General features: G+C 38.7%; 1 protein-coding gene, 2 non-coding genes and 1 pseudogene across 4 annotated transcripts; 2 read left to right on the top strand and 2 right to left on the bottom strand.

Moving 5' to 3' along the window:
- Positions 1 to 12,676: 12,676 nt before the first annotated feature.
- On the bottom strand, positions 12,677 to 17,996 carry LOC112779222 (amidase 1-like; annotated as a pseudogene).
- Positions 17,997 to 26,300: 8,304 nt separating this feature from the next.
- LOC112780223 (small nucleolar RNA R71) lies at positions 26,301 to 26,407 on the top strand. Its single transcript, XR_003191075.1, has one exon. It is a non-coding gene; the product is annotated as a small nucleolar RNA R71 (small nucleolar RNA).
- Positions 26,408 to 49,460: 23,053 nt separating this feature from the next.
- On the top strand, positions 49,461 to 49,568 carry LOC112781750 (small nucleolar RNA R71). The gene has a single exon (XR_003192510.1). It is a non-coding gene; the product is annotated as a small nucleolar RNA R71 (small nucleolar RNA).
- Positions 49,569 to 56,106: 6,538 nt separating this feature from the next.
- Positions 56,107 to 57,891, bottom strand: LOC112779758 (uncharacterized). 2 transcript variants are annotated; one of them, XM_025824094.3, is made up of 4 exons: positions 57,755 to 57,891; positions 57,546 to 57,650; positions 57,032 to 57,433; positions 56,107 to 56,331 (listed from the first exon to the last, which is right to left on the bottom strand). In XM_025824094.3, exons 1-4 carry the CDS (start codon positions 57,791 to 57,793, stop codon positions 56,314 to 56,316), a joined length of 564 nt encoding a protein of 187 aa, XP_025679879.1. In that variant the 5' UTR covers positions 57,794 to 57,891; the 3' UTR covers positions 56,107 to 56,313. The 2 variants fall into 2 exon arrangements, with proteins under 2 accessions (XP_025679879.1, XP_025679880.1); XM_025824095.3 differs by having other exon boundaries at positions 56,107 to 56,328.
- Between the last annotated feature and the right edge of the window lie 14,198 nt (positions 57,892 to 72,089).

Below are 72,089 nucleotides of genomic sequence, written 5' to 3'. Positions count from 1 at the left end.
AGAAATACCTCCCCTTAAGTTGCCATCATCCTTCACAACATTCAAGTGGGAAAAATTCATATCCCTTAGCTTTCTAATTCCGCTTGAATATGGGCTACTGGAGATGGATGGTCAACTTAGAGCTCTTTGTGGCATTAAGAGTAAGAGGAAGATGGTTAGTGGTTAGAGTTGTCAAGCAAGGTTCAACATGGTTGTGTGCTCAAAGTTTAAACGCAAAGGTTGGTGTAGAGCTCAACTGAATGGGTCTAGGAAGTTGTTTGGCTGCTTTAGTGAGAATTCAGATTGCTTGCTACCCGGATGGAATCATGATGATCAACACAAAGACGGGTGTAAAAGCAAAGTTTGGGATCCTGGAGTCTGTTCTGACATTCAGCATACTGGAAGCTTGAGAACCTGTTTAAAACTGCTCAAGGGCTTTACGTGCCTAGTTTAGAATCTCGGAGGCCATTGGAATCACAAACATTGGTGGAGATTCCTGGATGAGTTCAAGCACAAGCCACCATAACAAAGGACTCTCCAAATGTCCAACTTAAGGACAATAACTAAAAGTGCTAGGTGGGAGACAACCCACCATGGTATGATCGTTTCTTTTTCATTTTTTATTTAGTTTTATTTGTTTTCGAGTTTTATTTTATTTTATGGTATTGAACCTGGAGTTTTGCATAACATTCATATTAGCATTGCATTCTGCATATTGCATTATAAAAAAAAAATCATGCACGCGACGCGGCAGCATCGCTGACGCGTCCGCGTCACCAGTGCGTTGCGAAGAAAAGAAAGTAAACAGAAAGTCACGCGAAAGTGTGGCTGGAGGCGTGCTTTAGGCTCAAACATGCCCACACGTTCGCGTGACCCACGTGGCCGTGTCATTTGGAAAATAGCCTCCCACGCGTCCGCGTCACCCACGCGAATGCGTGGCTCTGTAAAATCGACGTAAAGGGGTGTATGGCAGAATGTTGGGCTGGAACGTGGCTGGACTCGTGCTAGAAGCACAAGCCCTATCACGCAACCGCGTGCCCCACGCGTTCGCGTAATTTTTAAAAGAAAGGCCATTCACGCGATCGCGTCAATCACGCGATCGCGTCAATCACGCGATCGCGTCAATCACGCGATCGCGTCACCCAGATTTTTGGTAAAATGCATTTAAAACAGAGAGTTGCGCGACCGCGCGGCTGCCCTCGCGCTAATGGCACAAATCACTCCATGCGAACGCGTGACCCACGCGTCCGCATCACTTCATAGAAGCGCTATCCACGCGAACGCGTAACCCACGCGTCCGCATCGCCCGCGTCGCACAACTTATCTAAATCAACGCCAATTATCTTATCTTTTCTTTTCTAATCCTAATTTCTTCTATCTTTTCTTCTTTCTTTCTTACTTCATTTCTTTCACTTCTCATTCCTTTTCACCTCCATTCTATTTTACTTAATTTATTTGCATATTTCATTCATTGCATTTTAATTTTGTGCATATTTTTATTTTCTTTTCTAAATTAATTATTTTTCCTTTGGTGTTAAAATTTTCTTATTTAACTATTGCATCTTCTCTTGAATTATTTTGGGTGCTTAGTGACTTGTGTTATTCTGGTTAGGTAATATTATTTAAATCAATGCCAATCTTTTATATCTGTATTACTTTTGCATTGACATGAATTTATATTATCTCTCCTTCCCCACTCTCTTCTCCATTGTTGCAAATTTTGCACTCTTGATTTGCCATGTACTTCTACTTTTTTCTCATTTGCATGTTGTAGCTACCATGTAATTGAGACCCTCATTATTTGGCATTAACCCAACCATATTTTATTTGTTTTCTTATCTTTATTTCTGGGTTACTGTTCTTCTTTTTCTCTTCTTTCAGGCTGGCCACCGAAGACGAAAAAAGGGAGAAACTTCTAAAAGGGGAGACAAACAAGTCCATCTGCACAATCCTTGAAGAAAAGTATCAGTTGGAACAACCCGTCCACCTGCACATCTCAGCATGCACCGAGGACGGTGCAATCTTTAAGTGTGGGGAGGTCGATACTGATCTCCATGGGTTAGCTAGTTTCTTCTTTTCAACACCATTGTTTTATTTTCTTTGTTTGTTCATTATTGCATTTGCATGTTTGTTTGATTTTATGCATTTAAGTATTACTTGGTTGAAAAATAATAAGTTTCTTTTTAAGACTCTATTTTCGAAAAAAAATTCTCACTAATTTAAAATCAAAATTTTTGTGTTAAATCTATTTGAAGTTGTATTTGGAACATGGTTTTTGAGCCAAAGAACACACAACCCGTGAGGTTTTGAGCTTATTTACATGGTTACATTATTTAACCATAAATTTTTATTCTTGTGTGTTTTCTTCTCTATAATTACAATCTTTGCTTTGTTCCATTATATATGTCCATTATTTAGTGTATTTACATGCTTGCATATGATTGAGGCCATTACTTGTTTAGCTCACTTATCCCAAATAAGCCTACCCTTTAAATCACCCTTGTTAGCCCCTTTGAGTTTTTTTTTAATCCCCTCTTGTTCTATAAACCACATTACTAGCCTTAAGCAGAAAAATAAAATAAAAATCCCAAGTTGAATCCTTGGTTAGCTTAAGATAATGTATTGTGTATAATTTAGGTGTGGGGAATTTTATGGGACATAGGATGATATGAAAAAGTAGGGAATTGAATTGAATAAGTTATTTAAAAATTTGGGAAGCATGCTCATATGAAATCAAAATAATTAAATTACCATGTGCATTGAAAAAAAATATATTAAGTAATTAAATAAGGGGATACAAAAAAAAAGGAGAAGAAAAGAAAACAGAAGAAAAATAATATTACCCCAAATGCAAAATAAAAAGAATCAATGCACATGGGACAAAATTCAAAAATAAGTTTGATACTTGAGCATGAAATACAAAAGTGAAAAAAAAAATTTGGGTAGTTAGGTAAAGTATTTTAAAATTATATAAAGTATGTTAGGTGAGATCTTAGACTAATCAAGGATTCACTTTATAAAGCTCACTTGGCCATACATATATCCTTACCTTTACCTCAGCCCCATTACAACCCTAAAAAGACCTCATGATGTTTGCATTGATATGCTAAATATTTGTTGATTGGTTAGATGAAGAACAAAGTTTTAGAAAGCATGACTAGAGAATAGTAGAGTGATTAACCCGAGACACTTGAGAGTTAGAGTGATATACACTACCAGTAAGGGTTCAGTGCTTGATTCTATGTTCTCTGCTTTCATGAACTATCTTCTTACAAGTTTACTTGTCTTTTATTGCATAATTTGAATTAGTGAAATCTGATTTATGTTTGTCTTGAAGAGCTTATTTACTTTTAACCAAGTAGGTAGAAACATTTTGCATGTAGTTGCATTCATACAGATAGGTTGCATTCCATACATTCTATTATTCCTCTTCACTCCTTTATAGCTTCTCTTGAGTTTAGCATGAGGACATGCTAATGTTTAAGTGTGGAGAGGTTGATAAGCCACTATTTTATGGTTTATCTTATGCTCATTTGAGTGGTTTTTATCAATTCTTTACCCACTTATTCATATAATTTGCATGAGTTTACATTTTCCTTCCTAATTTTGTGCTATGATTGAAAATATGTTTTCTGGGCCTTTAAATTGCTAATATTAATCCTCTCTTATTACCATTAGATGCCTTGATATGTGTGTTAAGTAGTTTCAGAGTTTATAGGGCAGGAATGGCTTAGAGGATGGAAAGGAAGCATGCAAAAATGGAAGGAATACAAGAAGTTGAAGGAACTGCAAAGCTGTCAGCCTGACCTCTTCGCACTCAAACGACTATAACTTTAGCTACAGAGGTCCAAATGACGCGGTTCCAGTTGCGTTGGAAAGCTAACGTCCAGGGATTTGATTTAATATATAATATGTCATAGTTGCTCTGAAGCTAGGCGACACGAACGTGTGCTCTATGCAGACGCATCGCAATGGCAAAAATCAGCGTGGCAGATTTATTCTCCAGCGATTTCTGGGCTGTTTTTGACCCAGTTTTCGGCTCAGAAAATACAGATTAGAGGCTATAAAGTGGGAGAATCCATTCATTCATAATAACAAGCTCATAATACACAATTTTAGGATTTAAATGTAGTTTTTAGAGAGAGAGGTTCTCTCCTCTCTCTTAGGATTAGGATTTATGATTTTTATTATGTTTAAGCTATGATCTCTTCATTCCAGGTTCTATGTACCTTCAATATTTATTTTCTACTTTTATTTACTCTAATATTTTTATTTGTATTTGATTTATATTGCCCAATTGACTTATGAACCTTTCCATGTTAGAGTTGAATTTATGTTTAGACGTAATTTGATGTGTTTCAGATTTATGAATGCTTTTAATTTAATTTAGAATTTTCCCTTTTGGCTTTGGTTGAGTCATTAGAGATACTTGAGTTATCAAACTCATTGTTAATTGAAAATTGGAATTCTACAAGAATTAATTCAAGTTCCAATAACTCTAGCCTTTCCCAAGGAAAGACTAGGACCTGAGGAATGAAAATTAATTCATCCACTTAACTTACCTTCATAGTTAGAGGTTAACAAAGTGGGAGAAAAATCCAATTCTCATTACAATTGATAAGGATAACTAGGATAGGACTTCCAGTTCTTATACCTTGCCAAGAGATTTTATTATTGTTAATTTATTTTACTTGTCATTTAAATTACCTGTTCCTTACTTTCAAAACCCCCAATTTACAAAACTCATAACCAATAATAAGAACACCTCCCTGCAATTCCTTGAGAAGACGACCCGAAGTTTAAATACTCGGTTATCAATTTTATTGGGTTTGCTTAAGTGACAAACAAAACTTTTGTACGAAAGGATTTTCTGTTGGTTTAGAAACTATACTTACAACGCGATTACTTTTATTCTTTACCGATAGAAAATCCGATCGTCAATGCCACAGATCCATCGGCGGCGTCCTCTCCACTCTACTGAGACTGTTGAGTCGTGACCTCCAGTCTCTGTGTGTAGGACTCCTGTGCAATTAACACAAGTTATTGTGTGATTAGTAAGCTAAGGAAAATATATAATTAATATCTAATAATTTCATAGCGTCAGATAATCAGACATATGTTTAATCACATAATGGTCCTGAGACTACTGATAAAAAAATTTTGCTTTGTTCTCCTTCAGTATGTGGGTGTACTTGAAGCTCTCTGTCAATATGGCCTCGCGGTCCAATGACTTTGACTACACAAGTTGCATTGAAATACAAAATTATTAGATTGCCTAGTAATAATATGTAAAATAGATAGCATAATAAAGTTATTAACAATATTAAAGGAACTACATACCAGCTTGGCCTTCATTTTCATGAAGGTCGTCGAGCCACGGTGTACTTTAACGATCTCTCCGATGCCCTGTTAGCTCAGTTGGTGAGATGCTGATGTCGGAATCTTGCATCGTTCTCCCAATGAGTGAACAGACCCTTCTTTACCTTCGGTCGGAGCCAGCGTGTCCACTAGTCTCAGCTGTGGCAAACATCATCCAGCTTCTGCTGGAGCTGCCGACCTATCTTATAGTCGAATATCTTCTGGATGGCCAAGTTGTGCTTTGCATCCCAAATGAAGCGTAGCTGCAATAACGAAGCTTTAAATTCATTTAGACAAGATAGAGGATATAAAGTAGTTAAAAAGAAATAAAACAGAAATAATGAAAGTAATTGCCACCCATTTCTCAAACCAGCACTGCCTGGTCTTAGCAGAGATCTTCGTGTAGCTGGCCAAGGCTAGTCGTACATCATCTTGATGACATTCGTAATCTCCTACGTACACGCATTCGGGTTTGGCAAAAACCTAAAAACAACCCCAAAACAAGAATCAACCTAAATCCACTCAACAAGAATCAATTTTTAGGAAATCTTAGCAACAACAGAAATCAATTTTGACAATTTTACCCTCCCTTCTCCTCTCCATTTCAACTTCCGTCTCTTCTCTCTTCATGGCCAACTAAGCAGAATCTTTTCTCCCCTCCCTTCTTCTCCCCATTTGAACTTTTATTTCTTCTCTCTTCATGGACAACCAACCTCCTCTTACTGAAGTGTCACTGCCACTGCCATTGCTACTACCTCACTTCCTCCTCATACTCTCCAGATTGGGTCTCTGTCTTCTTCATTTTTCCAAATCTCCAGATCTGCAACTTTTGTCTCTGCCATGTCGCAGGCGATCCTCTATCATCAACCCATCATGCCTCCATCTTCATCTCTGTTCATCCTTCTATTTGCCCCTTTCTGGATTTTTTCTAAAATAAAGTTTTATTTTTTTCTTTGTTTTTTATTATTAATCAGTGCTATTTTTAGAGAAAAAATTATAGTCTGAATGCTATGAACAATTTTTTTGTTAGCTTCTATGATGTTAAAATATCTCACATTCCAATTAATTTTTTAATTTGATATTCCATTCATTCATAGTCGCTTCAACAACTTAAAATTGACACAAGGGATTCAAAATGGGAATCATGCCAATTAATTATTTGTTATTTAATTAGGAAGATATGTATTAAATTTGTTGTTGAAATTACTAGAATTTTTGTTATCTAGATTTTTTTATGAATAGAGATGGAAGAAGAGAATCAGTGTAGCTGTTGAAAAAATATAGATAGTGGTGATGGTGGTAAAGGTAGATGATGAGGATATTATTGACTTTTTAAAGTTTGATGTGTTTTATGTATACTCTTTGCCAAACATAAAATATGTATACATGTATTTTCTGTCTATGTCTCTGTGTCCATGTCTCATGCTATACACTAAACAAACGGAGCCATATATATATATATATCAAACCCATAACCCAGAATATACATAAGACCCCTAGTTCTCCATACTCCTCTAAGGGGTACAAAATAAAATAAATCATTAGGAGAGTTCTATACGTAGGGTCAGATATAAACATCACACAAAATAATGTCCCAAAAGATCCACTTCGCTGCAGAGAACTCTAGACACCTAACGAGGTGCCTCTCGATCTGCATATGAAAAACACAAAAATCCGTATGGAATGAGAACCGGGAGTTCTCAGCATGGTAAAGGTGCCGTATAAATAAGATATAAGGTCCTGGGAAAGCCAGAAGCAATCCTAGAACGCCGACACTCAAATTATAAATCTTAAAGAACTAAAACAGAAATCATAAAATCAGGGTGGTTCTCTAAGGTTCTTAAACTTAACCAAATTCTAACTAAAACCCTCAACTATTTTCCTTCCTCCACCTTCCTCCAAAACACCAGTAGATCCACACAAACAAACAAAACAGACAAAGCAAACACAAGTAGAATACAGATATGGCAAGTAGCAAATATAGCAGATAGGCATAATAATCACATAGGCAAGTCCAATTAATGCCCAATCAAACAAAGCACATATATGTATATGATGTATGTCTATCCTACTGGTCGTGAGCTCACGTGTCGGTTAAATCGCCAGAACCCAACATACCCGGTAGCTAACCCAAATATGGTCTCTAGGTTGCGCATCCCCAGGAGGAACTTTAACGAAGGAGAGTGCCTTTCCACCTTCTCCTGGAGGTATCACGAAGGGGAGTTTCTTTCCACATCGAAGGAGTGTACCTTTTCACCTTGCAACCAGAGAAGAATGTGGGGAAAACAAAACGAAGGAGAGTGTCTTTTCACCTTTCCCACATCTCCATCACAACAAGAGAGGGAATCCTCCATCCTCAACTTGCCACACATTAAAGTTTTCAGTTAACTCAGGCGGGATCACACCCAGACCCTGCCATCTCGGCCATTCTGGTCATACTCGATCATTGCCAATCTCAACATTTACCTCTCAATACAATCACATCATAAATCAAATCTTATCATTCTCAACTCTGTCATTAATCATACATCATCATCAATTCTACACATCTTCAACCACAATTTATCACCCAAACCTTTCTTCACTTCCAAGCTACCACACCTTCCCTAACTTTACCTTATCACTAAGCATACAACACAGATTTAGGGGTTAAAAGAGTAAAAATAGAGGTTTAGAGATTCAAAATTATATTTTAAAATACAAAACTCACTTTGTTGATTTCAGGGGTCACGCGTACATGAGTTGCTCAACCTGGAAGGGTTGATATGCAGAGTGGCAAAAATGTTGAATGCTGCAAAATTTTAGTTTTGTACTCTAAACTTTCGATGTGCATAACTTTTTCGTTTTAAAATATTTTTCATCCGTTCTTCAAATGACATAAATTTCACGGACCCAATTTTCAAATGAAATAAGTTTGAAATAATTTGGGGGTCCAGAAGCCGAGTTATGACTCAGCGAAGTTCGGCCAAAAATCAATTTTTCAAAAAATTTCATAAATGTCTATTTTCACCAAAACCAAACTCAAAATCAACCTGCCATACACAAAAAATAGCACCACAAGCTACCATTTATAGCACCACAACCTCCACATCCTACCATACCCAACCATTCCTTAATTTTAAACAATCATATGCATAAATTTCTCAATAATACCAACAAGATCATCAATATATCACCACCCCTTTGATATTCATTCATGTCACTTTGTCAATCATCATTAACTCATCACTTAACATCCTATTTTCATCATAACCAATAATCACCTAACAATTACTCAATTCATATCAACAAATATCATCAAAGGTACTAAGTATTTAGTATACTCATGCATTTCAACCTATCTTATGGTCATCTAGTCTAAGTTTTTACAAGACATTATATATTAAATACGAGAAATCAAAATCATACCTTGACCAATTTCCTCGTATAACCCAAGAATAACCCACTAAGAAAGATTGCTAGCCTTTAACACCAAAATTCAGCAACCCAAGATCCAAGCCAAGTTTCCAATTTCCACAAATAAGCTTCATTTTACATATTTACACACCTAATTCACATTACCACAGATGTATACCCAAAATTTAATACCCAATACACATAACTAATAAATTAACTAGGGTTCTAAGATTATCACCTTACTCAAGCACCAATGAAGTAAGGTTAAGCATTTTCCTCAAACTAATCAGATCTTATAACATAAAAGAATCAAAATCTCACACCCACTTTATTCAATTTTCAAAAATTTAGGAAAAAGTAAGGCTGAGAACGAAAATGGAGATTTCTTACCAAATTATGCATCGGGCTTTATAGAGCTCAACGACGTGGACACGTGGCTGCAAACGGTGTGGCGATCGGAACTTGGAGTAGCAAGATATGGTGATTTGAAGTGGAACAAGGGTTTTGTTCTTATTTCTCCCCCTTTTCTTGTGTTTTCAGCGTGTGTGTATGTATGAATGGGGAAGAGAACTGGCTCTGCCATTTCATTTAGTATGCTCGGTTGGGCCTTGGGTCCAATACGGGTCCGATTCGTCGGTTTGGTCCGTTTAGTTCAATTTTGGACTAAATTCTTTAAAATTAGTATCAAAATTATTATTTTAATTAGCTCTATATTATTAAATTATCAAATTCATATTTCTAATTTTTTAAATAATAATTAATTTATAGATTAATTATCTACTAATTTTACGAATTTTACATATATAAATACATAGACATGGCCTGTCCTTCAATTTCAATTGAAGCATATGAAATAGTGGAGTCTATGGTGAGTTGGTGACTATCAATACTAACTTTAAAGTCACAAATTTTTATATTTTTTAGAGTATTTATCCATTTTGATCCCCAAAGAATTTTGAACTAGACACTTTAATCTCCAATTAAAATTAATTATTCGATTGATCCCTAACAATTAATTATGCATGTGCATCTTTAGTAGTTTTTAGTTGTTATTTCTTTGAATAGTGGTAGAAATTTAGTGTTTTTATTAGGAATTTCATGTTTTTAATCTATGTTCTTAATATTTCTTTTCTTAAATTTAAGATAGAGATTTTCCTTTGCTTTAATTGAGATTTTTGGTGCCTTGATCAATGTTCTTTGGAGTTGTTTTGTGCTTTGATAAGTATAGAAATGAAACAAAAAATCAAAAGAACAAAAAAGTAAGCTAAGAACACGCTTTGAAAAAAAGGACACGCCTTAGAAGCTAAGGATACGTTTTTTTTTTCAAAGACCAAAATCAATAGACTTTGGCATAGAAGCTTTGCCGTCCAACATAAAAGTGCTGGCGTGCCACGATCATGCGTACACATGCATCCATGCGTACGTACAATTGTCCAAATTAAGTGAAAACATGCGTACGCATGCATCCATGCATACACACAAATGACGAATTCAGCAAGTCATGCGTATGCACAATTGACGCGATCTTCAAATCATGTGTACGCATAACTGTAAATTGGCGTCCCACGCCAAGGCTGTCCCGTACCACGTCTGTGACTTAAGTATCACAATTTGAGCCAAAGAGTCATTGAAGTGCTATGCCAAATCTTCAGTTCAACGTCTATGCTCCATATTCATACATTTGGGCTAGTTGTTGAGAAGCAAAGTGTGCCATTCCACATCCAAACTCTGAGGCTTTAATTTTTCTTCACATTCCTCAATTCTCCAAGGATCAGAACAATAGATTAAGTCCAACAGTTTAATTTCAATTTAATCTTGAATTTAATGTAATTTAAATTTTATTTGAATTTGCATTTTGTAATAGTTTATAAATAGGATAGAGGGTCACTCGCCATACAGACACATCTTTGGGAGGGAGTCTTTGGACTCTCTTTTTCTCCTTACTCGTTCTCTTCCTCTCTTCCATCTTCTTTCACATCATTTTATAATTCTTTTGTTATGAATTTCTAACTCTCTTCAATTGGTAAAGAGAGCTCTGTTACAATTTAATGGATTAATTTGTTTGATTCTTCATCTTCAATTTTTTTGTTATTTACTTAATCCGTTAATTCTTGTGGGATCGACACTCACTCACCGTGAATTTATTACTATTGATACGACTCGGTGCACTTGCCGGTAGTTATGCGAGATTGTAAAAATTTCATATCAAGTTTTTGGCACCATTGCTGAGGATTAATTGTAATTGATAAGCTACCATTTGATTTATTCCCTAAATTAGACACTTTTTCTTTTTGTTTATTCATTTAATTACTTTTATTTCTTTATTTTCTATTGTTAGTTAACTGTTTGAAAGATTGCCTCACTAAGAATTCTCTCAATTGTGACAAGGGGGATTTCAATTTCTTTTTATCTTGGTGATTGTGTTGCTATAGAGTATTTCAAGGAAGAATGGAGTTTACATCATCCTTTGGTTAAGCAAATTACATAGGAGATTTTTTCACCACCACAAAATGATTCAAGCTACTATGCTAATAGTAGTTGGGAGTATCAAGAACAAGAAATGATGGAATTTGAGCAATCAAACCCATTGTTGTCAAACTCTCGAGTTAACTCGTAAACTCATACGAGTTTACGAGTTTAGATATGGAAATGAGTTGACTCGGAAATAGACTCTATCCTTAGTAAACACGGCTAGACTCGGTCAAACTCGGACAAACTCGTGATTTAGGACCGAGTTAGCGAGTTTGTATTTTTCTTCATTTTTGCTAAAAAAACCGTCATTTTGAAACTAAAAAACACTTTTTTTATTAAGGTTACGATAACATTCCCAAAGAATGAAAGAAAACTCACTCACAACTCACTCATCTGCGTCGTTTCTCTCAAGTCTCACTTTCTCCATGTTCTGCCGCAGTCGCTGTTCCCCGTCGAGCTGCTGCTGTTCGCCTGCGTCTACTACCTCTGCTCTAATATACGCCATTGTCTTTGTGAATTTTACCTATGTTGCCCTTTGCTTTGTATTTCTTCACATCTCTACTATCTACAACTCCATCATGTTATCACCGTTTATGAGTTCGACTACTTCTCCTACAGTCCTATCTCTGCTCTGGTTTGCGCCATCGTGAAATTCATGACTCTTTGTCGCTGTCATTTCGTGCTGCCTGTTGCACCCTCATCACCGCTGCCTGCTGCACCCTTGTCTTTGATCTGCTGTTGCTGACTTTGTCCGTTCTTTTCTTTTGTATCCTCTATTTTTGTATGCTTTTTGTCCTTTTTTTGAGCATTTGCTTCTTGATTTAGATTTTTTTCTTTTTAAATTTTATTGTTTCTAATTTTAACATATTGCTTATCGTTTATATTAGATGGTCAGATGGTTCATCCATTCATGGCTCATTAGTAATTAATTATTTTGAGGGTAAAGTATACTTTTTGTCCTTAAAGTTTGGCAAAAGTTTTAAAAATACCCCTAAATTTTATTTTGTTTCAATTTTGTCCCAGAAAATTTTCATTTGCATCAAATATACACTCGACGGCTAAATTTTCAACCAATCTAACAATAATGTATGAAAATTATGTTTGATTTACTTGTGTTGAAGGGTTGTTATTATGAAATTGTTGTTGACTCGGTTTTAAATTTTTTGAAAATTTAGCCGTCGAGGGTATATTTGATGCAAATCGAGAACTTTTGGGACAAAATTGAAACAAAATAAAACTTAAGGGTATTTTTGAAACTTTTGCCAAACTTCAAGGACAAAAAGTATACTTTATTAAAGATTTATTATTACAGATTTAAAATTTTTAATTTTGTGTGTTCTATATTGTATTTGTATAAGAATAATTATAGAGGATTTGAATGTGTATTTTAAAATATTTGTTATAATGTATGCTACTATTTTAATTTATTATGTGTTTTAAGATTGATATTATTAATTTTGAAGGATTAGAATTGAGTAAATATATATTATGTATGAATATATATATATATATATATATAAACTTCATAACAGGTGAACTCGTACGAGTCTACGAGTTAACTCGCGAGTCGAGTCTAGGTCAACTCCACAAGTTTACTTAGACTCGCGAGTTCGACAACCTTAATCAAACCAAATGAAATACTTTTCAAGACCACAATATGATTCATACTCCTATGAATGAAACAACTATCTAAACTGACGTTGGGAAGGTCAAAGTCAAAGAGAATTCAATGTTCTATATCCCATTCTTCAAGAACCATCAAATTGGGACTAAAATGTGTTCTATGATTAGAAGCTCTCTAAACTTGCATAAATTTATTTTGTCAAGAACTTGGGACATATATTGATATAACGTACAGCGAGATCCTTGTAATTTAATTGTAGTTAACTTATATTCTTGGGATTTGACACTGCTGCTGCTTCCTCTTGCTTAATGCTGTCATAAAGATTCTCGACAAGGTGAAGCAAGAATCCGTCTGCACCGTGTTTGGCCAACAGTGAAACTGATATAGGAAGGTTATTATTCATCCCCAAGGGTATGGTTACCTACAGATAGTTAACAAACAACATTTCAGTTACATTCTGAAATTTAACAGACTAAGGATATTTATGATTCAGTTTGTTCAACCTTTTCTACTTTCTGTTTCAGTCATGTGAGTTTTATGCTTCTAAACCCTTTTGGTCAAGGTGAATCTAACATAATATCAGAGTATTATCACCCAACTTAAATTTTCTGTTGTATGCTTTCTTTTTACATTAATTTTATCTTCCATTTCTCCAGAAATTGACTTTCCTCAGTTCTTTTTATATTGTTTGGTTTCTAGATATTTAAAGAAATCCTTGCATATACAATTATTTAGAGAAACTATTAACCCGACTTACTTTGTTTCAATTAGTTTCTAAACAACATATAAATAGTGGAGAGGGGAACAACCTGGCAAAATCCAGAGACTCCAGCAATGGACAGCAAGCTAAATGCCCTTGCTCGAAAAACTTCTAATTCAGATGGATCTGTTTGTAGCTTTGGTGGAGACCCTGGTACTGTTGGGATCATGAGAACACCAAAATCCTGAAAGTTTCAAACACGTAAGAGAAATTCTTAGATAAGCAAGGTTCACCACACCCTCTTTTAAGCACAAATTATTATTTAACAAGGGTAAGAAAAGTATCTATTGTGGTAATGAATGAACTTCTGTTATGTTCTCAACACCTTTATAAATGTAAAAGACTCATACACAAGCATGATAAGTTTATGATGTTTATCTCATGAACTTTGTTCTTTGTTACTTGGTTATGTGGATTCCATAGTCCTTATACGTGTGTGAGAGAGAATACCCCAAGAAGAGAAGTAAGAGCATCGCGCAGCTCCCTTCTTATAGCATGGCAGATATCAGTATCTTCCCCTGTTGCATATAAGGCTTCTGATACACGTTCAGATATTCCAGGACCTAAATTTGGTTTAACTGCACTGATCCACTCACCATGATTACTCTTGAACTCAAACCTAAGTTTAACAAAAATGAACAAAGCAAGGAATCAAATGTAGTTCAAAACAGAACACAAAGGTGCACTCTGAAAGCCAAGGATTAGCACTGGATGATGAGATACACCTCTGAAGCGATCTCATTGCGCTTGAAAGAGCTGCCAGTGATGGAATATTGTATACTTGGTCTGTCTTCTCTTTTGTCATGAAATGGTTCAAGCTTGGAACATTGTCCTTCACATAGTCGCCGAGATTTTCGTGCTTTAGTACATCACCTGCAAAGGATCAGATTGTTTCAGTTCAATTACATAACTAAACATCATTCTCAGCCGGTATGGAGATAGGTACGCGATTACATTAAATAAGCATACTGAAATTATTACAGAAGTTCTATCTGGTCAACTGCTCACCTCCATATAGCTTCTCTGCAGCTTTAGTGACAACTTGTGTAATTAAATCAAATGGAGTGCTTGAAAGCCGAAAACAGTCATCTGCGATGATTATGCGAGTAGCTCTAACAGCTGAGACTTCTGTCAGCTGTAGTAGTATGCGTCCAACGCTGGTGAAAGTCTTTGGATCCCTAGCAAACCATCCTGGATGTGAATTTGAGAAGTAGAAAATAAGTCTCCAATATAAAGAGCTGAATAAATAGTGAAAGCTAAACTTTCAAGACCATCAGACTTAGAATTACACAAGTTCTTTTAGGATCCATCTCTTGATGCTGAACAAGAGCATGTAGTACCAAAACATTAGTACATTGATATATTGATTTATGAATACACCAGGAGAGTCAAAATAAGTTTTCAATATGAGAAAACTAACAAGCTTCTATGATCCCAAAGTTGGAGGTTCTTACCCACAGTATCAAAGCTTTGTGCCATAGGAGTAACTCCAGATTCTGTAATAGCGCCATGAGAAGGACGAAAGCCAAAGATCCACAGTAAGATGCAGGCACTCTTACACTTCCTCCCGTGTCGGTTCCTATCATACAAATCAAGTGGTGAAAATCAGGTTCAAAGTTCAAACTATTAACGAAGTGTTATCAGAATAATTGACTCATTGAATGGAAGAATAGTTCACCTAAGGAGAAATCAACCAGTTTTGCACCAACGGCGACAGCAGAGCCGCTAGAAGATCCTCCGGGAACCCGATCTGCAGCACAAGGATTTATAGGCGTGCCATAGTGTATATTCTCTCCATTTATGCTGCCAAGAAAAGAATCAGAGTAGTTAGTCATATTATTAACAGGGGGGAAAAAAAACTCAAATGATCCTATTTTACTGAATCAGTTAAAGTTAAGAAAGTTACATAATGCCCCTATAAACTGAGAATTTCTTAGATAAATACTCCCTGCACAAGAATATGGAGCTGCTATGTACAAGCATATCAGCTGCTTCCATAAAGGCAACTTGCATGAAAGATAGCAATGACCAATAAAATTGATCTGTTAAATCTGTAAATTATACTGAAAAAGAAAAGGGACAAAGTCTTCTCTCAAAATCCTTGAAAATGACGAATTTGTCCTTCGCATCTAAAAAAAAGTAACAAATAATTTATATAGTAATGTTTATTTTGACCCTTGAAATTGAACTGAAGAATCAATTTGGCCTATGACTTTTCAAAATGAACAAGTCAGTCATTTACTTTCAGAAATGTGACTTCCATTGGTCCTTAACCAAACTTCTCTCTCACAACTATAACTGTAATGTTGATATGGACAATTAAATGCCATCATATATTGGTCGATATGGTATTTGAAATTATGTTACAACAACTAAATAGTATCTATTAGAGAGGCAAAACGCATTTAACCGTCTATGTCAGCACTGCACTAACGATTATGGGATGAAAGTTTAGCCAATGACTAATGAGAGTCGAGTTTTTGGAAGTTGAGGACCTAGTTGATCATTTTTAAAAGAGTAAACTATCATTTGTACCCACGAAAGTTGAAAACGCTGACATATCTACCCAGAGAAAAATGAAATTACCATTTATACCCATAAAAAATTGTTTTTACAGGCAAAATTATCTAAACCCTAAAAAATTATCTAAAATTCCTAAATTACCCTTATCTTCACCCTATCATCTCCTTCCTCCCTCCTCTCTCTCAATGTTCTCAGCCACTCAATCCCTACCCTTCTCTCCACATTATCATCTCCTTCCTCCCTCCTCTCTCTCTCTCAATATTCTCAGCCACCCAATCCCAGCATCAACCACAAACCACCGTCTCACCCTCCTCATCATCGTTCACCCTTCTCCGCTAGTAACGTCGCGTACCTCCGCCAGCCCAGGAGCCCCGCGCCAGCCCAGGAGCCCCGCGCCAGCTTCTCCTCGCCGCTATAGCCAACCCTCTTCACCTCTTTCTGCGTCGTAGAACCACCACCGCCGCTGCCCTTCCAGTTGGGAGGAACAGCGCCAACCCTCTCTCTGTCAGGACAGGTGTCAACAACTCCAATGACGATATCTAAACCGAAATCCATCTCCTTGAGGAGGCCGGCCCTGTCGGCAGTTTTGAGGCCCAAGAACTGCGGCGAGCGGGTAGTGTGGAGTTGGCGGACCTGCTACGGGATCACTGCGACGACGTGGGATAGGGATTCCAGCTTTTGGGCCTCTAAAGGTGAGAGCCTTACTGAGAAGCCATGAAAGACAGTGTCGTAAGTGTGAAGGACGGCAGCAGAGGCGGCGGTGGTGGTGGTTTCAGCTGCAGTGGCATGGTTGATAATAGAAGCGAGAGAGGATTCATACAGTGCTTGTGGGTTGGGAAGATGGAGGGCTTGGCTTTATGGTGGACTTGCACCATGAAGGTGCTCTTCTTCTCCGGGGAAGCGACAGCAAGTGTTGTTGTGACTGTGAAGATGAAAGAGAGGAGAGTGTAGCAAGGAGCCATTGGAGCAGCAGTGGAGATTGAGTGAAAAGTAATGGTGAGAGTGTGTTAGAAAGGGAAAGAGGGGTGGTGGCTGGGTGAAGAGGATTAGAGTTAGAAAGATGATTGGGTGAAGGAGGTGGTGTGGTGGTGAAGATAAGGGTAATTTAGGGATTTTAGATAATTTTTTAGGGTTTGGATAATTTTGCCTGTAAAAATAATTTTTTATGGGTACAAATGGTAATTTCTTTTTTCTATGGGTAGATATGTCAGCGTTTTCAACTTTCGTGGGTACAAATGGTAGTTTACTCTTTTTAAAAAATTAAAAATCAAATTAACTCATCTTACCAGTTTCAACATTCAAGAACCAAAATATAAATGATCTCAATTAGTTATTCCCTACAAAATCCACACAGGTATAAAAGCACAATAATGGTGTTAGTTTACTGAGATTCGAGAAGGAGTTGAAACCTGTAAGCCATTTCATCCATGACAGTCTTGCCAACACAAGCAGCACCTGCTTTAAGGAGAGTCAAAACAGTTGGAGCAGTAGAAGTAGCCACAGGATGAGTCCTTAGCCAATCAGGGTTCCCGAATCCGGTCACATACCCTTTAACATCAAATCTGCGTGCTCGCAATCACAACAAACTCTTTGATTTCAAACAAACCGTTATGGTTATTACTTAGTGGGTTAAGTGTGACACAACAACTTACATGTCTTTGACTGCAAAAGTGAGTGAAGTGAGAGGAAGGGGAGCATGCCCGGGTGGTGAGGAACTTGGGGGTAGAAGGAACCTCTCGATGAACGCTCCGTAGTTCGAGGAAGTTTCCATGATTGGTTGGTTCTGTCGCAGGGTTGCAAACATGCTCTATCCTAAGTTTTTCAACTACGGAAAGATGATGGTGTGGTGGTTAAGTAGTAACTAACAAAAAACTGTAGCGGCACTTCACTATTTATTATTTCAACTTTTCAAGTGTTCCAGCATTTCCACCAATTTAGCCATTAATTTCAATCATAAAATATATAAATAGTCGAGACCAAATGATTAAAATTACTTAAACATCCACAATACTTAAAATATTTCTTATATTTTACTCTCTACGAAGTAAAAAAATATACTCTACATTTTCTGTAGTTTTGTCCAAAATTTCAATTTGTCCACCAAACTTAGGATTTTTTATTTAAATAAATGAAATAAATATTTTAATTACTAAAATAAATAATTATAAAAATTATTATTAGAATTCGTTCTCCAGCCTTATCTCGTTTATACTTGATGCACGGAAAACTTGTCTCACAACAAATTTCTTTCGGCAAGTGTACCGGATTTGTCGTCAAGTAAAAACTCACAATAGAGTGAGGTCGAATCCCACAAGGATTGATTGATCAAGCAACTTTAATTAGAGGACTGTTCTAGTTGAGCGAATCCAGAATTTGAGTTGAGAATTGCAGAAAATAAAATGGCGGGAAGGTAATTGACAGGAAAGTAAATGCTAGAATTATAGATCTGAAAGTAAATGACGGAAGGTAAATTGCAGAATTGTAAATGGGAATGGGGGAATTGCTCAGTAAAGTAAATAACAGAAATTAAAGAGAATGGGTAAGATCAGAAATGGGGAGTTCATTGGGCTTAGGAGATGTTGCATTCTCCGGATCAATTTCATTTTCATCTCTTCCTCAATCAATGCACTCATTGATCTCCTTGGCAATCTTAAGTGATTGAATTACAATTTCTTGTAATTCAATCTCTCAAATCTTGATCAATAGCCAATTCCTTGGTCAATTGCTCATGAGAAGAGATGAAGTATGGTCACTGATTATACCACATGCATTTCCCAAACCAAGTGTTGAGAGGATTATAGTCACATATCCATCCAAACCCAATTTGGTCCAGCATGAGAAAGCATTTCTAGCTTGATCTCTTCATTCCTCTTTCAAGGTTCAGAAGAGATCCAAGTATGAATAGCTTCTTTTTCAAGATAACTACTCAATTGGATGAAGATCGAAAGCTTTCAAGTAAAATCAAGAGAAAAGATAGAAGAAGAATAATGAAAACTAGTATTGATCCATCAAATTACAACAGAGCTCCCTAACCTAATGACATGGGTTTAGTTGTTCATAGCTCTGGAAAATGAAAACAAAGATGGAGAATACATGATGAAAACTTAGAAGTGCAGAGAAAGTAAATACAGAGAGTAGTTCTATGCTAAGAGTCTCCCTATAATTTCCAACTCTCTAAAATATTTCAAAGATACTCCTATATATACTACTCTTCTGTTCTTCTAGTTGATTCTTCAAGTCTTGGGCCTTTGGATCTTGAGTTGGAAGCAGTTCTTTTCTTCATTGGGCTTAGCTTTTACTTGCAGAGAGAAAGTATGAAGTGGGCAGGGGCTTTGGCTCAGGAAGTTAGTGGTGTTAACGTTTAGTGAAAATATGGGTTCGAGAACGTTAGTGACAATCACTTTTTTACTAACGTTCCTCACCAAAGTTAAAGGTCACGTTAACCTCAACGTTAGTGGCACAAACGTTGCCACTAACGTTTCCACTATGTCCTTCGCACACGTTATTGGGACTCAACTTTCCCAATAACGTTGAGAAGCCTCCCCCTTCCCTACGTTAGAGCCCACGTTAACTTAGTTAAAGTGACTCTTTTAACGTAGGCTTGCCATCCTTCGAGAACGTTAGTGACACTTACCATTGTCACTAACGTTCCAAATTGTCCCTATTTTCCATGTTAGAGTCCACGTTAACTAGGTTAACGTGGCTTCTAACGTGGCCTTGCTAGCCATCTCCAACGTTAGTGACAAAGTTGAGTGTCACTAAGGTTGGCTCATCCTTCCCTTATCCACGTTAGCTTCCACGTTAACTAAGTTAACGTGGCTCATGGTGGCATGTGTGGCTCCTTCCAACGTTAGTGACAATGTTGGGTGTCACTAACGTTGGCGATCACCTTCTTTCTTCACGTTAGCTTCCACGTTAACTAGGTTAACGTGGGAGTCAACGTGGCTCATTGGGGGCTTGTGTTCTTCCAACGTTAGTGACAATGTTGGGTGTCACTAACGTTGTCGACCACTTTGTTCCTTCACGTTAGCTTCCACGTTAACTAGGTTAACGTGGGAGTTTACGTGGCTTAATGTGCTTTGGCCAACGTTAGTGACAATGTTGAGTGTCACTAACGTTGGCTCCCCCCTTCCTTCTTAACGTTAGAGGCCATGTTAACTAGGTTAACGTGGACTCTAACGTGGCCACTCATGATCTTGGTTCAACGTTAGTGATAATGTTAAGTGTCACTAATGTTGGCTCTATTTCTTAACGTGGGCAATGATGGCTTCGAGAGCGTTATTGGCAATCACTTTTTTCATTAACTTTTCAAGTTACTCCCATTCCACGTTAGTGTTAACGTTAGTGCAACTAACGTAGCCACTAATGTGGTTCTTCTTTGCTTCCTTTGTCCTGAAATTAAGCAATAAAGTGCATCAAAGTTCTAGTCCAAGTCATGGGAAATGCAACGTCCAATTTGTCCTTAAATTCATGTAAAATTCTCATGAAATCATGTAAAATGCGCAATGTATGCTTGAATCAAGATGTAAGTGAATATCTACCCAAAACTAGCTTATTTCCTAAGGAAATTCATGAAACTACCCTAAAAACAGTAAAGAAAAGGTCAGTGAAACTGGCCAAAATGCCCTGGCATCACAACACCAAACTTAAAGCTTGCTTGTCCCAAGCAAGTACTGGAACAAGAGAATGATGAAAGAAATGCCACGAGACATGAGTCATTCTTGTGGAAGTCATGTCCTGGTTTTATGGTGGTTTCATGCATAGCAACTTAGGCTCATTCCTGGCTTTCAGACCTTTATCATGTCCTAGAATACTCACTTGTTATTGCATCCCATGAGACTTTTATTCATTGATCCTTTTGTTGTTATTTGAGGGCTTATTTTTGTTCTTAAGCTAAGTGCTCTGTAAGGGGGCAACTCTTTAAAATAAGCTTTCAGCCAACACTCCCGAACCAGTTGGTTCAAGGTGCTAGGTGTTGAAGCACTCCTAAGGACTTACTTGCTCAAGTCTCTCCCCCATACATACACACCACAGGCACATAGTTTATTTATTTTCTTTTCTTGAGACCTTGGTGTCCAGCACCTCTTTGGGTTACTAAATGCTCTATGGTGAGGGTTACTCTTGATAGTGGACTTTCAGCTGATAATCCCGGGTTAGTTAACCCAAGTTACCAAGTGATAAGGCACCCCTAAGAGCTTATTCATCCAAGTAGATCCCTCACACAGGAGCACCACAAACACATGCTTCAAGATTAAAACCATTGGTGCCTAGCCTTATTGCTTACTATTTTTCTTTTATTCCTCAACTTTGATTGTTCTTTTCCTTTTTCTTATTAGGATCTTCTTATTTATCTAGTCTCATGGGGTGCGTCTCAAGCATAGTATTCATGACAGATAGTTGTCTTCCCACCTTATGGTTGAACCAACTTAGCTAGCTTATGACCACACCACAAACTCATGGACTTACTCCCTAGTATGAACTCCACTCTGGTTTTTTGAAAACAATCATTCTCTTTTCATTTGATTCAAAAGGGACAAGCATACAAGTAAGCAAAGTAAAGATGCAGTGACATAAGGACTAGATATCATAAACCTCTTCAACAAGAACTTAAAAGAAAGAATTTAGAAATGTTTAAACTGAAATGGAAGCAAGTTCTATTTCATACAAGATCTTCCTTATTTAAAGCATAGAGAAAGATGGACCAAAAAAGGAACTCCACCACCTTTTACTCTTGTGGATGTCCATGCTCTCCTTCTTGATTGCTTGTGCTCCCACTTCCCTTGCCTTTTCCAAGCAGCTTCTTCCAGAAACCACCATCTTCTATCTTCTTCTTGAGTGTTTCCTTTTGCTGTTTCACTTACCTCTCTTCTTGTTCTACAAAATCTTTTTGGACCTCATCATATGTAGGGATGGCATAGTGTAGATGATGCATATTACTGGACATGTAGTTCAACTTGGCTTGAGTGTTGATGTTGAACTCCTCCCGATGTAGTTGCCGTCCTTCATTAAGTACAGTGAACTCATTGAATGCTTTCATCTGGGCTAGTTGTCGCTGATTGAGTTCCTGCAAATGCTTATCTTGACGTTCTTGCCTCTCGGTAACTTGGTGGATGGTTTGAGTGAGCTGGGAGTATTGTTCCTGTTGCTGCTCCATTTGTTGTTTCTTCCACTCTTCTTGTTAGCTCATCCAGTTCAATATTTGCTCTTGTCCTTCCATATGTCTCATCCCCAAATCTTCAATAGCTCTTAGAAGGTGATTCATATTCAAATCTGTTGGGTAAGGATGCTCTCCCTGTTGATATTCTTCCTGATGAGACTCCTCTTGGTGAGCTCCTTCCTTTGCTTTTAGTTTCCCTATTTGTGGCCTTCTTTGTTGTTGAGCAGGTGTAGTATAGGCCATACGCTGGGTTGTCATTAGCCTCCCTGGGTTAACCCATTCTGGATTACTATCCTCAAAGACCACCTTGGCCTTTGTGCACAATCGGAGAATGGTGCTGGGGTACCAAAGCCTGGCACCTGATTCAAGCTTCTCAGCTGAATCTTGAATTCCCTCAGCTATAAGTTCATGCACGTTGATTTCTCCACCTTGTACTAGGCAATGTACCATAGTTGCTCGATTAATATTTACCTCTGAATTATTTGCAGCTGGGAGAATAGACCTCCTCACGAGTTCAAACCACCCCTTGGCTTCTGGGCTAAGGTCTCCCCTCTTGATGAACCGGGGTCTCCCATCTCCATACCTCTCCCAGTCAGCAGCTATAATACAGATGTCAGTCACTATCTCAGTGAGCTCATCATTATCTTGGCTTTTACTTATCCTTGCATGATAGCTAGGCTCATCAAAGTGTGGTGATTTTCAGGTGAAGAGTTCTTATTATAGCATTTGGGCTGAAGTCTACCTCCTTTCCCCTTACATAGCTTTTGAAGGTTGGGGCTCTGGTTTTGTCTTCTCTGACCACATTTGCGTAGAACTCTTTGATGAGGTTTGCATTGATCTTCCCCTCTGGATTGGTGAGCAATTGCCACCCTCTTTCTTCAATCTTCTCCCGAATCTGTGGGCATTCGTCTTCATTGATTTGGAAGGTTAACTCGGGCAGTATCTTTTTGAGCTTTATCCGCTCAAATTCTCGTTCATGGAAGGCAGTCTTGAATCTCTTCTCGTCGAAGGGAATGTTCTCCGTTGGTTCCTTCCTCTTCTGCCTCTTGGAGCTTGATGATGCCATGAATGAAGTTAAAGCAAAAAAAGGGGTGTAGTGAAGAGAAGAGATGTGGGATTTAGAGAGTGGGAAGTTGAAGAATTGGTTGCTGGAAAGTGAGGTGCAAGGGGTATGAATTTCGAATATGGAGATGGTGTGGATTTGATTCACTTATATAGAGAAGTGATGAAGAGATGAAAGGTGTAGATTGATGGGATTGGTGTATGATGAACGGATGGGGTTTTATATGGAGTAAGCACAAGGATTCTCAACTTTATGATGGAGTTGGTTCGCTTTCCAAGTTTGTTCTTCCTCCAATGTTGCATGGCAACCATTCCCAATGCATTCCCCCTTGAGGCACGTGTGTAGTGCCCTCTTCATGAAGTGGCCGAACCTTTCCCATTAAATTGTCCAATCAATCTCTTTCAATGCTCCTTTCCTTTCCCTATAAAGATCAAATAAGAAAAGTAAGAAATATCATAAAAAAAATTAATTTAGATTTTTACGGCTAAAATAATAAAGAGAAGAAAAGATTAGATTGTTTATTCATGAACTTCAACTAACTAACTAACTGTGTATCCCTTTATGCATTTTGGTGGCACCATGGGGTGACACCAAACTTAGTTTAAAGCATTGTGATGAAAAGTTCTGTTCAAAGCTCCAAGACTAGAATGCTCTCTGTTGCATTCATGCTTTCTTGGTATGCTTTGAACACCAAACTTGTTCTTCACTATATACTGTAATATAAGGACTTCACCAAGTTTGGGTTGGAATTTATGAATATTGACTTATTCACTAGTAAAAGCTAATAAAACATGGGCTGCCTCCCATGAAGCACTTCTTTAGCGTCACTAGCTTGACGTTTCTCCTTCATCAGGGTGGTTGATAATGCTTCAAGTCCTCCCTTCTTGCCTTGGACTTATATCCATTGGTTGTATCAATGATCTCTACATGTTCCAAGGAAAGAACTCTGTTGATAGTGAAGACCTTAGGTAACTGAGATGGTACAGTGGGGAGATTAGGGGGGATATCTGGGAAGTAAGCTGAAATCACTTTATCTCCTGGAGAGAGGCCTTCCGTAGGGATCTTCTTGTTCCTCCACCCCCTTGGTACCTTCTTCTTTGTCCCTTTTGATGCTTCCCTGTTCTTGGCGACTTCTTCTTTTAAGTGAATTTTGTTGTTGTCTTCACATGCCTCTGGTGGTTTAGGTTCCTCCAACTTCTCCTTGAGCTGTGACGATTGCTGTTTGCCTTGTTCATCATTCAGTGGGGTTCTCAGATGTGTTGGTGGTGCTTCAGTGCTTGTTTCCTCTGTCAGCATCCCGTTATGATCATTGCTTGGTTCTTTGTTTTCTTGGTCAGTTTCTTGGGAGAGTTTGAAGACATTGAAGCTGAGTTGTTCATCATGGATCCTCAATATTAGCTCCCCTCGCTCCACGTCTATGAGTGCTCTGGCTGTAGCTAGGAATGGTCTTCCCAATATGATTGGGTGAGTGTGACTCTCTTCCATGTCCAAGATGACAAAGTCTGTGGGAAGAAAGTATTTCCCTACCTCTAACAACACGTTTTCCACCACCCCTCTTGCTTGTTTTTGAGTTTTGTCAGCCAGCCTGATGACTACATCTGTGGGCAATATCTCATTGATCTGCAGCCTCTTCACCAGGGATAGAGGCATTAAGTTGATGCTTGCTCCCAAATCGTAGAGTGCTCTATCAAACATTGTTTCTCCTATGGCACAGGGGACATGAAAACTCCCTGGATCTTTTTTTTTTGTAGGCAACTGCGGTTGAATGAGGGCACTACACTCCTTGTTCATCACTATAGTTTGGCCTTCCTTGAGTGAGCTTTTCCTGGGAAGCAACTCCTTCATGTACTTGATGAATGCAGACATTTGTTGGATAGTCTTGATGAATGGTATGTTCACATGCAGAGATGCAAATAAGTCAAGAAATCTTGAGTATATTCTCATCTCCACAGCTCCCTTGAGCAGTTGGGAAAAAGGTGCATAGAGTCTCAGCAACTCCTGTTTTGAGATTTCTGGTTCTTGGTAATCTTTTTCCACCTCCTCTACTGAGGTATCTTCAGGTTGTTCTGACAGCTTGCTTGGTTTGTCCTCAGTCTCCTTATCACTTATAGTGACCATCTTGCAATCTTCCCATCTTACCTTCTTTGTTTCACCTCTCGGATTCTTCTCTGTGTCACTTGGGAATCCATCTGTGGGTTTGGGAATTTGCTCAGAGAGATATCCTACTTGAGATTCCAACCTCTTGATTGTGTCTCCCTGGTTCTTGAAACTGGCTCGCACTTCCTCCTTGAAGACCTTGTTGTCTTGAATCTCCTTGCTTAGGCCTTCAAGTAGATTCTCAATCCTTGAGATTCTTTCATCAAATGATGACAGGTCAGGCTGAGTAGGGTTATTCTGGCCTTGATATGAATGTGGGGAGGTGTTGTTATGGGGGTGTTGATATGATCTAGATGTGAAGTGTTGGGTGGCTGCATTGTTTGGATTTGGGTGTCTTTGATCAAGGCTTTGGTCTTATTGATTTCCCCACCCAAAGTTTGGGTGATTCCTCCATCCAGGGTTGTAGGTCTTGGAGTATGGATCATGGTTTTGCCTAGGTGAATTTCCAATGTAGTTGGCTTGCTCCTGACTACCCTCTGCTTCTTCATTCACTCCTTCTTGGGTTGTTGATGAAGTGGAGACTGCTGCTACTTGGTTCCTCTCCATCTTCTTGGTGAGGTTAGCCAGCTGCTGGGTAATGAGCTTGTTTTGGGCCAGCAGAGCATCTACATTGTTTAGCTCCATTACTCCTCTTGTGTTCCCTCTTTTGGAAGCATAGAAGTAGTCGTTCTCTGCTACTGTTTCAATGACATCTATGGCTTCCTCAATAGTCTTCTTCTTGTTCAAAGATCCTCTGGATGAATGGTCTACGGCCTTCTTTGACTCATATGAGAGCCCTTCATAGAAAATGTGCAGCTGCACCCATTCGTTGAACATATCTGGTGGGCACCTCCTTGTTAAGTCTTTAAACCTCTCCCATGCTTCATATAGAGTCTCACCATCTTGTTGTCTGAAAGTTTGGACCTCAGCTCTCAGCCTATTGATTCGTTGAGGAGGGTAAAATCTTGCTAAGAATTTATTCACCACGTCTTCCTAAGTTATCAAGCTCTCCCTTGGGAAAGACTCCAGCCACTTAGCTGCCTTATCCCTGAGTGAGAATGGAAATAAGAGCAATCTATAGGCGTCAGGATGAACACCATTAGACTTCACTGTGTCACATATTCTCAGGAAGGTGGTTAGATGTTGATTGGGGTCCTCTTGGACACTCCCTCCGAACGAACAGTTGTTCTAAACAAGGGTGATGAGCTGTGGCTTCAGTTCAAAATTGTTGGCATGGATGGTTGGGTTTTGAATGCTACTTCCACAGTTCCCTGGGTTTGGATTGATGTAAGAGCCTAAAACTCTTCTATCCTCCCCAGCATGATTTGCTCCACCTCCTCTGCCATGGTTGTGAGCCTCTTCTTCATGATGGTTTTCTATGTTTTCTTCCATGTTTGGTTCAAAGTATTCCTCAAAGTGTTCCTCCTCTTCTTCACCACCAATTACACGTTTTTCTCTTGCCTCCCTCCTTAGTCTAAGGAAGGTTCTCTCAGGTTCAGAATCAAAGGTAGTTGAAGCCCCGCTTCTTCTCCCTGTCATACAACCAACAAGTACAAGCAAAGAGAATAGGTGCAGAAAGTATATCTGTCAGAATTACTGTTAGTGTGAGTGATGCAATATATCAAACAGTTAGTGGGTTAGTGAGATGAATAGTAAATAAAAAAGAAAAAGTAAGGGGGAAGGGAAGAAGTTATCTAAAACAGAAAGTAAATGACTCAAACAGAAATTTAAATCAAACAAAAATAAAATGCTCAATCTAGTTATCCTCCAATCTAATCATTGTTGATGCACAATCAATCCCCGGCAACGGCGCCATAAACTTGATGCACGAAAAACTTGTCTCACAACAAATTCCCTTCGGCAAGTGTACCGAATTTGTCGTCAAGTAAAAACTCACAATAGAGTGAGGTCGAATCCCACAAGGATTGATTGATCAAGCAACTTTAATTAGAGGACTATTCTAGTTGAGTGAATCCAGAATTTGAGTTGAGAATTGCAGAAAATAAAATGGCGGGAAGGTAATTGACAGGAAAGTAAATGCTAGAATTATAGATCTGAAAGTAAATGACGGAAGGTAAATTGCAGAATTGTAAATGGGAATGGGGGAATTACTCATTAAAGTAAATAACAGAAATTAAAGAGAATGGTTAAGATCAGAAATGGGGAGTTCATTGGGCTTAGGAGATGTTGCATTCTCCGGATCAATTTCATTTTCATCTCTTCCTCAATCAATGCACTCATTAATCTCCTTGGCAATCTTAAGTGATTGAATTACAATTTCTTGTAATTCAATCTCTCAAATCTTGATCAATAACCAATTCCTTGGTCAATTGCTCATGAGAAGAGATAAAGTATGGTCACTGATTATACCACATGCATTTCCCAAACCAAGTGTTGAGAGGATTATAGTCACATATCCATCCAAACCCAATTTGGTCTAGCATGAGAAAGCATTTCTAGCTTGATCTCTTCATTCCTCTTTCAAGGTTCAGAAGAGATCCAAGTATGAATAGCTTCTTTTTCAAGATAACTACTCAATTGGATGAAGATCGAAAGCTTTCAAGTAAAATCAAGATAAAAGATAGAAGAAGAATAATAAAAACTAGTATTGATCCATCAAATTACAACAGAGCTCCCTAACCCAATGACAGGGGTTTAGTTGTTCATAGCTCTGGAAAATGAAAACAAAGATGGAGAATACATGATGAAAACTTAGAAGTGCAGAGAAAGTAAATACAGAGAGTAGTTCTATGCTAAGAGTCTCCCTATAATTTCCAACTCTCTAAAATATTTCAAAGATACTCCTATATATACTACTCTTCTGTTCTTCTAGTTGATTCTTCAAGTCTTGGGCCTTTGGATCTTGAGTTGGAAGCAGTTCTTTTCTTCATTGGGCTTAGCTTTTACTTGCAGAGAGAAAGTATGAAGTGGGCAGGGGCTTTGGCTCAGGAAGTTAGTGGTGTTAACGTTCAGTGAAAATATGGGTTCGAGAACGTTAGTGACAATCACTTTTTTACTAACGTTCCTCACCAAAGTTAAAGGCCACGTTAACCTCAACGTTAGTGGCACAAACGTTGCCACTAACGTTTCCACTATGTCCTTCGCACACGTTATTGGGACTCAACTTTCCCAATAACGTTGAGAAGCCTCCCCCTTCCCTACGTTAGAGCCCACGTTAACTTAGTTAACGTGGCTCTTTTAACGTAGGCTTGCCATCCTTCGAGAACGTTAGTGACACTTACCATTGTCACTAACGTTCCAAATTACCCCTATTTTCCACGTTAGAGTCCACGTTAACTAGGTTAACGTGGCTTCTAACGTGGCCTTACTAGCCATCTCAAACGTTAGTGACAAAGTTGAGTGTCACTAACGTTAGCTCATCCTTCCCTTATCCACGTTAGCTTCCACGTTAACTAAGTTAACGTGGGAGTTAACGTGGCTCATGATGGCATGTGTGGCTCCTTCCAACGTTAGTGACAATGTTGGGTGTCACTAACGTTGGCGATCACCTTCTTTCTTCACGTTAGCTTCCACGTTAACTAGGTTAACGTGGGAGTCAACGTGGCTCATTGGGGCTTGTGTTCTTCCAATGTTAGTGACAATGTTGGGTGTCACTAACGTTGTCGACCACTTTGTTCCTTCACGTTTGCTTCCACGTTAACTAGGTTAACGTGGGAGTTAACGTGGCTTAATGTGCTTTGGCCAACGTTAGTAACAATGTTGAGTGTCACTAACGTTGGCTCCCCCCTTCCTTCTTAACGTTAGAGGCCACATTAACTAGGTTAACGTGGACTCTAACGTGGCCACTCATGATCTTGGTTCAACGTTAGTGATAATGTTAAGTGTCACTAACGTTGGCTCTATTTCTTAACATGGGCAATGATGGCTTCGAGAACGTTATTGGCAATCACTTTTCTCATTAACTTTGCAAGTTACTCCCATTCCACGTTAGTGCAACTAACGTAGCCACTAATGTGGTTCTTCTTTGCTTCCTTTGTCCTGAAATTAAGCAATAAAGTGCATCAAAGTTCTAGTCCAAGTCATGGAAAATGCAACTTCCAATTTGTCCTTAAATTCATGCAAAATCCTCATGAAATCATGTAAAATGCACAATGCATGCTTGAATCAAGATGTAAGTGAATATCTACCCAAAACTAGCTTATTTCATAAGGAAATGTATGAAACTACCCTAAAAACAGTAAAGAAAAGGTCAGTGAAACTGGCCAAAATGCCCTGGCATCAATACTGTAAACGAGATACGTGTTAAAATAATGCGTTTATTGTGTAAACGAGATACAGTAAGACAAATTTCCAATTTCTATAAAAGGATGTACAATCCTTGGCATTCTCCATATACATTTCATATCTTCTTCTCTCCCGTTTTTCTTACAAAAAGTAGGCAAACATGTCCAGTAATAGCGGATACGAAGTTGTCTGTGTGTATCCCAATTGTCATATGAGAAACAGCGACAATGAGGTGATATTTGAGTGTGAGAATCCGTTACTATTGCGCACTCGGCGCGTAAGTTTGTTGTCTGAATTGAAAAGTTTGATATTGAGCAACCTTGGTGGCACATGGAGAGGAGAGATCGGAAGGGTGGGGTATAGGTTGCTAGCACCGTTAGGTAATGGAGTTTTCCATTTTCGACTATTTCGGCTCCTCAGCGACGAGCATGTGCGACTCATGTTCGACATCCATGGGAGAATCATGGCGGAATAAGTGATGAAGCTTTCCGCCGAGGTTGGTGATGTTGGTGGTGGTGATTCTGTACGCTTGACATTTGTGTAGGATGACTCACCTTTCGCACCACCACCGATTCATATTGCCATACCAGTGGAAGACATGAAGATGGGTAAGGAAGACTCCGACGAAGAGTACGTTGTGGATAGCAACGATAGTTATTCCTCTAAAGATGATGATGAGGAGGAGTTTGTACCAGAGACGCCGGCTGAGGCAGCGATGCAATATGTTTTGCCTCCCCTCCCACCCGATTCCGGTGCTATCAAATGTACCAAGTCACTATCATACATTGGATCTGGACGCCATGCATGAGAAATCTCCATTTTCCAATATCAGGGAAGAGAATTACAACCTAGATGATGGGGTTGAGTTTTGGGTTGGCCATAGATTCAAATGCCGAGATGCAGTAATATAGGGTGTGAAGAATTATAGTATTCACAGAAGTACTGAGTACCGAGTGGTGGAATCGGACCGATTAGAGTACCATGTGCATTGTCGTCAAGTTACAAATGGATGTCCATGGAGTATCCGTGTTGCCCTCCGACAGAACCTTGGATACTAGTGAGTTCAAGTTTAATTGAGGCGTACTTACTCATTTATGATTGCTATATGTTGAGTAGTTTTCAACCATGGATGTTTTATTTCATTAGGGAGGTCCAGAGGGTTGGTGGAGCGCATAGTTGTCTAGCACCCACCATGTCCCAAGACAATCGACAACTAGATAGCAGCCTCATCTGCAAGGTCATCCTGCCATTGATACAGACGAACCTATCCGTCAGCATCCCTGTCCTGCAAGGTGCAGCCTGGCAGAGCTATCACTTCAAATCCTCCTACAAAAAGGTATGGATGGCGAAGGAAAAGATTAAAAACACATAAACAATTGTTATCTCGCAGCCATAGGATACATGAAAATTTCTCGTTCAGGTGGACACCACTGAAAAAATCTCTAGTATATCCAGGACTCCAACAGCGGAGTGTAGCCGGCGATGTCTGTGGTGCCTCGGTATATTGCAGAGCATAGTGAGTAGTATGTCCTGGTAAGCACCGCCGAGCTCCAAGACAATACACGACACCACCCAAAGTCCTGCAATAGTGGCAGCCAATGCAGATGGACGAAGTTGTTTGACTTGTCCGTCATCAGGTAGCCTACGATTAGTAACAAGATGTAATACCTCGCATACTGTCGAAGTGTATCCGGGTCATCGGTCGGTGGCATATGGCGGATATGGTCCCACATCCATACAAGCTTTAGCGAGAATGACTCCTTCCTTTGAGCCCCCTGCTGTGGAACCACTGGAGGCCTGGCACTAAGCAGTCGCTCCACCATCTCCCATGTCTCGGTGCCGTGCCACTTGAGGAAGTCACAAAAGTACCCCTAACTGGGTCCCCGTGTGCGCGTAACCCAAGGTGGTACGCCATGTCTTGTAGGGTGATGGTGGCCTCACCCCACGGCAAATGGAACGTGTGGTTCGCCGGACGCCATCGCTCCACGAATGCCGTAATCAGGGAGTTGTCGAATACTAAATCCATGAGAGGCACCATATCACCGAATCCAGCCTCCTTCAAATACGGGACGATGGCGTCCAGTGGAGGAAGCGTGTGTGACACTCGCCGGGAAGGAGTAGGCGAAGCCTGACAAAGAAAAATATTTTACAATTATTAAAAAGTAAAATTAAAATTTTTTTCTAGGTCCATCAACATAAACTGTCTTAACTAATACACATTTTCTGATTGCGTTACGTGAAATTAAAATATTCAATAAGGTAATTAATTATCTAACTACGAAACTTTGAGTTAACTTAATAATCTAATTATCATACTTGACTAGTTACTAACTAAATTAATAAATTAAGACACGTGTGACCCCTAAACTAGACTCCACAAATGAAAAATATCTACTCCAACATTTAAACTCTAAATTAATAATTATATAGTTAACAATTTAATTACCAAAAAATCATAACCACAACCCTAGAATTACTATTTTCTATCAGTGACCTATTCCTAAGGATACAAGTTGTATTCTAGTTCTTGACAAATACCCTAACCATGACTATACATACATGGGATTATATAAAATAATAACCACATTCCTAGAATTAATAATTTCTACCAGTGACCTATTCCTAATCGTTGTAATTGTATTCGAGTTCTTCGCAAGTACCCTAACCATGGCTCTACATCTATGGGATTACATAAAATTCAAGATAATAGAACTAACAGCCAAGTCATCTGTCCTAGCATAGTGCCATGTCGTATTCAGCTAGTTGATGTTCTGATCATGTGCATCTTCATATTACTCGATAATATGATCAGAAAGGGTTAAAAGAGAAAAGAAAGTGGTCGAAAAGTTCGAATTGGGATCCGGAAACTTGCTGTCAACGAAATGTATATATAGATGTCCCCCAACTTTATCTCATTTACATTATAAACGAGATAAACTTGGGAAACGAATTTCAGTAATAATTTTTATAATTATTTATTTCAGTAATTAAAACATTTATTTTATTTATATAAATAAAAAATCACAAAATTTATCTTTCCATTAACACTCAACCAATTTTTCTTTAAAAAAAAAGATTATCCTTACCTTATCCACATACCTTTTTCCGACCACTACAAATAGACAAATAGTATACATAATTTTTTTTTGAAACAAGGGAGCTCAACATCGAGATGGAGCAAAACAGTAACAAAAAAGGCTAACACAAATAGAATCTAGCTAGTAGCTTACAGAACTAACCAACCCCAATGTCATCTTTTGCATAGCCATCAACAACACAAGGGGTCTTTATACCTCCACTCCTGGTAACTAAGAAAGGACATATCAATAATGTCTTCAACGCCTTTTTCTTTATTATGAAATATCCTCCTGTTCCTTTCCAGCCAAACGTTCCAGACTATCGCAAAATAGCAAATGAACCAATTTCTAGACTCCGCCTTACTACCGGTAGCGCCTGTCCAGCTTTGAAAGTGTTCATTCACAGTACCAGGAAAGGACCATTTCCGCCCGAGATTAACTAACCAAGTGCACCAAACATGCCAAATAAATTCACATCCAAGAAATAAGTGATGAACATTTTCAACGTCCTTTTTACATAGAGCACACAAATTATCTTTCTGATTAATTATGCACCCTACCAATCAAGACAAACCAAGCAAACAGCTCCACTCTTGGAGGAACTAAGCCTTTCCAGATAGTCTTGGTGAAGCTATAACTTGTTATGTCCTCTGGGAGTGTTTCCTCCTGCAACACATGCACAAATGAGTTAGTAGTAAAAATACCTTGTTTGTCAAACTTCCATACAAGCCTATCATCTCTATCAGCCGCTAGTTTAACTACTCTCAGAGCGTCGTGTAACTGATTCACACTTTCCAACTCCCATTGGAACAGCTCACGCCTCCATTGGAAGTTCCATATCCACTCTAACCCATCCTAGAACCCACAGTCCCCAATGACCGATCCTTTTTGGATTGAAACCGAGAAGAGTCTTGGAAACCTATCCTTTAGAGCACCACCACATAGTCAAACATCCTCCCAGAACCGGGTTCTTCTACCATCACCAACCTCCATGGTAAGTCCTGTGATCATCTTGTCTCCCCCAACCAACAAAAGGGAGATACGGTCGTTTCTAACTACCTCGCCAATCATTCTATGGAGCACGTCAACAACAAGTACAAAAAGGAATGGAGATAGTGGGTCACCTTGTCTCAAACCTCTTTCCATCAAAAATGGCTTTGTGGGTGAACCATTTATCAACACTGACATAGAAGCTGTGCCCACGCATTCCATAACCCAAGCCCTCCATCTTCTCCCAAAACCCATCTTCTGTAGTACGATGTCCACAAAACTCCACTTAACTCTATCATATGCCTTCTGAAAGTCTAGCTTGATGATTGCTGCCTCCTTTTTCCTTAATTTGAGCCAATGCACAGTTTCACATGCAATAAGTGCACCATCATGAATTTTTTGATCTTTGACAAATGCACTCTGAGTCTCCCCAACCAGCCTTGGCATCACGGTTCTCACCCTCCTAACCAACACCTTAGAGATCACCTTATATACACATCCAACCATACTAATCGGGCGAAGGTCCTTGATTTCCTTGGCCCCAATAAACTTAGGAGCCAAAGCAACCCAAGTGGTATTAGCGTCCTTAGGTAACTTGGCTGTCTGAAAGAAAGCAATCATAGCTGCCGTAAACTCAGGCCCAATCTCATCCCAACACTTCTTGATAAAGTTCATGTTGTACCCATCATTGCCTGGTGCTTTAGACGATTCACAGTCCCACACTGCCTCTCTAATCTCTTCAACTGATGGCAACACCTCTAGCTCCACGGACTCCTCGTCAGATATCATAGTCACCAATCCATCCCTGAAGCCCACCCTAGGAGACTCCTCTTGATGATACAAATTCTTGTAAAAATCCCTGATAGCAATCTTTATTCTAACTGAGTTCCTAACCAACCTCCCATTAATCATCAAAACATCAATCCTGTTATTCCTCCTTCTAGCGGAAGCTATCTGGTGGAAATACCTGGTGTTTTTGTCCATCTCCTTTGCATGCCTAGATCGTGACATCTGCTTCCAGTGCATCTCTTTTCGTACATACCATCTCTTGCAGCAGGTAACCAACGCCTTCCTTCTTGCCTCCACTGTTCCATCATACACCCCACTACTTACTTTGTCATCCAACTTCTGTATCTCTTCCTCAAATTGCAGAATTTTGTTATCCATGTTCCCAAAATTGACCGTGTGCCATTTTTCCAGAGGAGCTGTCAAAGCCTTCAATTTGTCTGTAAAGTTTATCTCCCCTAAACCCCTCCATTCCTCTTTAACCATTCTTAGGAAACCTTCATGAGTAAACCATGAGTCAAGACTTCTAAAAGGTCTTGGGCCGTCTCTCATCTTAGTATCTTCCATTATCAACGGACAGTGATCTGACAAACCACTTGGTCCTCCTCTTAACTGAGTCTCTGAGAATTCCTCAACCCATTCGAGGCTGACCATCACTCTATCAATCCGACTACATGAGCAGCCTCTAAACCACGTATACTTACGGTCATTAAGCGGTAAGTCCACCAAGTGCATATCCTGTATCCAAGATTTAAACTCTTCAGCAGCTACAGTTAAACTACCAGTATCTTTTCTTTCCTCTATATGGACAATTTCATTAAAGTCCCCCATGAAGCAGCACGGGACCTGACATAAACCAGCAACATAGCTCAACTCCTCCCACACAACAAGTTTCTTCTCTCTGACATGAGCACCATAAACCAAAAAGAATGCACAATTGAAATTATTCTTTAATAAGACCCCTTCAACACACAGTCATCTCTCCCCTTTATAACAATTATTCATCTTGAACATGAAATCATCCCACATTAACAACAACCTACCCGAAGCACCATCGGATGCAACATATTCCCAACTTACACTATTACAGCCCTAGAGACGTGCAACATCAAATCTCGTCACAACATGTTTTTTAGTTTCAACCAGCCCTAGCATATTCAATCTATTCTTCGTCTTCAAGTCCTTAACCATTCTCGACTTCCCATCACCCCCAACCCCCTAACATTCCAAGAACAAAAAATCATTTTAGGATATTATTACACACCTTTTTGGAGTTTTTGGGTCTGCTTCGCCTTGCTTTCACCTTCTGTTTTGCCAACCTTTTTTGAGCATTTTCCTCATTCTGGGCTTGGAGAATGGCCATTATATCCCCTTCTTCGTCATACAGAATTGCGCCGGATTCCACTGCTAGATCCCAAGTCCTTTTATTTTCCAGCATTTGCTCCTCCAACGTTGAACTCAGATTGTCACTCGTTCCCCCAATATTTTCAACATCTACTCCCTCCCTAGCAGCCCCAGCACCTTCATCCCTTCCCTGGGCCAAGCTCTCCCTGCTTGCCAATGAACCTGTACGTTCTTTAACATCCAAGTCATGAATCCCACGTTTCTGTGCCCAGGTCCTCATTCCAGTCTCCCTAACCACCTCGTTATCATCCTCAACAATCGTGGTCTCAGCCACTTCCCTTTCATCACTTGTCTCCCCTATCCCTTCGTTTTCGTCAGTATCGTGCATGTCCCCTCCCCCGGCCCTTGTTGCCGACCCCTGAATTTCCTTCATCTCAGCTTCCTTGTCATTCAACCTGTCTCCATCAGCCAGCCCAATCGACCCCTCCTCAGCCTTTCTCTTCTCTAGTGAATCACCTAACCGCACTACTTCTTCAGCGGCGCAAGTCACCGTGCCAAAGAGGGGCGAGCAGCCACCAACACCAGGTGTCATGGCTATATCCCCACTGTTCGCCACTCCGCCCTCTCCATCTCGCCGTGAGCATGGGTGCCCGTTCGTCGCAGCAACCCCATCTCCATAGACCTTCCCTGGAACAGCTACGCAAGGATTGGAGAACCTTGCACCAGCGCTGATTGCTGAAGCCCGACCCGGTTGGAAGGAGCCTAGCCCACCAGCAGCTCCTGATCCAGTGCCTGTTTCAAATGGGTCAGCTGGGGGATTAGGGCCCAATTGGAGAACCTTCCCTGGAACAGCTACGCACGGATTGGAGAACCTTGCACCAGCGTTGATTGCTGAAGCCCGACCCGGTTGGAAGGAGCCTAGCCCACCAGCAGCTCCTGATCCAGTGCCTGTTTCAATTAGGTCAGCTGGGGGATTAGGGCCCAATTGCAATAGCAACCCCTTGTTGTAGCAACTAGTGTATCTGGCCCAACTTTCATAAGAGCCTGAACTTTTTCTTTTTCCCCCTTTGACACCCGCTCGCAACCCACTTAGTCTGCTCACAAGAATTCCAGATTGAGTCCTTTCCGAATCGTCCTCATCACTCACTAGATCCCCTCCCACAAAATTAGCCCTGTCTTTAATTTCCTCTTAATTAGAATTAGATGGTACCATATTCATGGGGTTGTGATTTGAATTGTCATAATTCCATTCATTCAAAATTTCTTCTGAAATTACCATTCTGTCCTTATCTTCTTCACCATCTTTCGTCACCATCGTTAACAGCTCCACCGCGTCATCCCTGAACTCCTGTATGTCTGTTCACCGTGCCAATTTTATAACATTTTCTGTTAAGTCAAGTGTTGCACCATTCAATTGTTGTTTGCTGCTTGTACCTCCATCATCCATACTTACCAGCTTACACCCCAGGCCGTATGTTTCTCGTCCTACCTCTTTTACCAGAACATCAAAACCACTGAGACCTACTGTAATATGAATCCATTCATTGATTACATCCAGCATGCTTGTATCGATTTGCACATGTCCAACACTAAAGGAATTGCGCGATTCCGTTAAATTATCACACCCGACTACTTTCCCCCATTGACCTCCTATCATTTTGAAGGTGTTCGCTGACCATACATGTAGAGGAACTCCAAAGCATTCCAACCACACTCTCCTTGTTTCACTCCTCTCCGCCTCCTCCCATCTCCATACGCTATGGAAGATTTGTAGAAGACTATTCATTTTAAAAGTGTAGGTTTCTTCGGCACTCAGCATAGAATCAAAAGTCAGTAGGGCTTTATATGCACCTAGCTCTCGTACTTGGATGACTTGAGGCATATTTATCTCGATCATATCCTTCAAAGAACAAAAATCAATGGCCTTTGTCATCCCTCCTATTAGACTTCTCTGCAACCAATCGAGATTTTCTTTTGCCACCGTTACCTCGATCTTCTTCTTAGTCCCCCCCTTTACATTGGGATCTTGTTCTTTTTTCTCCTTTCTGACCTCCAAAGTATTCAACTGCACGTCGCTAGCCTCTTCGCGCTTTGGCTGCCGACCCAACTTGTTCCGATCATCTTTTCCTCTCTGAGGACTCTTTGTGTCCTTCGTACTCGATATCCTTCTGTACTTTGCTTCCCCCACGAACACAACTTTTCCTCTCAACTTCATACGATTCATTTCCTTTATTGCCTTCAAAGCCCCACCCTTCGTAGTATATATGAACGCAAAAATGTATATGTTATCACCTTTTTGTTTGCGTGATAAGTATATGTCATTTATACGTCCAGTCCAATTGAACAGCTGAAAAAGTTCTTTCTTTGAGATGTCTTGAGGAAGGTTATCCACGAAGATGGAAAAAGAATCATGCTCCAGCCGTCGATGCTCTTCTCGATTCCAAATTCTCGAATCATTGCCATGTTTCCTATTCCTACCCCTCTCTGTGTTTCCCACCATGCTCTCTCTCTCTCTCATCTCTGATATACGTGTTAGTTATTTCTGTGAAAAATATTAACAACCAAATAGTATACATAATATTCAGTAACTCAGTAAGAGTTATAATTTAATGAAATTGGTTTAATTATTCTGTTAGTACTTATAGTTTTACTAAATTTTTAATTAGATTTTTATATTTTTTTCTTTTCAATTGTGTCTTTATAATTTTGTAATTAAGTTATTTTTATATCAAAAATATTAAAATTAACAGAATTTTTTTTCTAAAATATATGAAGTCAAAGATCTAATTAAATTTTAACTATGAATATCTTTAATTTATAAAAAAATATTCAATTAATTTTAACATTTTTTAGATTAAGCAATACCTAATTATAAAATTAAAAAAAAATGTAAGAATTCAATTAAAAAAATTTATAAAATTTAATTAACAATTTAATAAAATTATAAAGATGAAAAGATAATTAAACTATAAGAATGAAATTCTGTAAAAGTAAAAGGTTTATTAACTTTTGAATTGGTACGAGAGCATTGTGCATAGAAGATAATCTTATATTGGTTTACGAGTTAGCAAACATCGACAATCAATAACTTTGCATAGACTATATTTTTATCAACTTATAGTCACCTTACACTCCATCAACAGTTTAAAAAATGGGATTAAATAGTTCACTTTTGAATATATTTAAAAAGGAGAGTTACTCTAAGGGCATGTTGACGTGTTTGGTTTAAGAGGATTTTAGATAGGAAGAAGTGGTTTTGGAGAGTTAAACTTCATTCATGAGTTTAATTATTTGGAGAACAAGGATTCTGAAAGTTTTTATTAACCCGCTAAAACTCTTCCGAATTCCCTTTGTTTTCAAGTTCTCCAAATCGAAAGTTTTATGATAATTAAATTTAAATTATTTTTTTATTCTTAATGAATTATGTTTTGGTCCAACTCAATAGGAGTCAGGAGTCTACCAAGCAGACATGCACACTTTTCGTATGGGTAGATAATGCATGAGCATTACAGACATCTTTTTTTATTGATTTATGTAGTGAATGATTGATTTTCTGAGAGGAATTAGATATTTTATGCTTGGATCGAAGCTACTTTGAGTGTTGTTGCCTTTTATTGATTTCAGATAGCATTTGAGTGAAGATCGGGCAGAATTCATGAAAAAGTAAAGCAAAAAATTGTCCCCTACCATGTTGGCGCTAAACGCTACATCACTAGCGTTTAGTGCTGGACCCTTAAAGCTCACCATTCCGCTCCCTTCAGGCAAGGTGGCGCTAAACGCCACATCACCGGTGTTTAGTGCCAGGACCTTGGGACGTGCACGTAACTCCCTGGATGTGTGGCGCTAAATGCCACATCACCGGCATTTAGCGCTGACAACGAATCAGCAAGTAGTCCTCACGTTCTCCTTGAAGCCAGTAGCATGATTCCTTCCTTTAGATTTAAATTCAAATAAATAAATAGAAAAGATACTAGTAGGTTTTAATTTAAGTTTGTATCAATTAGGATTAGGACTATAAAAGGGAGGAGATTTGTCCTGCGGGGCTCTCTCTTCTATTCTCCTCTTCAGCAATTTTCAGTTTTACACTTTTAGGATTTTCTCTGCACCATGCGTAACAAAGTCTCCATTGTTAATGTTAGGAGCTCTGTTTATTTTGATGGACTAATACTACTATTTTTCTACTTTTGATTAATGCATTGATTTCTATTCAAGAATTGATTTCGTTCTTCATCCTAAGGATTAGAGTATATTGGAAAATAACCCTAATCTAAATTGAATCCCTTTGAATCTTGAAAAAGTTAAATCATTGGAATTAAATCTTGAAACCTTTTTCTCATAATTTATTATCTGGATTTGATGTCATATGTGACATATAATCGGATTATTTATGGGTTCTTGAGAATTGTGTGGTCTTTAAACCAGATTTCAAACTTATTTTTTTAACACAATTAATCGATTAAGGAATTGACGGTTAATTAGGTTAGAAGAGATTGAATTGCCAAGGGATTGAAATTCAATCACCTAGTGTTTGCTATGAATTAAATCTTTGTATGATCAAGGTAGATGACAATAGTTGTTAATTTGAAAATCTAAACATCTCCAAAGCCTTAATGCTCTTCTCATATTAACCTCTTCACGCATTTACTGTCTATTTTCTTTAATTTAGTGACTTTTATGCTATTTGCTATTCAAAATCCTCAATTGTTGCTTGTCTGAATAGAGTAATCAGTCAATCATTGCTTACTTAATCCATTAATCCTCGTGGGAATGATAACCCCATCCCATGGTATTACTTGATACGATCTGGTATACTTGTTGGTAGTTTGTGGTGTGAAAATTTCGCATCAAGTTTTGGCGCCGTTACTGGGATTAATTGTGATTAACAAACTACCAGTTGGTTGATTACCTTGATTAGACCCTTTCTTTTTGTTTATTTTGTTTCATTTTAGTTTAATTTATTTTTTGATATTTTAATTTAATTCAATTTTCTTCTCTTTTCGAGTTGCTCACAGAGGTTCTCTTTACTGTGACATTGAGAATCCCAATTCTTCTTATTTTCTGAGTGTTTATGCAGAAAAACAAGGACGAAGAACTTGTTCTTCACTATGACCTTGAGATTAAAAGAAATCTTAGGAGACGAAGGCAACAAGCTAGAGCTCAGAGAATTGCAAAAGATCTCAGGGATGAATCTTAAGAGGAAATTGAAGTCAGAATGGCAGATAATAATGATCATGATGTTGTCAACAATCCCAATAATGTCCAACTAGTAAGAAGAACTCTGTGGTCGTATACTAACCCCAATCCTGGGAATTGTGTGAGAAGCATTGTGGCACCAGTTGTGAATGCCAACAATTTTGAACTGAAACCTCAATTGACTATCTTAGTTTAGCAAAACTTCCAATTCATTGAGAGTCCTCAGGAGGGCCCCAACTTATTCATCTTTAATTTTTTGAGGATTTGTGATACGGTCAAGACCAACGGAGTTCCTGTTGATGTCTACAGGTTGTTACTTTTTCCATTTACTGTGAGGGACCGGGCTAGTCAGTGGCCCGAGGCACAACCCAATGGAAGTATTACAACTTAGGAGGATTTGGTCTGTAAGTTCATAACCAAATTCTTTTCGCCTTAAAGGTTGACTAAGCTGAGAATAGACATTCAGACTTTCAGACAGTTAGATGGCGAGTCTCTCTATGAAGCTTGGGAGAGGTACAAGGCCATTATTAGAAAGTTCCCTCCAGATATGTTCTCAGATTGGGTGCAGTTGCAGATTTTTTTTATGGAATCACTTAAGCTTCGAGACTCTCATTGGATAATTCTGCAAGAGGATCTTTGCACATGAAGACCACTAATGAAGCCCTGAATTCGATAGAGATGGTGGCTAACACTACAACAAATTCAGGCTGAGGCAACCCTTTAAAAACGTTGCCTATAATAAGAAAAAGTTTTGTCTTTGATCAAAGGCAACACTTTCCAACAAAACGCAACGCTTTTTGGGGGTTGGCTATACGGCCGTTACCTTAGGTCTAAGGCAACATTTTTGTGCATCAAAGGGAACCCTTTTTATGGCAACCTTAAAAAAAGTTTCCTTTTCTACAAAAAAAAGCAACTTCACGAAAGGGTTGCCTTAGAAGACTCAAACATAACACTTTAGATAAGGATTTATGGCAACACTTTTTACGAGTTGTATTTTCTAATACATAAAGCAACACTTGTCCAGATTTTTTTAAGTTGTCTTTTCATATACCTAAAGCAACACTTGTATAAATTTTTTCTGGTTGTTTTTTAATATACCTAAAGTAACACGCCAAATTTTTTAAGTTGCCTTCTTCATATACCTAAAGCAACACTTGTCTATATTTTTTTAAGTTACTTTTTTCATAGAGTTAAAGCAACACTTATCTAAGTTTATTTGTAGTTGTCTTTTTCTAATACCTTAAGCAATACCTTATTGAATTTTTCTTAAGTTCTCTTTTTTTATATCTAAAGTAATATATTTTTTACCTTTGTTATATTTATATGACATTTGAAGGATATATAGCACACACTAACAATATTTAAATATTTAAATTCAATTTAATCAATAGAGAGAATAAGCTAATAATATATATTGCATATATATAGAAAGGTATTCCAATAAGTGTCAATTAACATACTTGCTAAGTTACCAAATTAAATAAATAATAAACATAAGTAAACAAAATACATATTTTTCTCATGATGAAATTGAATAAAAAAGAAACTAGTTTTTTCATTTGAAACAATAAAGGTTTTGTGCTTTACCATTGTGCCAAGAATCGCCTTTATCTCTTCAGAAAACTTCACCCAACCATAAGAAAGCTGCAATCAATCTAAATAGACAAAAAAAATATAGTCAAAACATCAGCTTAATGGTGCGCAGAAATTGTGATTACACTTTGATTATGTAAAATTCATCGCTCTTTCTTTCCCTGGTAATGGCGCCAAAAATATGATGCCCATACCATGGTTCACAACTTCGCACAACTAACCAGCAAGTGCACTGGGTCGTCCAAGTAATACCTTACGTGAGTAAGGGTCGAATCCCACGGAGATTGTTGGTATGAAGCAAGCTATGGTCACCTTGTAAATCTCAGTCAGGCGGATATAAAATAGTAATGGGGTTTTCGAAATTAATTAATAAAATAGGGATAGAAATACTTATGTAAATCATTGGTGAGAATTTCAGATAAGCGAATAGAGATGCTTTCGTTCCTCTGAACCTCTGCTTTCCTGCTATCTTCATCCAATCAGTCTTACTCCTTTCCATGGCTAGCTTTATGTGATACATCACCATTGTCAATGGCTACTTTCGGTCTTCTCTCGGGAAAATGATCCAAATGCCCTGTCACGGCATGGCTAATCGTCTGGAGGCATCACCCTTGTCAATGGTTTCATCTTATCCTCTCAGTGAAAATGGTCAACGCACCCTGTCACAGCACGGCTATTCATCTGTCGGTTCTCAATCCTGCTGGAATAGGATTTACTATCCTTTTGCGTCTGTCACTATGCCCGGCAATCGCGAGTTTGAAGCTTGTCACAGTCATTCAATCATTGAATCCTACTCGGAATACCACAGACAAGGTTTAGACCTTCCGGATTCTCTTGAATGCCGCCATCATTCTAGCTTACACCACGAAGATTCCGATTAAGAGATCTAAGAGATACTCATTCAATCTAATGTAGAACGGAAGTGGTTGTCAGGCACGCGTTCATAGGGAATGATGATGATTGTCACGTTCATCACATTTAGGTTGAAGTGCGAATGAATATCTTGGAAGCGAAATAAGATGAATTGAATAGAAAACAGTAGTACTTTGCATTAATCTTTGAGGAACAGCAGAGCTCCACACCTTAATCTATGGAGTGTAGAAACTCTACCGTTGAAAATACATAAGTGAATAGAGGGTAGGCATGGCCGAGTGGCCAGCCTCCCATGGAGGTCTAGAGATCTAAAAGTGATCAAAAGATACAATCCAGGATCAAAAGATATCCAATACAATAGTGAAATGTCCTATTTATAATAAACTAGCTACTAGGGTTTACAGAAGTAAGTAATTGATGCATAAATCCACTTCCGGGGCCCACTTGATGTGTGCTTGGGCTGAGCTTGAGTGTTGCACGTGTAGAGGTCCTTCTTGGAGTTGAACGCCAGCATTTGTGCCAGTTTGGGCGTTCAACTCTGGTTTTGGATCCTTTTCTGGCGCTGGACGCCAGAATTAGGCAGAGAGCTGGCGTTAAACTCCAGTTTGCGTCGTCTATTCTTGGCCAAAGTATAGACTATTATATATTGCTGGAAAGCCCTGGATGTCTACTTTCCAACGAAATTGGAAGTATGCCATTTAGAGTTCTGTAGCTCTAGAAAATCCACTTTGAGTGCAGGGAGATCAGAATCCAACAGCATCAGCAGTCCTTCTTCAACCTCTGAATCTGATTTTTGCTCAAGTCCCTCAATTTCAGCCAGAAAATACCTGAAATCACAGAAAAACACACAAACTCATAGTAAAGTCCAGAAATGTGAATTTAACATAAAAACTAATGAAAACATCCCTAAAAGTAACTAGATCCTACTAAAAATATACTAAAAACAATGTCAAAAAGCGTATAAATTATCCACTCATCACAACACCAAACTTAAATTGTTGCTTGTCCCCAAGCAACTGAAAATCAAATAGGATAAAAAGAAGAGAATATACTATGAATTCCAAACTATCAATGAAACATAGCTTCAATCATATGAGCTGGACTTATAGCTTTTTGCCTCTTGAATAGTTTTGGCATCTCACTTTATCCATGGAGGTTCAGAATGATTGGCATCTATAGGAACTCAGAGTTCAGATAGTGTTATTGATTCTCCTAGTTCAGTATGATGATTCTTGAACACATCTATTTTATGAGTCTTGGCCGTGGCCCTAAGCACTTTGTTTTCCAGTATTACCACTGGATACATAAATGCCACAGACACATAATTGGGTGAACCTTTTCAGATTGTGACTCAGCTTTGCTAAAGTCCCCAATTAGAGGTGTCCAGGGTTCTTAAGCACACTCTTTTTTTTTTTTGCTTTGGACCTTGACTTTAACCGCTCAGTCTCAAGTTTTCACTTGACACCTACACGCCACAAGCACATGGTTAGGGACAGCTCGGTTTAGCCGCTTAGACCAGGATTTTATTCCTTTAGGCCCTCCTATCCACTGATGCTCAAAGCCTTGGGATCCTTTTTATTTACCCTTGCCTTTTGGTTTTAAGGGTTATTGGCTTTTTGCTCTTGCCTCTTGGTTTTAAGAGCTTTTGGCTTTTTCTGCTTGTTTTTTCTTTTTCTATTTTTTTCGCTATTTCTATTTTTTTTTCTGCAAGCTTTGTTCTTTGCTGCTTTTTCTTGCTTCAAGAATCATTTTTATGATTTTTCAGATTATCAAATAACATGTCTCCTAGTCATCATTCTTTCAAGAGCCAACATATTTAACATTCTTAAACAACAACTTCAAAAGACATATGCACTGTTCAAGCATACATTTAGAAAACAAGAAGCATTGTCACCACATCAATATAATTAAACTAAGTTCAAGGATAAATTCGAAACTCATGTACTTCTTGTTCTTTTGAATTAAAACATTTTTCATTTAAGAGAGGTGATGGATTCATAGGACATTTATAACTTTAAGACAAAGTTACTAACTACTAATGATCATGTAGTGAAGACACAAACATAGATAAGCACATAGAAAACAAAAAACAGAAGAAATAAGAACAAGGAATGAATCCACCTTAGTGATGGTGGCGTTCCCTTCTTGAGGAACCAATGATGTCCTTGAGCTCTTCTATGTCTCTTCCTTGTCTTTGTTGCTCCTCCCTCATTGCTTTTTGATCTTCTCTTATTTCATGGAGCATGATGGAGTGCTCTTGATGTTCCACCCTTAATTGTTCCATGTTGGCACTTAATTCTCCTAGGGAGGTGTTGATTTGCTCCCAATAGTTTTGTGGAGGAAAATGCATTTGAGGCATCTCCGGGATCTCATGGTGATGAGCTTCCTGCGCCTCTTGAGCTCCACGAATGGGCTCTCTTGCTTGCTCCATCTTTTTCTTAGTGATGGGCTTCTCTTCCTTAATAGGAATGTCTCCTTCTATGAAAGCTCCAGCTGAGTAACATAGATGGCAGATAAGATGAGGAAAAGCTAGCCTTGCCATGGGGGATGACTTTTCGGCTATTTTGTAGAGTTCATTAGAGATGACTTCATGAACTTCTATTTCCTCTCCAATCATGATGCTATGAATCATGATGGCCCGATCCACAGTAACTTCAGATCGGTTGCTAGTGGGAATGATTGAGCATTGAATGAACTCCAACCATCCTCTAGCCACAGGCTTGAGGTCCAATCTTCTTAGTTGAACCGGCTTGCCTTTGGAGTCAATCTTCCATTGAGCTCCTTCCACACATATGTCCATAAGGACTTGGTCCAACCTTTGATTAAAGTTGACCCTTCTAATGTAGGGGCGTTCATCTCCTTGCATCATGGGCAAGTTGAACGCCAACCTCACATTCTCCGGACTAAAATCTAAGTATTTTCCCCGAACCATTGTAACGTAGTTCTTTGGATCCGGGTTCTTAGTTTGATCATGGTTCTTGGTGATCCATGCATTGGCATAGAACTCTTGAACCATTAGGATGCCGACTTGTTGGATGGGATTTGTTAGAACTTCCCAACCTCTTCTTTGAATTTCATGTTGGATCTCTGGATACTAATTTCTTTTGAGTTTGAAAGGGACTTCGGGGATCACCTTCTTCTTGGCCACAACATCATAGAAGTGGTCTTGATGGGCTTTGGAGATGAACCTTTCCATCTCCCATGCCTCGGAGGTGGAAGCTTTTGTCTTCCCTTTCCCCTTTCTAGAGGATTCTCCGGTCTTAGGTGCCATCAATGGTAATGGAAAAATAAAAAGCTTATGCTTTTACCACACCAAACTTAGAATATTGCTCGCCCTCGAGCAATAAAAGAAAGAATAGAGGAAGAAGAAGAAGAAAATATGGAGAAGAGGGGTGAAGTGTGTTTCGGCCAAGTAGAGAGGAGAGGGTTGTGTTGTGTGAAAATGAGGAAGAATGGAGGGCTATATATAGGGGAGGGAGGGGAGTTAAGGTTCGGCCATTTAGGGTGGGTTTGGGTGGGAAATTGGTTTTGAATTTTGAAGGTAGGTGGAGTTTATGAGGTAGGTTTATGGGGAAGAGTGGATGGATGTGAGTGGTGAAGAGGTGATGGGGAAGAGAGATTGAGGTGATTGGTAAAGGGTTTTTGGGGAAGGGTGTTTATGAGATTGTGTGAAAGAGAGGTGAGAAGAAGTGAGTGGAGGTAGGTGGGGATCCTGTGGGGTCCACAGATCCTGAGATGATCCTGTGGGGTCCACAGATCCTGAGGTGTTCAAGGATTTATACCCTTGCACCAAATTAGGCATGCAAAATGCCCTTGCACGTAACTCTGGGCGTTCAGCGCCAGGTTGGTGCCCATTTTGGGCGTTCAACGCCCATTTACTGGCCATTTCTGGCGTTGAACGCCAGAACCATGCTTGTTCTGGGCGTTCAGCACCCAGATACTGCCCATTTTGGGCGTTCAGCGCCAGAACCATGCTCTGTTCTAGCGTTGAACGCCAGACAGATGCTTCCTCTAGGGTGTGATTTTTCTTCTGCTGTTTTTGATTCCGTTTTTAATTTTTTTGTTTATTTTGTGACTCCACATGATCATGAACCTATAAAGACATATAACTAAGAAAAATATAGTTAGATAAATAAAAAATTGGGTTGCCTCCCAACAAGCACTTCTTTAATGTCAATAGCTTGACAGTGGGCTCTCATGGAGCCTCACAGATGTTCAGAGCATTATTGAGACTCTCCAACACCAAACTTAGAGTTTGGATATGGGAGTTCAACACCAAACTTAGAGTTTGGTTGTGGCCTCCCAACACCAAACTTAGAGTTTGACTGTGGGGGCTTTGTTTGACTCTGCTTTGAGAGAAGCTTTTTATGCTTCCTCTCCATGGATGCAGAGAGAGATCCTTGAGTTGTAAACACAAGGTTGTCCTCATTCAATTGAAGGATCAATTCTCCTCTGTCCACATCAATCACAGCTCTTGCTGTGGCTAGGAAAGGTCTTCCTAGGATGATGGATTCATCCTCTTCCTTTCCAGTATCCAGGACTATTAAATCAGCAGGGATGTAAAGGCCTTCAACCTTTACTAACACGTCCTCTACTTGTCCATAAGCCTGTTTTCTTGAATTGTCTGCCATCTCTAATGAGATTTTAGCAGCTTGCACCCCATAGATTCCCAGTTTCTCTATTACAGAGAGGGGCATGAGGTTTATTCCTGAACCAAGGTCACACAGAGCCTTAAAGATCATGGTGCCTATGGTACAAGGTATTATGAACTTTCCAGGATCCTGTCTCTTCTGAGGCAATGTCAGTTGATCCAGATCACTTAGTTCATTGGTGAACAAGGGAGGTTCATCTTCCCAAGTCTCAATACCAAATAATTTGGCATTCAGCTTCATGATTGCACCAAGAAACTTGGCAGTTTGCTCTTCAGTAACATCCTCATTCTCTTCAGAAGAGGAATACTCATCAGAGCTCATGAAGGGCATAAGGAGGTTCAATGGAATCTCTATGGTCTCTAGATGAGCCTCGGAGTCCTTTGGTTCCTCAGAGGGAAGCTCCTTATTGATCACTAGACGTCCCAGGAGGTCTTCCTCATTGGGATTCACGTCCTCCTCTCCCTCTTTGGGTTCGGCCATTTTGGTTATGTCAATGGCCTTGCACTCTCCTTTTGGATTCTCTTCTGTATTGCTTGGGAGAGTACTAGGAGGGATTTCAGTGATCCTTTTACTCAGCTGGCCCACTTGTGCTTCCAGATTTCTAATGGAAGACCTTGTTTCATTCATGAAACTTACAGTGGCCTTGGATAGGTCAGAGACTAAGTTTGCTAAATTAAAAGTATTTTGTTCAGAGTTCTCTGTCTGTTGCTGAGTGGATGATAGAAAGGGTTTATTATTGTTAAACCTGTTTCTTCCACCATTATTAAAGCCTTGTTGAGGCTTTTGATTCTTCCATGAGAAATTTGGATGATTTCTCCATGATGAGTTATAGGTGTTTCCATAAGGTTCACCTAAGTAATTCACCTCTGCTATTGCAGGGTTCTCAGGATCATAAGCTTCTTCTTCAGGAGAAGCCTCTTGAGTACTGTTGGATACAGCTTGCATTCCATTCAGACTCTGAGAAATCATCTTGACTTGCTGAATCAATATTTTATTCTGAGCCAATATGGCATTCAGAGTATCAACTTCAAGAACTCCCTTCTTCATAGGCGTCCCATTACTCACAGGATTCCTCTCAGAAGTGTACATAAACTGGTTATTAGCAACCATGTCAATGAGTTCTTGAGCTTCTGCAGGCGTTTTCTTTAGGTGAATGGATCCACCTGCAGAAGTATCCAATGACATCTTTGATATCTCAGATAAACCATCATAGAAGATATCCAGGATGGTCCATTCTGAAAGCATGTCAGAAGGACACTTTTTGGTCAGTCCTTTGTATCTCTCCCAAGCTTCATAGAGGGATTCACCTTCCTTCTGTCTAAAGGTTTGAACATCCACTCTAAGCTTACTCAGCTTTTGAGGAGGAAAGAACTTGGCTAAGAAAGCCTTGACTAGCTTATCCCAAGAGTTCAGGCTGTCTTTAGGTTGAGAATCCAACCATATTCTAGCTCTGTCTCTTACAGCAAAAGGGAAAAGCATGAGCCTGTAGACTTCAGGATCTACTCCATTAGTCTTAACAGTATCACAGATCTGCAAGAATTCAGTTAAGAACTGAAAAGGATCTTCAGATGGAAGTCCATGAAACTTGCAGTTCTGCTGCATCAGAGAAACTAGCTGAGGTTTCAGCTCAAAGTTGTTTGCTCCAATAGCAGGAATGGAGATGCTTCTTCCATGTAAATTGGAATTAGGTGCAGTAAAGTCACCAAGCATTCTCCTTGCATTATTATTATTTTCAGCTGCCATCTCCTTTTCCTGTTTGATAATTTCTGACAGGTGCTTACTGGTTTGTTGTAATTCAGCTTCTCTTAGTTTCCTCTTCAGAGTCCTTTCAGATTCTGGATCTGCTTCAACAAGAATATTCTTGTCCTTGCTCCTGCTCATATGACAAAGAAGAGGGTACAGAAAAATAATAATAATAGAGATCCTCTTTTTTTTTCTTTTTTTCTTTTTTTTTTGTGAGTGAGGGAGAGGTGTTAGTAGATGAATAAACAAATAGAAGGAGATGAGAGAGAAGAGAATTTTCGAAAATTATTTTTGAAAAAAGAGTTAGTGATTTTCGAAAATAGTTTTTGAAAAAGGTTAGTAGTTTTCGAAAATTAAGATTTAAAAATTGAAATAATTAGTTAATTAAAAAGAAATTTTGAAAAAGAGGGAGATATTTTCGAAAATTGGAGAGAGAGAGAGTTAGTTAGGTAGTTTTGAAAAAGATAAGAAACAAACAAAAAGTTAGTTAGTTAGTTGAAACAAATTTTGAAAAGATAAGAAGTTAGGAAGTTAGAAAAAGTATTTTGAAATCAAATTTTTGAAAAAGATAAGATAAGAAGATATTTTTGAAAAGATATGATAGAAATTAGTTTTTGAAAAAGATTTGAATTTTAAAATCACAATTAATGACTTGATTCACAAGAAATCATAAGATATGATTCTAGAACTTAAAGTTTGAATCTTTCTTAATAAGCAAGTAACAAACTTGAAATTTTTGAATCAAAACATTAATTGTGATGTTATTTTCGAAAATATGATGTAAAATTAAGAAAAATATTTTTGAAATTTTCGAAAATAACTAAAAAAAATTGAAAAAAGATTTGATTTTTGAAAAAGATTTTGAAAAAGATAAGATTTTTTTTAAATTGAAAATTTGATTTGACTCATAAAAACAACTAGATTTTAAAAATTTTTGAAAAAGTCAAATCTAATTTTCGAAATTTTAAGAGAGAAAAAGGGAAAGATATTTTTTTATTTTTGAATTTTTATGATGAGAGAGAAAAACAAGAAAAAATGATGCAATGCATGAAAGTTATGGATCAAAACAATGAATGCATGCAAGAATGCTATGAATGTCAAGATGAACACCAAGAACACTATGAAGATCATGATGAACATCAAGAACACATTTTTGAAAAATTTTTAATGCAAAGAAAACATGCAAGACACCAAACTTAGAATTCTTTAATGCTTAGACATAAAGAATTCAGGAATGCATATGAAAAACAAGAAAAGACACAAAACATGCAAATGCAAAGATCAAACAAGAAGACTTACCAAGAACAACTTGAAGATCATGAACAACACTATGAATGCATGAATTTTTTCGAAAAATGCAAGATGAACATGCAATTGACACCAAACTTATAACATGACTCAAGACTCAAACAAGAACACAAAAATAATTTTTTTTTATTTTTATGATTTTCTAAATTTTTTTTTGGATTTTTTTTTTCGAAAATTATTTGTAAAAGAAAAAAATAAGGATTCCAAAATTTTTAATATGAATTCCAGGAATCTTGCCATGTTAGTCTAAAGCTTCAGTCCAGGAATTAGACATGGCTCACTAGCCAGCCAAGCTTTCAATGAAAGCTCCGGTCCAAAACACTAGACATGGCCAATGGCCAGCCAAGCTTCAGCGAAATATCAGAATATACTGCTCCTTACTTATCAAATATGTAACTTGCCTCTATGCTGATGGTGTGGAAGCCTCAGTCCAAAAGAATTTAGACATGGCTTTGCAGCCAGCCAGGCTTCACATGCTTCATGAAACACTAGAATTTATTCTTAAAAATTTTGAATAAATTTTTTTTTTCGAAAACAGGTGAGAAAATTTTGAAATATTTTTGAAAAATTTTTTGAAAAGAAAACAAAAAGAAAATTACCTAATCTGAGCAACAAGATGAACCGTCAATTGTCCAAACTCGAACAATCCCCGGCAACGGCGCCAAAAACTTGGTGCGCAGAAATTGTGATTACACTTTGATTATGTAAAATTCATCACTCTTTCTTTCCCTGGTAATGGCGCCAAAAATATGATGCCAATACCATGGTTCACAACTTCGCACAACTAACCAGCAAGTGCACTGGGTCGTCCAAGTAATACCTTACGTGAGTAAGGGTCGAATCCCACGGAGATTGTTGGTATGAAGCAAGCTATGGTCACCTTGTAAATCTCAGTCAGGCAGATATAAAATAGTAATGGGGTTTTCGAAATTAATTAATAAAATAGGGATAGAAATACTTATGTAAATCATTGGTGAGAATTTCAGATAAGCGAATAGAGATGCTTTCGTTCCTCTGAACCTCTGCTTTCCTGCTATCTTCATCCAATCAGTCTTACTCCTTTCTATGGCTAGCTTTATGTGATACATCACCATTGTCAATGGCTACTTTCGGTCTTTTCTCGGGAAAATGATCCAAATGCCCTGTCACGGCATGGCTAATCGTCTGGAGGCATCACCCTTGTCAATGGTTTCATCTTATCCTCTCAGTGAAAATGGTCAACGCACCCTGTCACAGCACGGCTATTCATCTGTCGGTTCTCGATCCTGCTGGAATAGGATTTACTATCCTTTTGCGTCGGTCACTACGCCCAGCTCGTCATAGTCATTCAATCATTGAATCCTACTCGGAATACCACAGACAAGGTTTAGACCTTCCGGATTCTCTTGAATGCCGCCATCATTCTAGCTTACACCACGAAGATTCCGATTAAGAGATCTAAGAGATACTCATTCAATCTAATGTAAAACGGAAGTGGTTGTCAGGCACGCGTTCATAGGGAATGATGATGATTGTCACGTTCATCACATTCAGGTTGAAGTGCGAATGAATATCTTGGAAGCGAAATAAGATGAATTGAATAGAAAACAGTAGTACTGTGCATTAATCTTTGAGGAACAGCAGAGCTCCACACTTTAATCTATGGAGTGTAGAAACTCTACCATTGAAAATACATAAGTGAATAGAGGGTAGGCATGGCCGAGTAGCCAGCCTCCCATGGAGGTCTAGAGATCTAAAAGTGATCAAAAGATACAATCCAGGATCAAAAGATATCCAATACAATAGTGAAATGTCCTATTTATAATAAACTAGCTACTAGGGTTTACAGAAGTAAGTAATTGATGCATAAATCCACTTCTGGGGCCCACTTGGTATGTGCTTGGGCTGAGCTTGAGTGTTGCACGTGTAGAGGTCCTTCTTGGAGTTGAACGCCAGCATTTGTGCCAGTTTGGGCGTTCAACTCTGGTTTTGGATCCTTTTCTGGCGCTGGACGCCAGAATTGGGCAGAGAGCTGGCGTTGAACTCCAGTTTGCATCATCTATTCTTGGCCAAAGTATAGACTATTATATATTGCTGGAAATCCCTGGATGTCTAATTTCCAACGCAATTGGAATCACGCCATTTCGAGTTCTATAGCTCCAGAAAATCCACTTTGAGTGCAGGGAGGTCAGAATCCAACAGCATCAGCAGTCCTTCTTCAACCTCTGAATCTGATTTTTGCTCAAGTCCCTCAATTTCAGCCAGAAAATACCTGAAATCACAGAAAAACACACAAACTCATAGTAAAGTCCAGAAATGTGAATTTAACATAAAAACTAATGAAAATATCCCTAAAAGTAACTAGATCCTACTAAAAACATACTAAAAACAAGGTCAAAAAGCGTATAAATTATCCGCTCATCACTTAACAATAACATGTATACTCAAGTGTTACAATAATTTAGCACACATATACCTAATCATGATTTGGTATATGAGTCGATAGAGGAGAATGTCGAATTATCAAATTTAGATCTTGTGCACTATTTGCAGACGATTGCTTAGATCGCAAGAGAGAAAGCGTTTCATCAACATTCATACTAGGAGAAGTTTGTTGCAATATAAGTTTCACAATATCTTCCAATCCTTGCAGCCGTTACTTATAGTGGTCTAATTCAATTTTTAAAGTTGTTATCTTCTCTTCACTTTGTTTTTTGATTTCATCTATTTCTTTATTTTTCTTAAGAGAAATTTTTGTAATAGTTCTTTCCAAACATCGAACTCTTCTTGGATTCTCTTTACCAAACACTTTTTAAAATGCATTGGTAGGAGTTTCTCCAACTTCTTGAAAATCATCAAGTTTATCCTATACACACAAATATATTATATGCCTATTTTTAGTGATAAAAATTCAATGAAAGAATGATCAATTTAATCATAAAAAGATTAGAGCCTCAAATTGATTCTCCTAAAAAAAATAAAATCATAGTTATATTAGTTATTCTATCATCTAAATAATCACACATGTCATAGATCATTATGACCCTTATAATCTAATTCACAAAAGGACTAGCAATTTTATTCATTGTTATATCTTTTTAAAATTAATTTGAAACATCTAATATTTAGAAGGGCAAACCAATACACGATAATATTTTAGAAATAATTTTAAACATTTATCCTATATATTTCTAATTATAAGTGATATAAATATGAATATCTTATAATTAATCCAACAACCTATTGATAACTAATAAAGGCAGCAATCCAAAATAGGCATAAAACAGCCATAAAATAGCAACTGAAATAATAACCATGTCAGCCATAAAACAGCAACCACGACATTCATAAAACAGCAACTATGACAGTCATAAAATAGCCATAAAGTAGCAACTAGAATAGCAACCACGACAGCCATAAAATAGTAACTAAAACAGTAACCATAACAGCCATAAAACAGCAATTAAAACAAGAAAATTATAGACTAACTTACAATAGCAACTTGTGTTTCTACGTCAAGTATTTTTCCTTTTAGTCCATTCTGAGTTGCAACAAACATTTTAGCTTGATTTGGTTCCTCTTTGTTCTCTTTTTTCTCATGATACATACCAAGATGACAATTATAAAGTTATAACATACTAAAATTAGGTAAAAATCACGAGTAGAGAATTTTAACTCAAACATGACCTTACAAAAATCAACACGCACTCTTGCAAAATTGATTGGCCCCATTTTATGCCTCTATTGTTGCTTCTCATGATTTTCAGAATTTATAACACACATGCACTACAAAAAAAAAGGTCTATGGTCACGGTGAAAAACCGTGACCATAGCTAGTGAAAAGGGTGACCATAGGTCTATGGTCACGGTTTTTGACCTATGGTCACGGTTTTTCTGCCGTGGCCTATTCTCTCATGGCCATAGACCTATGGTCACGGTTTTTTTATCTATGGTCACGGTTTCTATGGCCACGGTTGTAATGTTCAAATTCTGGCACTTTAGGCCACGTTTTTTTACCGTGACCATAGGTTAATCTATGGTCACGCGATAAAACCGTGACCATAGCCCATCTATGGTCACGGTTTTGGCCGTGACCATAGCCTCTATGGTCACCCCTTCCCAAAACCGTGACCATAGCCCTATCTATGGTCACGGTTTTGGCCGTGACCATAGCCTCTATGGTCACTCTACCTAAAACCGTGACCATAGCCATATCTATGGTCACGGTTTTGACCGTGACCATAGCCTCTATGGTCACCCCTTCCCAAAACCGTGACCATAGCCCTATCTATGGTCACGGTTTTGGCCGTGACCATAGCCTCTATGGTCACTCTACCTAAAACCGTGACCATAGCCATATCTATGGTCACGGTTTTGACCGTGACCATAGCCTCTATGGTCACCCCTTCCCAAAACCGTGACCATAGCCCTATCTATGGTCACGGTTTTGGCCGTGACCATAGCCTCTATGGTCACTCTACCTAAAACCGTGACCATAGCCTCTATGGTCACCCCTTCCCAAAACCGTGACCATAGCCTTATTTATGGTCACAGTTTTGGCCGTGACCATAGCCTCTATGGTCACCCCACATGAAAACCGTGACCATAGCCTTATCTATGGTCACGGTTTTTTACCGTGACCATAGCGTCTATGGTCACCCCGCATTAAAATAGTGACCATAACCTTATCTATAGTCACTGTTTTCACCGTGGCCATAGCTTATCTATGGTCACCCCTCCTTAAAACGGTGGCCATAACTTATCTATGGTAACTTGTTTTATTTTATAAATTTTTTTAAAGCATAATCACATTCCAAAATGATGATAATCACAAAATAAATCTAAGAATGAGAAATTCAATAAATGTAAATCATAAAAGTTTCATTAAAAAGTAGATATCCATTACAACACTAATCAAAATAGAGTGTAATTTATCCATTACATGTATTATCGAATAAAATCTCTTATCAAAATGTAAAGAAGACATCAAAATAATACATTTAGATAACCAAAATCATTATAAGACCCATCCCATCTTATATTTGTATTGAACATATTTTCTTCACATCATATCCTCCTGCTAGCAAAAGAAATAAAGAAGTTAGAACAGAACAAAAATATTTTTGATGATGCATGCAGTGCAGTTGAGTAATGAATATGGAGCACAAGTTAAGTAAGTCAATCAATATGAAAATTTCAACCACTAAATAACAAGGAGCATTTGCATGTGGTTTTGAGCCATTTGGTAATGTTTATATGTTTTTAATCTATCTTTGAGTGGAACTTCAACTCCCCTGTTGAAGTCGCTTAAAACTGAAAAAAATCCAGCACAAAGAAACAACCGCAACCAAAATAGAAGCTTAAAAAACAAGGTAATACCGAAATACTATTATTAGCTTCCAACCCATCAAACAAATCAAGTAATCAACACCAGCGAAACAGAAAAACCAGATTGAGTGTGAAATCAATAGACAAAGTAAATTTTAAAATAATAATAATACTGATTGCTATATATTACTGAGTACTAATTCAATGCTGATTGCTACCCCTTCACCTTCATGTATTATTATTGCTTTATCTAATTTTCTATACCTTCTGAAGAGAAACAATGGTAGGTTATGCATCTTAGTTCGTAATTAGTTTCTTACCCTTCTATTCAACACGTGCTCATGGAGCCAATTAGCCAATAAAATCAACAATAAAATTAACATCAACAACAATCAGGTACTATTAAGCAATCAGCCACTATTAATTTAACTACTCATTTTGACAGTACTTACTTCCATATCTTTTGACACATGGTTCGATCCCAGTGAAGGAGGAATGCTTCGCCTCGCATCATTTGGTGCACTACTTGCATCAGGCGGAGATTGTTGGGCAGCTTCTATCATTACTTGCACTTGTTCCGCACTCATACCAGGATTAACTTGTTGCAACACCGTTTTGATCAAGCTTGTTAAACCATCCAACTTGGAAGTCAAGTTATTTTGATTTTTTTCCATAGTTGAAACCACTTCAGCATGTTGTTGTTGCATTTGTCGGATTTGCTTATCCTTTTTAAGAGAGGATTTTGTGACTGATCGACCATAGAAACGAACCCTACCATGTCTCTCCTTTCCAAACACCGTTTGAAGCGCTTCATCATCACTGTATCCAGCTTGCTTCAAATTTTGAAGATGTTCCTATTACACAGAAGGAAAATTGTAATAAGTTCATGTGCGCATATGCTGAAAATAAAAAAAATGATTTACACATTTCTTTTAGTGTACATTTCTACGAAACTAAACAACTCACAATCGTCTCTTGTGTTCCCGAGTCAATTTCTCCTTTCTTGTTAGTACGAGTTACAACAAACATCTCAGACTGTGATGGATCTTCATTGCCCTCTTTTTTTGCACGCTACAAAGAAACCATCAAGGTTACTCGAAGTCAACACAGATGAAGTCAACATAGACGACATGAAAGATGTAAAGATACTTAAATGCGAAGTACAAATATGATACCAATTCAGCGCGTACTAATTCAAAACTAACTGGTCCCATTCGATGATTCCATTTTTGTTTGGATCTATTTTCACGATTTTTCTCAGAAATAACCTACATATTGTTGTAATACAAAAATACATAAAGTTAGTTAAATACACAATACCATTAATAAAGCCAAGAAAGTTGTGAAAATAACTTACTTTGATGATATCAAGACTCCAAAATTGAACTAATTTCCTAAAATGCAGTTCAGGTACAGTAATTGGACGATTTTTCATCATCTCTCTGAATGAGCTGTACGGTGTATAGTGATATTTTTTTATCCGTTTCTTAAATTGCTTCCATGACTCTCCAATGGTATCTATCACCCAAGGCTCAGCATCACTTGGAATTTTATATTTAGACTATGAATAAACAGTGAGTTATGTTATTTTACCATACAATGCTAAGCCTAATTGTAAACAATTTAAAAAGGAGAATGGTCTAGTTACCTTTGCATAATCCAACATTGAAGTTTTAGTCTCACTTGAAACAGCTTGCCAACTAGTATATAATAACGTGACCAAATTAGAGTTTCTTGCAAGTGTACCTAAGAATCGACTAAACAATTGAACCTGAGTCTTTGTTGGGCCTATAGGTCTGCCGTTGCACCATGTTAACTCTATCTGTGTCTCCATAGCATGAATATGCTTGAGTTGGGTGGGACCACGAACTTTTTTATTTTTGGTACCTATTTCCAATGTCATTACTAGAGAACATTAACAAGAATACTAATGAAGTAAATAAAAGAGTAAGCAACTAAATACAAGAGTTAGGTTGATGTCTTTCACTATTTGCTATTGAAAAAAAAAAGGATAAAGGCATTACCGAGTTGACTGTCACCACTATCACCAACACTTGGATTGTGATCATCATAATCATATTCATATTCTTCATCATTTTCATCCAATGATATCCCATATTTTTCGAAAAATTCATCCAAAGTCATAGCCGGGATAAGAGACTCAATCTTATGTTCTTCTTCATTGGCATATTCTTCATTCGATTTCATCATTAGCATGTTCTTATTGGTCGGCTTCTTGCTTTGACCATCAGCTTCATTACTATTCATCTTGGGTTTATCATCTTCCACCTTTGAATTCTTCATTGGCACCTTCTTCCTAGACGACTTCTTCCCACTTTGACCCTCAATTTCATTGGCTTTCATCTTGACTAGATGATTTTCTTCGTTGCAGTTCTTTGTTGGCATCTTGATTTGATCCTCATGGTCTTTCATTTTTGTTATCTTCTTGGTTGCCATTTTGCTTTGACCTTCATCGTCAACTCTTGTCAGCTTCTTCTTTGGCATCTTGCCCTTTTTCATTGTCTCATGTTTACTACTATCCCCACATGCAGCTAAAACATGTTCCCTTTTGATTTGAAATTGTTTTAACAATGCATAAGCACTCGTGAATTGTATTTTTCCTGAATTTTTCACTGGACTCCTCATCTTCAAGGGACTTCTTTGTGACTCTATTTGTGATAGGGTCCTTAACCTTTTTCTTTTGGGATTTCCTTCATTGTTCATCCTGTATAAAAAAAAGTCAAATAAAGCATCAACATAATTCAATTGCATGAAGGAGAAAATTAAGTAAACAAACATTGAGAGGGCAGGGTCGAATCCCACGGAGATTGTTGGTATGAAGCAAGCTATGGTCACCTTGTAAATCTCAGTCAGGCAGATATAAATTGATAATGGAGTTTTCGAATAATAAATAATAAAATAGGGATAGAGGTACTTATGTAAATCATTGGTAGGAATTTCAGATAAGCGAATGGAGATGCTTTTCGTTCCTCTGAACCTCTGCTTTCCTGCTATCTTCATCCAATCAGTCTTACTCCTATCCATGGCTGGCTTTATGTGATACATCACCACTGTCAATGGCTACTTTCGGTCATCTCTCGGGAAAATGATCCAATGCCCTGTCACGGCACGGCTAATCGTCTGGAGGCATCACCCTTGTCAATGGCTTCATCTTATCCTCTCAGTGAATAATATGCTCACGCACCCTGTCACGGCACGGCTATTCATCTGTCGGTTCTCGATCATGCTGGAATAGGATTTACTATCCTTTTACGTCTGTCACTAACGCCCTGCAATCGCGAGTTAGGAGCTCGTCACAGTCATTCATTCATCGAATCCTACTCGGAATACCACAGACAAGGTTTAGACTTTCCGGATTCTCTTGAATGCCGCTATCATTCTAGCTTACGCCACGAAGATTCTGATTAAGAGATCTAAGAGATATTCATTCTAGCTTAATTCATGTAGAACAGAAGTGTTTGTCAGACACGCGTTCATAAAGGAGAAGGATGATGAGCGTCACACATAATCATCACCTTCATCACGTTCTTGGGTGCGAATGGATATCTTTAGAAGAGAAATAAGAAGAATTGAATAGAAAACAGTAGTACTTTGCATTAATCTTTGAGGAACAGCAGAGCTCCACACCTTAATCTATGGAGTGTAGAAACTCTACCGTATGAAAATACATAAGTGAAGGTCCAGGCATGGCCGAGATGGCCAGCCCCCTAAAACGTGATCAATAGTCTCCTAAGATGAACAATGGGTTAAAACTGAGACCAAAGATGCCTAATACAATAGTAAAAGGTCCTATTTATAATAAACTAGCTACTAGGGTTTACATGAGTAAGTAATTGATGTATAAATCCACTTCCTGGGCCCACTTGGTGTGTGTTTGGGCTGAGCCTAAGTGTTGCACGTGCAGAGGCCATTTGTGGAGTTGAACGCCAGTTTCTGTGCCAGTTTGGGCGTTCAACTCTGGTTTTGGATCCTTTTCTGGCGCTGGACGCCAGATTTGGGCAGAAGGCTGGTGTTGAACGCCAGTTTACGTCGTCTATTCTTGGCTAAAGTATGGACTATTATATATTGCTGGAAAGCCCTGGATGTCTACTTTCCAACGCAATTGGAATCGCGCCATTTAGAGTTCTGTAGCTCCAGAAAATCCACTTTGAGTGCAGGGAGGTCAGAATCCAACAGCATCAGCAGTCCTTCTCAACCTCTGAATCTGAGTTCTGCTCAAGTCCCTCAATTTCAGCCAGAAAATACCTGAAATCACAGAAAAACACACAATCTCCTAGTAAAGTCCAGAAATGTGAATTTAACATAAAAACTAATGAAAACATCCCTAAAAGTAACTAGATTCTACTAAAAACATACTAAAAACAATGTCAAAAAGCGTATAAATTATCCGCTCATCAATTGTAAATATTTGTTTTTCGCTTGTTTATTTGTTTTTGTTTTTAATTTTTTCTTTTATTAGCTACTATGAATTCTCACCCTTGTTGCTTTAAGTTTGGTTCCAATGTTGTTGTAAGAAATGGAAACTATAATGAAAATAGGCATCAAGGTTGGAAGAATCAAAGATGGGAGGAGCCACAAGGATTTGATCAATCCTCTTGGCAATAACCCCCTCCAATGCGCTATAACCAACAACCATTCTGTGATGCATACCAAGACAACAGTTATGGTGGACCTTTTCGTGACAACCAACCTCCACCAAATTACTATGGTCAAGAGCCATTCCGAGGTGCGTACCAAGATGATAGATGTGGTGGACCCCCTTGTAGTTACCAACAAGCTCCATCATATGCCAATGAACTACCTCCTCAACATAGCTTTGAACTACCATACTCACAAGCCACCCACAACCATTCACCTCCATATGACCCTAAACCTTAATCACCCCAATTCCAATCCAATTACCCCCAAGAACCACCACTTCCATATGCACCATGTCCATATCCATCGACCTAAGAATCACAGGCTCGCCTCAAGGAAACAGTAGATCAATTTCATGCAACCCTTCATCAACTGGAGCAAGCAATAAATCAATTACCTTCCAGATGTTCGGACACTCAAGGAACACCCATGGCTTCATGTGGAGAATCTAATGAAGAACGTAGCATGAATGAGACACTAAAAACTCTGGTGGACAGTAAGGAGCATGAATTTATACTGGAACAAGTGGAGGAAGCCGGAATTATTGAAAAGGAAGAAGTGGTCAAAGACTTAGGAGATGCAAAACGTCCATAGGAAAGCCCAGTCATAGAGCCCCCCTTCTAAGGAGTTTGAATTTGATGTTGAGGAGGGTGTACAACCTCCAAGGCATATCATGGTTGAAGACTTTAAAGGGGATGATCAAGAGATGGATTCAATCATTGATGAATTCTTATCTACATTTAAATCCTCTCCCATTGGACTTGACATGGAGATTAAAGAAGAAGAATAACAACCTCCCATGCCCTTGGTGAACAATGAAAAAGAGATCGAATTGGAAGAAAGCTACCAAGAGGAAGAGGTTAAAATTGAAGAAGCTTGCAAGGAGGTGGAAGTTGTCAAGGAAGAGCTCAAGGGAATGGAGCTGGAAATCACCTTTCCAAAGTTGCTGGAGACCTCTCCCCAAAGCCATCACTGTCCATTCCTTCATTCAAGTGGGTAAATCTTTCATCTCTAAGCTTAATTAGCCCACTTGAATATGCTTTGCTTGAGACGGATGGGCAACTTAGAGCTCTTTGTGGCTATAAGAGTAAGAGGGAGATGGTTAGTGGCAAGAGTTGTCATGCAAGGTTCAATATGGTTGCATGCTCCAAATTGAAGTATAAGGGTTGATATAATTCTCAATTGAATGGGTCTAGAAAATTATTTTGATGTCTCAGTAAGAATTTCGACTGTTCACCACCCAAGTGGAAAAATGATGATCAACAAGAAGACGGGTGCAAAAGCAAGGTTTGGGACCCCAGAATTCATTCTAGCAATCAACACTCTTGGGGTCTTGTCACTTGCTTTAACTTGCTTGAAGGCTTTATGCAAATAGTGTGGGATCCCGGAGGCTATTGGAATTGCAAACATTGGTGGAGATTCCTGGATGAGTTCAAGCACAAGCCACCATAACAAGGAGCTCACCAAATGTCCAACTTAAGGACTCTAATTAAAAGTGCTAGGTAGGAGACAACCCACCATGGTATGATCGTTCTTTTTCAGTCTTAGTTTTATTTTGTTTTGTTTTATTCTTAGTTTTATTTTATTCTATTTTTCTTAGTGTTCATTCATAATGTCTGCATTAGCATCTGCATTTCGCATTCTGCATACTGCATAAAAAAAGAGGGGGATCGACGCGCAAGCGTCTACGACGTGCAAGCGTCTACGACGCGCACGCATCATTTGTGTATGCACAACCAAACAGAGAGTGGCGCGAGAGACGCGCGGGAGGGGTGCATGAAGCACAAGCCACCCCACGCGTACGCGTACGCGTCCCCTGCAGAAAGTGCGACCCACGCGTAAGCTTCAGCGACGCGTATGCGTGGGGATGAAAATCAGCGTAAAAATCATATGAACAGAGAGTTGTGCTGCCCCCACGCTGGAACTGTGCTAGAGGCACAAGGTCATCCACGCATACGCGTCTCTGACGCGTGCGCGTCCTTTTGCTTCCAAGACCACCCACGCGTACGCGTGGGCGACGCTTATGCATCACATGGTTAATGCAGTTTTCACGCGCACGCGTGCCCTGTGCACGCGCGTCGCGTCCCGTTTTTAATTTCCCTCCCATTTCTTCTCTCTTTTCTCTTTCTTTCTTCCTCCTTTCTTACTTTCTTTTTCTTCGTTTATTTACCTTTTCATCCTTCTTCACTTTCATTCTATTTGTACTTAATTTATTTGCATACTTTCATTCGTTGCATTTTAATTTTTTGCATATTTTTATCTCCTTTTCTAAATTTATTATTTTTCCATTGGTGTTAAATTTTCTTATTCAACTGTTACATCTTTTCTTGAATTATTCTGGTGCTTCATGACTTGTTTTATTCTGATTGGGTATTATTATGCATAAGTCAATACTAATCTTTTATGATACTTGCATTCCATTTGCATTGCTATGCATTTACACTGTCTTTCATTGCCCACACTCTTCTCCCATTATTGCAATTTTTGCACTGTTGATACGCCAATTGCTTTTACTGTTTTCTCACTTGCATGTTGTAGCTACCATGTAACTAAGACTCTCATTATTTGGCATTAACCCAACCATATTTTAAATTGTTTTCTATCTTTGTTTTTGGGTTACTTTTCTTCTTTTTCCTCTTCTTTCAGGATGGCCACCGAGGAAGGGAAACAGAAAACTTTCACATGGGGAGACAGACAAGTCCATCTGCACAATCTTTGGAGAAAAGCGCCAGTTGGAACCACCCGTTCACTTGCACATCTTAGCATGCACCGAGGACTGTGCAATCTTTAAGTGTGGGGAGGTCGATACCGATCTCCATGGGTTAGTTATTTCCTTCTCAACACCAATGTTTTATTTTCTTTGTTTGTTCATTGTTACATTTACATGTTTGATTGCATATTTGCTTGATTTTGTGCATATTTTACCACCACTTGGTTAAAGTAATATTTTCTTTTTCAAGAAACTTTTTATAGCATTCCACTAATTTGAATTAAAATTTTTATTAAACTTGTTTGAAGAAATATTATTTTGGAACATGGTTTAGAGCTCGAACACACAAAACCTGTGAGATTTTGAGCTTATTTGATTGGTTGCATTTTATCAACCAATATTTTATTTTTGGTGTGTGTTTTTCTCTCTAAAATTGTGATTTTTGTCTTGCTTGATTCTATATTTCCATTGTTTAACGTATACATGCACTTTTATGATTGAGGCCTTTGTTTCACTAAGCTTACATACCCATATGGCCTTACCTTTCATTATCCCTTGCAAACCAATTTTGAGCCTATTATACCCCTTTGTTCTTTACTTTAGCACATCATTAACTTTAAGCGGAAAATAATAATGTCCTTAATTTGAATCCTTGGTTAGCTTAGACTAGTGACAGTGCTCACAAATTAAGTGTGGGGAAATTGGGTTTGCCAATATTTGGTTTGAGAATTGGGTGCTGTGTATTCTTGAGAAAATATGAATAAGAATGTTAAGAACATGTTTATGCATTGAATACCTTAATCATATGCATTGAAAAAGAAAAAAAATTATTAAGAAAAGGAAAATAGAAAAAGAAAAAAAAGAGAGAAAAAAAAGAAAATGAGTAAATAAATAAAAGGGGACAAAATACCCCAAAGTAAATGGTGAAAGCAATGCATATGTGCTGTACTCAAAATCGGATGCATGAATATGTGGTAAACATAGTTAATGGGCAGTTAGATTTTGCATTGTAATTACATGGATTGTCTTAAGTTAGGTGGGAAAAGTTTAAGTTAATTAAGGATTCAGATTTTAGTCCACTTAGCCAAATACAATCCTACCTTGACCCTAACCCCATTACAACCCTTAAAAGACCTCTTGATATGTGTATCTGTGCATTAAATACTTGTTGATTGTTAGAAGAAAAGCAAGCCTTAGAAAGCAATATTAGTAGAGAATTGAGAGAATCGAACCTCAAACACTTGAGAGATTAGAGTGTATACATTTCCGGTGAGGGTTCGATGCTCGATTCTTTGTTCCCAGCTTTCACGAGCTATTTTCTTTTACAAGTTTACTTGTACTTTATTTTATGATTTGAATTAGTGAAATTCAGTTCATGTCTGTTCTTGAAAGATTTATTTATTTTTCACCAAGTAGGTAAAAGTATTTTGCATTTAGCTGCATTCATACAGATAGGTTGCATTTCATACATTCTACCATTCCTCTTCACTCTTATAGCTTCTCTTGAGCTTAGCATTAGGACATGCTAATGTTTAAGTGTGGGGATCCATCTTGTGACGAAGCCTTTAAGCACTTCAAGATCGTATTGTCGGAGCCCCCTGTACTCAGAAAGCCTAGGGAAGGAGAGCTCTTGTACATGTACCTTGCTATTGTGGAAAAGGCCTTAAGCGCTATCCTGGTGAAGGAAGAAGGTAAATAACAGCAACCGATGTACTTCATAAGTAAAGTGCTCCAGGTGCTGAGCTAAGGTATAAAAGGTTAGGAAAGGTGGCCTTCACCCTACTGATTTCTTCTTGGAATCTAAGGCAGTATTTTTAGGGGCACCCAGTCATAATAAGAACCAACCAGGCAATCATGCAGATATTAGAAAAGCCCGACCTAGCAGAGCGGATGATGATATGGGCAATAGAGCTATCTCAATATGACATCCAGTATGAGCCTCGCCACACCATCAAGGTACAAGTAATGGTTGACTTCCTAGCAGAAGTAGCTGGCGACCCTTGCGAGAGCCCGAACACACGGTGGAAACTCCACGTGGATGAAGCATCCAACTAAGTGTTCGGTGAGGAAGGGATAATATTAGAAAACTTAGAAGGGGTGACTTACGAGTAGTCTATTAAGTTCGAGCTCCCGGTCTCGAATAACCAAGCAGATTATGAGGCCATGATTAGGGGCCTAATGCTTGCAAAGGAAGTTGGGATAACAAGACTCGAAATCAATAGTGATTCTCAGGTGGTGACAGCCCAGGTAAATGGAATGTACCAAACTTATAACCCGCTATTACAAAAGTACTTAGAAGAAACCAAATAGTTGTGTACGGGTTTTGAGGAGGTAGTTGTGCAGCACGTTCTCAGGAAAAAGAATGCTAGAGTAGACCTGCTGTCAAACTAGCTAGCACCAAGCTTGGACCAAGAAACCGATCTCTCATTCAAGGCTTGGAAAAGGAGCCCTCAGTAGCCCTATGCTTAACCCGAGACCACCACCAAGAACCCCCTTCTTGGGCTGACCCGATCCAATAATTCATCAAGGAAGTGAAGTACTCGCAAACCTGGAAGAAGCTAAGCTCGTGAGAAGATAGGCCGCTAAGTATACAGTAGTGAAAGGCTAGTTATACAAGAGAGGACTCAACCAACCTCTATTGAAATGTCTGAGGCCCGGGCAGATGGAGTATATCATGAAAGAGGAACACGAGGGATGTTGTGGGCATCACATCGGAAGAAAAGCTCTAACTCGAAAGCCCGTCAGGGCTGGTTACTATTGGCCCATAATGATGGCCGACGCCAGCGAGTACATGAAGAAACGATCTAGGTGCCAAGAAAATGTGAATTTCCACAAGGCACCATCATGGCCTCCGACCTTTCTCCCAGTGGGGAGTTGACCTACTGGGCTCGTTTCTGAGACTCAACAAGTAAAGTATCTGATCGTGGCTATTGATTACTATACGAAGTAGGTAGAAGCAGAGCCACTAGCAAGCATATCATTGGCAAATTGCTGCAAATATCTGTGGAGACAGGTAATCGCAAAGTTTGGGATCCTGGAGGTCGTGATATTAGACAATAGGACACAATTTTTTTATAAGAAATTCGGCGAGTTCCTGTCAGGTCTCGGTATCAAGCAACGACCCCTAGAGCAATGGACAGGTAGAGGCAGCGAACAAGGTCATCCTAAAAGGATTGAAGAAGTGATTGGAGCAGATGAAAGGCTTGTGGGCAGATGAGCTAGCCTTCGTCCTATGGTCTTAAAGGACGATACCATAATTTTCTACCAGCGAAATGCCCTTTTGTTTTACCTACAGGGTAGATGCTGTTATTCCTATCGAGATAAGAGAACCCAGCCCAAGGCTCCTACCAGGAGGCAGCGATGTGGCGAGTGAAAAGGACCTGGTAGACGAGACAAGGGCGATGGCCCACTTGTCAGAAGCAGCACTGAAGCAAAGATTAGCACTGTGTTACAATCACAAAGTACATAATAGAATATTTGAAGAAGGAGGTCTAGTTCTACGGTGCAACGACATTAGGCCATCAGCACCGAGGAAAAGAAATTTGTCCCCAAATTGGGAAGGACCGTACAGGGTGAAGAAGTACAGGGGAAATATGCGTACAAACTAAAGCGACTAGACGGGAATGAGCTCTCGAGAACTTGGGATGCAGCGAACCTAAGAAGATTCTACTCGTAGGGGGCAACACTTCTTCCACCCTAACAACCTCCTGAACATGATTTGGTTATACCTTGTTACTTTTTGTCCTCACTTTATTGCTTTTGATATGCCTATGCCTTATTTTCGTTTTACTTTTATTGCATGCCTCTTTGTATTATCGAGTGTAGTTTGTAAAAAAAGGGTACTATTTCCCCTTACCGTCAACACGGAACAGAGGTGAGGGGTTTTGATGAGGCCCATTTTCAATAAAATTCTTTTTCCTTTCAAGAATAATTTTCAATTATATCTATGTCTTCTCAGGATTTGATCAACCTGAGATCCCCCTATGCAGTAAAAATAGATATCCATCATGACACGACTAAACGGCCAAGTTAGCATAAACATCACATGAGTAAATGACCAAATTAGCTTAAATGCATAATGGTTCGTACCAAGTAATATCTCAGGTGAGTGAGGGTCGATCCCACGAGGATTGATGGACCAAGAAACAATAATTGAGCGATTCACTTAGTCAGACAAGCAGAAAATAATATTTTTGGGTTCAAAAACATTAAACAGTAGTTCAGGAATTAAGAAGGAAATTAGTAGATTGGGTGTAAAAGGTATGCGAGAGACGGTTAAGGTTTCAGAGATATTTATTTTTCTGGATTAATGGTTCTTACCAATTGCTTTAATCATGTAAGATTCAATTCATAGCAAACTTTAATTGACTAAACCCTAATTCTTTAGTGGTTTGATCTCCTCTAACCTAATCAACTGTTAATTTCTTGGTCACTTAAATTAAGATTAAAGGTTTAGGTCCAATTCTAGTTTATTAGCCACAAAAACCCTAATTACCCAACTATAAGATGATTATATATCGCGTATCACGTTAAGTCCAGGTAATCAGTGATTTAGGAGGAGTTACTTTCAAGCTATTATCCAAGTGAGTTAACTTTCCCAAGAATCAACAAGAATTCATGTAGAAAAAGAGCTATCTTCCAATATACTCAAATTCATAAGATGAAGAACAAAAGTAATCCTTGAATATAAATCAATGCATTGATTGAAAAAATAATGACAATAATATTAATCCATAGAATAAATAGAGCTCCTAATCTTAACACAGGAGGTTTAGTTGCTCATGGCTCAGAGAAAAACTAGGGTTTCCAAAAGTGTGTCCAGTGCGGAATGAGAAAGAGAGGAGCGAAGAAGCCCGAAGAGCTGAATCTTTTTCCCTTTTTATATCTAACCTAATTGATTTGAGGCTAAAATAAAATAATTACTACTAAAATCCCAAAAGATTGTGTTTTATTTTAACTAATAATAAAGATAAACTAAAATAATAATGATTATTAACTAAATCTACTAATGAAGCCCGTTCCGTACGATCCAAATTCGCACTACTAGCGCTAAACACATGGTTGCTGAAGCAGAGTGTTTTGCGTATGTTGCGGTCTTCCTGGCGCTAAACGCCAGGCTCCGCGTTTAGCGCCACTAGTGTAGCTCAGGCACATTTTACAAAGCTCTTGGCACTTCGGGGCATTTAGCGCCAGCCCAACAGAGACCTTGCACACAGCACGAGATGCCTGGCACAAACGCCCAGTAGTGGCGTTTAGCGCCAGCTTGGTAGCTTCACTTTTTCTCCTTTTTCTTCTGCACGAACTCTCCCAAACTCGCCCGGATTTTTTTTTGAAATAAATAAAACCACAATGCGCCTCAAAGTAGCATCCAAACAGGCTTCCAACACTAAAATCTCAATAAAACTCAATGAATTCATATCTAAAAAATAAGAAAATCAAAGAAAAGATGCTCACGCATCACGCAGATACAAGTTTGCAAATTCACAAGTTTACAAATTCAAAAACAAATCCAAAAATGTATAAACGGGGCAAATAATCGGTGCACCAACACGAAAACAACTAATGCAAAAGAGAAAGAGTTCAACTATAGCAAAAGAGAAATAGAGTTCAAACTACAAAAACAAAAGCGGCTATTACCTCGGCATGTCCACAATCTTGCCATCTTGGATTATCTTGAAATCTCCGATGCAGAAGTGTCGAAACCGGGAGCAAGCAGAAGCACTTGGGTCTTCATCGCCTCCTTGGTAGCAGATATGGCATCCCGAGCATCCTTTATGATCTCCTTATTCTTTTTCCGCATATTGGTGGCCTTAAGGTGAGCAGAATCTGCCAATTTTATGACCTTAGCCAGCTCCTTCTCGAGTTCTTTTACCCTATCCTCTGCCGTAGTAGTCCGATCTTAAGCATCGTTGACTTGCTTCAGAAGGGTGGTATCTTGGTTATTAAGGCGTTGGATCTCTTCGCCGGCCTCCTTCAGCTACTTCTCGGCATCCTCCAGCTTTGTTACCACAGTTTTCCCCCAGCCTTCAGTTTAGAAATTTCATGCTGAGCCACCTAATACTTCCTATTTAAAGTATGGCACTGGGCCAAGACCGACTCCACCTTCTTCGTGATAGCAGCAGCTCGGAGAAGGCTCCGATATGTCTACTTGGCTTGTGCTGCCAGGTCTTCATCACGGAAAAAAATTTAAGTGCCTGATAGTAGTTGGGAGTCAATAAAGGTGCACGCATCGAAGTGTTTTTTCATAACGAAAAGAAGTTGCCCCGGGCTGGACCCATCATGTTACTTCTTATGATTGGAAATCTCCAGTATATCATCGTCCCCTTCTCGAGCTCCGAAGATTTCCCAACCACAACTCCCTTGTCTTGGTCAACCTCGCCAGTAGCGCTATGCCCAGGTTGGGGGTCGGGTTGGACCTCCGGCTCCTCGGGCTGGGGAATCTCCACCCTTGGCCTCGAGAGAATTAGTTCCATCGTCATATCTGTCAGGAAAAAAGTGGGTCATCAAGCAACCAAAGGTGATGTTCCCACCTGCCATCTCAACTGCAAAGAATAACAAAAAACCAAAGTTATGACACTGTTATAAAATAGAAATAGATTAGTCAGGAAAATAGAACACGGCTCAGAGAACGCCCCAAATTCACCCATGTGGTCTCGACCGGCATCCGGTGGCCCATCAGAAGAAGAGGATTAAGAGGGTTAGAGCCAAACACATCTGATGAGCGGATAATTTATACGCTTTTTGGTATTGTTTTTAGTATATTTTAATTAGTTTTTATTATATTTTCATTAGTTTTTAAATAAAAATCACTCTTCTGGACTTTACTATGAGTTTGTATGTTTTTTTGTAATTTCAGGTATTTTCTGGCTGAAATTGAGGGACCTGAGCAAAAATCTGATTTAGAGGCTGAAAAAGGACTGTAGATGCTGTTGGATTCTGACCTCCCTGCACTCAAAGTAGATTTTCTGGAGCTTCAGAAGCCCAATTGGCGCGCTCTCAATTGCGTTGGAAAGTAGACATCCTGGGCTTTCCAGCAATATATAATAGTCCATACTTTGCTCGAGCTTTGATGGCCCAAACAGGCGTTCCAAGTCAGCTCAAGAATTCTGGCGTTTAACTCCAAAACTGGCACAAAAGCTGGCACAAAAGCTGGCGTTTAACTCCAAGAAAAGTCTCTACACATGAAAGCTTCAATGCTCAGCCCAAGCACACACCAAGTAGGCCCGGAAGAAGATTTCTGCATTAATTACCTATTTCTGTAACCCTAGGCTACTAGTTTTCTATAAATAGGACCCTTTGCTATTGTATTTTCATACTATCCATCTTTTACTCAAACCTTCATACACTTGATCACATTTTGGGGGGCTGGCCTCACGGCCATGCCTGAACCTTGTTCTTATATATTTTCAACGGTGGAGTTTCTACACACCATAGATTAAGGTGTGGAGCTCTGCTGTTCTTCATGAATTAATACAAAGTACTATTGTTTTTCTATTCAACTCAAGTCTATTTCTTCTCCAAGATATTCATTCGTTCTTCAACTTGATGAATGTGATGATCCGTGACACTCATCATCATTCTCACCTATGAACATGTGCCTGACAACCACCTCTATTCTACTAGCAATGGCTTGAATGCGTATCTCTTGGGTTTCTGATCTAAGATTGGAACCTTCGTAGTATAGGCTAGAATTATTGGCGGCCATTCCTGAGATCCGGAATATCTAAACCTTGTCTGTGGTATTCTGAGTAGGATCTGGGAAGGGATGACTGTGACGAGCTTCAAACTCGCGATTGTGGGGTGTGTGACAGACGCAAAAGGATCAATGGATCCTATTCCGACATGATCGAGAACTGACAGCTGATTAGCTGATGTTGTGACAGAGCATCAGGACCATTTTCACTGAGAGGACGGGATGTAGCCATTGACAACGGTGATGCTCAACATAAAGCTTGCCATGGAAAGGAGTATGAATGATTGGAAGAAGGCAATAGGAAAGCAGAGGTTCAAGGGGAACAAAGCATCTTCATACGCTTATCTGAAATCCACCAATGAATTACATAAGTATCTCTATCTTTATTTTATGTTTATTTTCATCACTTTAAACTCCATAACCATTTGAATATGCCTGACTGAGATTT

The sequence above is a fragment of the Arachis hypogaea genome, chromosome 19 (genome assembly GCF_003086295.3).
Source record: "Arachis hypogaea cultivar Tifrunner chromosome 19, arahy.Tifrunner.gnm2.J5K5, whole genome shotgun sequence".
Classification (NCBI taxonomy): Eukaryota; Viridiplantae; Streptophyta; class Magnoliopsida; order Fabales; family Fabaceae; genus Arachis; species Arachis hypogaea.
Note: the sequence above shows the minus strand (reverse complement) of the source record. Positions and strands in the feature narration are given on the sequence as shown.

Coding starts and splice junctions, on each gene's coding strand:
- LOC112779758 (XM_025824094.3), bottom strand. CDS start 57,793: ATGGGACCAGTTAGTTTTGAATTAGTACGCGCTGAATTG. Junction 57,651..57,754: donor AATTAGTACGCGCTGAATTG/GTATCATATTTG, acceptor GTTTCTTTGTAG/CGTGCAAAAAAAGAGGGCAA. Junction 57,434..57,545: donor CGGGAACACAAGAGACGATT/GTGAGTTGTTTA, acceptor TCTGTGTAATAG/GAACATCTTCAAAATTTGAA.